At 42.3% G+C, this 70,068-nt stretch overlaps 2 protein-coding genes and 1 pseudogene across 2 annotated transcripts; all 3 read left to right on the top strand.

Moving 5' to 3' along the window:
* The first annotated feature begins 11,060 nt into the window (after window positions 1-11,060).
* Window positions 11,061-36,144, top strand: LOC115169180 (uncharacterized; annotated as a pseudogene).
* Window positions 36,145-57,006: 20,862 nt separating this feature from the next.
* LOC115169629 (forkhead box protein Q1) lies at window positions 57,007-58,991 on the top strand. Its single transcript, XM_029725445.1, has one exon. The coding sequence runs from the start codon at window positions 57,233-57,235 to the stop codon at window positions 58,052-58,054; it is 822 nt and encodes a 273-aa protein (XP_029581305.1). The 5' UTR covers window positions 57,007-57,232; the 3' UTR covers window positions 58,055-58,991.
* A 5,812-nt stretch (window positions 58,992-64,803) lies between these two features.
* LOC115169628 (forkhead box protein F2-like) lies at window positions 64,804-67,768 on the top strand. The gene is made up of 2 exons (XM_029725444.1): window positions 64,804-66,220; window positions 67,469-67,768. Exons 1-2 carry the CDS (start codon window positions 65,245-65,247, stop codon window positions 67,642-67,644), a joined length of 1,152 nt encoding a protein of 383 aa, XP_029581304.1. The 5' UTR covers window positions 64,804-65,244; the 3' UTR covers window positions 67,645-67,768.
* The last annotated feature ends 2,300 nt before the right edge of the window (window positions 67,769-70,068 follow it).

Here is a 70,068-nt window from a genome sequence, read left to right as displayed (position 1 = left end):
TTAGGGCAGTGTGCAGTGTGATTGCGATTGCGTCGTCTGTGGATCTATTGGGGCCGTAAGCAAATTGGAGTGGGTCTAGGGTGTCAGGTACGGTGGAGGTGATATGGTCCTTGACTAGTCTCTTAAAGCATTTCATGATGACGGAAGTGAGTGCTACAGGGCGGTAGTCATTTAGCTCAGTTACCTTAGCTTTCTTGGGAACAGGAACAATGGTGGCCCTCTTGAAGCATGTGGGAACAGCAGACTGGGATAAGGATTGATTGAATATGTCCGTAAACACACCAGCCAGCTGGTCTGCGCATGCTCTGAGGACGTGGCTGGGGATGCCGTCTGGGCGTGCAGCCTTGCGAGGGTTAACACGTTTAAATGTTTTACTCACGTTGGCTGCAGTGAAGGAGAGCCCGCAGGTTTTGGTAGCGGGCCATGTCAGTGGCACTGTATTGTCCTCAAAGCGAGCAAAGAAGTTGTTCAGTCTTTCTCGGAGCAAGACATCATGGTCCGCGACGGGGCTGGTTTTTCTTTTGTAGTTTGTGATTGACTGTAGACCCTGCCACATACCTCTCGTGTCTGAGCCGTTGAATTGCGACTCTACTTCGTCTTTATACTGACGCTTAGCTTGTTTGATTGCCTTGCGGAGGGAATAGCTACACTGTTTGTATTCGGTCATGTTTACGGTCACCTTGCCCTGATTAAAAGCAGTGGTTCGCGCTTTCAGTTTTGCACGAATGCTGCCATCAATCCACGGTTTCTGGTTGGGGAAAGTTTTAATAGACGCTGTGGGTACAACATCACCAATGTGCTTGCTATTAAACTCGCTCACCGAATCAGCGTATTCATCAATGTTGTTGTTCGACGCTATGCGGAACATATCCCAGTCCACATGATCGAAGCAGTCTTGAAGCGTGGAATCCGATTGGTCGGACCAGCGTTGAAAAGACCTGAGCGCAGGTGCTTCCTGTTTTAGTTTCTGTCTATAGGCTGGGAGCAACAAAATGGAGTTGTGTTCAGCTTTTCCAAAAGGAGGGCGGGGGAGGGCCTTATATGCGTCGCGGAAGTTAGAATAACAATGATCCAGGGTTTTGCCAGCCTGGGTCGCTCAATCGATATGCTGATAGAATTTAGGGAGCCTTGTTTTCAGATTAGCCTTGTTAACATCCCCAGCTACAATAAATGCAGCCTCGGGATATGTGGTTTCCAGTTTACATAGAGTCGAATGAAGTTCTTTCAGGGCCGTCGATGTGTCTGCTTGGGGGGGAATATACACGACTGTGATTATGATCGAAGAGAATTCTCTTGGTAGATAATGCGGTCGGCATTTGATTGTGAGGTATTCTAAGTCAGGTGAACAAAAAGACTTGAGTTCCTGTATGTTGTTATGATCACACCACGTCTCGTTAATCATAAGACATACACCCCTGCCCTTCTTCTTACCAGAGAGATGCTTGTTTCTGTCGGCGCGATGCGTGAAGAAACCAGGTGGCTGTACCGACTCCGATAGCGTGTCTCGAATGAGCCATGTTTCCGTGAAACAAAGAACGTTACAGTCTCTGATGTCTCTCTGGAAGGCAACCCTTGCTCGAATTTTGTCTACCTTGTTGTCAAGAGACTGGACATTGGCGAGTAGTATGCTCAGGAGCGGTGCGTGATGTGCCCGTCAACGGAGCCTGACCAGAAGACCGCTCCATCTGCCCCTTCTGCGGCGCATTTGTTTTGCGTCACCGGCTGGGATCCGATCCATTGTCCTGGGTGGTGGACCAAACATAGGATCCGCTTCGGGAAAAATGTATTCCTAGTCGTAATGTTGGTGAGTTGATGTTGCTCTTATATCCAATAGTTCCTCCCGACTGTATATAATAAAACCTAAGATTTCCTGGGGTAACAGTGTAAGAAATAACACATAAAAAAAAAATACTGCATAGTTTCCTAGGAACGTAAAGCGAGGCGGCCATCTCTTTCGGCGCCGGAAGTGCGCTATCACTTTGTCCCTGTTCAAAACTGTTTTGAATAAAAATAATGAGCAATCATAGTGCTAGCTAGCTATTGTAAAAGGCATGTCTTAAACTACTTTACAGCTTTGAGTAAATGTCCTTGTCTGGTCTCATAGGCAACTTGGCTACACTTACCTTCATAGTTGAAAAGGTAACTGGAGACAAAGTTTGAATCCTTTTTCCAACTTGGAGGTTGGTGCTTTGCTACTTGTCTTGGCCAGATGATGTACATCCATCACTGTTATCTTTGGCAGCTCTTGCAAGTGCCTTGAGTAAAACAGTGCCATGGTTGGTAAGGGAGGGGGGAGTTGGCTAATTGCTAGCCACCTTACTAGTTAGCGTGTTAATAGCTAGCTTGCTAAGAGACAAAAAAAGACACAGAACACAATAATCGAATTACAAAAATCCCTAACTGAACGGATAAACACAATTTTCAAGAACAATGATAAAAAGAATGCGATAGAAATATGATTATATTAATATACTGATTACCTGATAATCAGTATATTAATGATAAAACGAGCGACTTCGAGGCTAGTATGGCTACAATCAGGCTGACAGGACGCGATCGGAAGAGGAAGCTATGTATCGGGTAGGAAGTGGAGCAGAAATGGGCGTCACTACATTGTGCAAAAGGACTATTGCCCTGGGGGGTACGAACACAGGATCCAATTTCAGAAAAGTCGTATTCCTGGTTGTAATGCTGGTAATGCTGTTGAGTTACCGCCACTCTGATTTCCAAAAGTTTTTTCTGGTTGTATGTAATAACACTAAAACAATTCTTGGCAAAAAATGTAAGAAATAACACATAAAAAACAAAATACTACAAAGTTGCTTAGGAGCTAGAAGCACGGCTTCCCTATCTGTTGGCACCATCATTAAATGTGGTGGCTCTCTTACTCACCTTCATGGCCGACCATGGAGGAGTAGGAGGGCTGATTAGTCACACAGTCAGGAAGTCTTGCGAATCAGGTGGCCAGGCTGGCTAGAGACAGGTCCCCTTGTAGGTTTACAAGCATTCTCAGAATACAAAACAGCAGTTTGCATTTAAGGGTAGTAGAAGTAGCAATGCCATATATCTAGGAAAGGAAAACTGAGAATATAGACAAGAGGAGGATTATGAGTAAGTACACTGAATGTCAATGATCAGTGAAATATCTAGCTATCTAAATTATGTCTATCCTTCTAAATCTGTTCTCCATCATCATGGCAGGGGATTATGTTGGAACATACTGGCCAGAATAGGGTTGCAAAAGAAGGGTATGTTCCTGGAAAATGTCTAAGTTTACCAGTAAACTTTCAAGAAATGTGTGGAATTTTATCATATGACATCTTGTGGCCTTTTCGGGTACTTCAGATTATCACAGGTGTCTGTAATTATCTCTGGCCTGCTATGTGGCCTTATCATATGTAAAATATATACAGTATGAGTCAAAAGTTTGGACACTGTCAGGGATTCTAGGAGTGGTGGTTGGAGGTATGCGCAGAGAGCAGAAATCAAGAAACAAAGCAGGGAACAGGTGCAACCAATAAGACCAAACAAACAGAAAAGGAAAAAGGGATCAGCGGTGGCTAGTAGGCCGGCGACGACGACCGCCGAGCGCCGCACGAACAGGCAGGGGAGCCACCTTCGGTGGGATTTGTGACAGACACACCTACTCATTCAAGGGTTTTTCTTTATTTTTACTATTTTCTATATTGTAGAATAGCAGTGAAGACATCAAAACTATGAAATAACACATAAAATCAACTAGTAACCAAAAAAATGTTAAACAAATCAAAAGAGTTTTTATATTTTTCAAAGTAGCTACCCTTTGCCTTGATGACAGCTTTTGCACACTCTTGGTATTCTCACAACCAGCTTCACGAGGAATGCTTTTCCAAAAGTCTTGAAGTAGTTCCCACATGTGCTAAGCACTTGTTGGCTGCTTTTCCTTCACTCTGTGGTCCAACTCATCCCAAACCATCTCAATTGGGTTGAGGCCGGGTGTTTGTAGAGGCCAGGTCATCTGATGCAGCACTCTCCTTGATCAAATAGCCCTTACACAGCCTGGAGATGTGTTTTGAGTCATTGTTCAGTTAATAAACAAATGATAGTCCCACTAAGCCCAAATCAGATGGGATGGCGTATCTTTGCAGAATGCTGTGGTAGCCATGATGGTTAAGTGTACCTTGAATTCTAAATAAATCACAGACAGTGTCACCAGCAAAGCACCCCCCCACCATCACACCTCCTCTTCCTTGCTTTATGGTGGGAACCACACATGCTGATATCATCCGTTCACCTATTCTGCGTCTCACAAAGACACGGCGGTTGGAACCAAAAATCTCAAATTTGCCAGGTAGAAAGGACAGATTTCCACTGCTCTAATGTTCATTGCTCATGTTTCTTGGCCCAAGCAAGTCTCTTCTTATTATTGGTGTCCTTTAGTAGTGGTTTCTTTGAAGCAATTCAACCATGAAGGCCTGATTCACGCAGTCTCCTCCGAACAGTTGATGTTGAGATGTGTCTGTTACTAGCATTTATTTGGGCTGCAATCTGAGGTGCATTTAACTGTAACGAAATTATCCTCTGCAGCAAAGGTAACTCTGGGACCTTCCTTTCCTGTGGCGGTCCTCATGAGATCCAGTTTCATCATAGCACTTGATGGTTTTTGTGACTTCTCTCAAAGAAACTTTCAATGTTCTTGAAATGTTCCTGGTTGACTGACCTTCATGTCTTAAAGTAATGATGGACTGTCATTTCTCTTTGCTTATTTGAGCTGTTCTTGCCATAATATGAACTTGGTCTTTTACCAAATAGGGCTATCTTCTGTATACCACCCCTACCTTGTCACAACACAACTGATTGGCTCAAACGCATTAAGAAGGAATGAAATTCCACAAATTAACTTTTAAGAAGGCACACCTGTTAATTGAAATGCATTCCAGGTGACTACCTCATGAAGTTGGTTGAGAGAATGCCAAGAGTGTGCAAAAGCTGTCATCAAGGCAAAGGGTGGCTACTTTGAAGAATCTCAAATATAAAATATATTTTACTTTTTTTGTTACTACATGATTCCATATTTGTTATTTTATAGTTTTGATGTCTCCACTATTATTCCACAATGTAGAAAATTGTACAAAAAGAAAAACCCTTGAATGAGTAGGCTTGTCCAAACTTTTGACTGGTACTGTAAATACAAAATGATTACATCTACTAAAAACATGGAATTGTTTTAAGATGATCATAAAATGGATCACTTAGCTATTTGATTTGGAATTTTAGGACCCCTGTCAGTATCAATTCTTAAATGTGTTATTATTTGATAAAACATTGCATTTGGCCTTTTTGTCTATAGCCCATAGAAACACATTGCATAACAATTTCCTAAATGTCAAAACAGACAGTCAGAAAATATATTGAAAAAACTATAGAAACACAACATGCAACAATGTCAAAGATTTTATTGAGTTACAGGTTTATAGGAGGAAATCAGTCAATTTAAGTAAATTAATTAGGCCTTGATCTATAGATTTCACATGACTGGGAATACAGATATGCATCTGTTGGTCACAGATATCTTAAAAAATGTAAAATGTAATTGTGTTCGTTGTCTGTAGCTTATGCCTGCCTGCCCATACCATAACCCCACTGCCACCATGGGGCACTCAGTTCACAAAATCTCTAAAATGAAGTTGGAGGGGCTTATGGTAAAGAAATTAACATTAAATTCTCTGGCAACAGTCTGGTGGACATTATTGCAGTCAGCTTGCTAATTGCACGCTCCCTTGAGACATCTGATGCATCATGTTGTGTGACTATACATTTTAGAGTGGCCATTTTTATTGTCCCCAGCACAAGGTGCACCTGTGTAATGATCATGCTATTTAATCAGCTTCTTGATATGCCACACCTATCAGGTGGATGGATTATCTTGGCAAAAACTGAGAAATGCTCACTATCATGGATGTAAACAAATTTGTGTCCAAAATTTTTTTTAATTCTGGGATCTTTTACTTCAGCTCATGAAACTTGGGACCAACACTTTACATGATGTGTTTATATTTTTGTTAAGTATAAATGATATGGAATAAAGTTTAGAAGTGTCTGTCCTATATCTGAGAAATAGAAGAAAACTCTGTTTGGTCACTTCACTTTTATTCAATTTGTGCCCGATTCTGACCCGAGTTAAGCACGCATAAATGGAACTTTATTCCCTTTTTAAACACTTTCTGTCTATGCGTATTCTGATCTTGAATTTAAGAATGAGAATAGCATGCTATTCACCCACTATTCGTTTGGGGTGGAGATCGAATGAATGAAGGCGTGGCAAATCAAAGCAAATCCATTTTTATTGGTCACATACACACGGTTAGCAGATGTTATTGCGAGCGTAGTGAAATGCTTGTGCTTCTAGTTCCGACAGTGCAGCAAATCTAACAAGTAATCTAACAATTCCACAACAACTACCTAATATACACAAATCTAAATAAAGGGATGTAATAAGAATATATGCATATAAATATATGGATGAGCAATGACCGAGTGGCATAGGCAAGATGCAATAGATGGTATAAAATACAGTATATTCATATGAGATGAGTAATGCAAGATATGTAAACATTATTAAAGTGGCGTTATTAAAGTGATCCATTTATTAAAGTGGCCAATGATTGCAAGTCTGTGTGTAGGCAGCAGCCTCTCTGTGTTAGTGAAGGCTGTTTAACAGTCTGATGGCCTTGAGATAGAAGCTATTTTTCAGTCTCTCGGTCCCAGCTTTGATACACCTCTACTGACCTCGCCTTCTGGATGGTAGCGAAGTGAACATGCGGTGGCTCGGGTGGTTGTTGTCCTTGGCAGAGGTGTGTCTACAGATATGCTGTATTCTGACCTTGACATGAATAAGGTCTATCAAAACCTACTGGTTCCAAGTGGGGAACGCATCTACTCTCCATTGTCCATGCACTGTAATTTACAACTTGATAAGAGCTTGGTGAATGAGTAATCCATTTGGATAAGGGAATTGTAAATATAAGTGACACTTTACATTATAATCCCAGGAGACAAATGTGAAACCAGTCGTTTCGCAGCAAACTGAATAATATCAACTAATGATGAAATGCTGTGCCATTATGCAGCATTTAACTGTAGGGCAGAGGGAATGTCTTAATTATAGGCTACCCCGTCTTTCTCTGTCTCCTATTTCTATCTTGTTAAATATTAACCACAAACAGTATCGACCGTCAGTAGGCCTAATAACAACACATATTCAACTACCAATTTACTGCCAGTTCCCTTCAGATGGTATCGCTTACCTTATCAATCCATTTAATTACATTGTTTCGTTTACATACATTTGTTTCCTCTGTAAACACCAATCACGGCTGTGTGGTTGTTGCCGAGGATCATTAGTAACAGTTGATAATATAAAAAAAGACATGTAGGCTAGTTAAATTGTTGTGGACCGGAGTGCAGACCAAGCTGTAGCAGTTTGAAATGTACTGAAAATCCTATTGAAGGAAAACTCCATGAGAAAATGTTGGCCAGCAAGTGGGAGGGTTTTCAGCAGTTGAATGATGTTTATTGAATAAGGTAAGTCTGAAAACCAAACACTGAAAAGTACGTAGGAAAAATGTACGTAGGAAAGGTGTAAATTCCTAAGTCGGCATCGGCCTGTAGCCACTTTGTGGCTGTGTTATCTAGTGGAAACCTGAGAAGACCTCTTCGAAATGATGATGCCGGCGACAGAGAGGTTAGACGACTGCCTTAAAGCTTGTGGATGTCGTAGAGCAAAACAAACAACCTTGGTTTTTCTCAATTGCATACTCCTCTTGTCCTCTCTCCTCGCCTCCTTCTCAAAACCCATCGGAGGAGAAAATAAGAAGGAGGGACCTTTGGCTTTCTCATCCAATGGATTTTGAGAAGGATGTGAGAAGAGAGAGGATGTGAGGAGTATACAGTACATCTTTCAATATTTTTTTTTACATATGCTGCGATCGACTTCTCAGTTTGCTTCAATCAACTGATGTGACGTCATACACTAGACCAGAAAGGATATTTTCTAAAACATAATCACTGGAGCGTTGCCACGTCTATTCAGCACAAGCAGCTTGTAGGTGTTCTTTCACAATAGAGAAGATTACACGTTGGTAGTTAGATACAATATTTTACATGAGCTATGGCTTTGTATTGTCTCCATAATGTCATATTACCACAGTCCACGTCCAAGACAACCAAAGAGACGACTCAAGTTTATGCATGAGACAGAGTCCGCATCACATTTTTGCGAGGTGGCATTCATTTCACTGACGTCCATGATGACGTCTGTACCCTGACAGTGGTAACATCAGCCCAACATAAATCACATAGCATTATTAGGGGGCTAGCGAGTAGAGCGGGAGGACTCTTTCAGCTACTAACAATACAATTGGCAGTTATTTTTAGACTGTAATGTGTAATGTAACAGAAACCCCAGAACAAAACAACCACAGACACATTGCTAAGGTGGGAAATGACGCGAACACACCTAGACTGAAACATCATCCCACACATTTTCTATACACACACAATTATGAACCTAGACACAAACACAGATATGTAAGAGTATAAAAGAAACAGCATCTTGCATTGAAATCATCTGGATGCTCTGCATATTAGGGGAAGTTTTATTTTACTTCCACAGGTCCCTTGTAGGACCTAAAATTGGGGACCCTAAAACTAACCCTAACCTTAACCCTAACTCTAACCCCAAACACCTAACCCTAACCTTAATAACCCCAATCCCCTAATTCTAACCCTAACCTTAAACCTAACCCCTAAGCCTAAAATAGCCTTTTTACTTGTCGGAACCGGCAAAATGTCCCCACATTTACCACATTTTCCTTGTTTTACTATCCCTGTGAGGACTTCTGGTCCCCACAAGAATAGTAAAACCAAACACACACAGTATACATCGCTCTTGGAAGTCTCTTACAGGGAAACAAAAATGTGGTCAGTGGTAACGGTGAGTAGTTCTCCTCAACATCTTCCATATCACTCATAGTAAAGAGTATCCATAATATCATCTATGGATGCATGTCTCTGGACAGAGTAGGCTTTAGTTTCTATAATTAGCTGTTAGTTACAATTAGTCGCTACAAGGCTAGCTAAATGAAATAGCCATTAGCAGATATTTAAGTGATAATGCCCAAGAAGCTGGTGTTTGGAAGAGATATTGGCACAGGTGTTGTTAGGCCCGAGACAAACCTTGCCAATATATCCTCCAAACACCGGCTTCGAGGGCATTATCACTTTTATACAAAGGGGTACCAACATGTTCAGATAATGATTGACATATTTAGATTAAAAACGTTATTTTTATGAATTTATTCCTATCATTTCATCCTTCCGCAAGATATAATCCTAACACAAATCTAAGGTTGCTATCCAAGCTGGCTGGTCATTCGTTCTATCGGTTTGGTTGCCAGAGACGCCCAGTCGTTCAGTCTTTTTGTTCTGTATTTATGGACAGTTGTTCGTTCTAAATTTCCATTTACCCTACTGGTTGGCAACATTCTTATCCCTTGCTTGCTAGCTAGCCAACTACGGTTAATTTACAGTCACGTCATAAAGTGCAGCCAGAATAATGCATTAAAAGTGCAGACAGAAATGCATTTGCATTTGTTTAAGCTGTTTCCTAGTGACATTTATTTGGATACATCCATAACAATGAACTAATGAGGCTCGATTCGCCTGGCATAGAAAATGTGCTCACTCGTTAGGACGCTGTTGTTCAGAGGAGCTAGCCAACAACACAGCAACAGTAACACAATCACTTCAAACTGAAGCTGGAAAGACTGCAAACTAGCTGCACTTCATTTCATTTTATATTTTTTCAATTTACATTTCTTTGTATATATTCATAAAAATGACACCAGGTGATTCATGATTTCAACTGGTTGAGAAACGCTGCCTGTCTGTCTTGTCCAGACTCCTGACACGTCCACTACTATGGGACAGCTGGAGATCGAATTTGAATATTGAAACAATGTTTAAATTGTCGGAGAGACAGACAGTAAGGTTTATAGAAATCTTGCAGTTGAAAACTAAATGTTAGTCTTAAAGAAATGTAAGATAATGTCTAGATGCTTTTTATAGCCAAGATCAAGTTTATAAAGTGCCTGGCTGGGCTAGTGAGACAGTGGATTGCACAGTCAGATGGAACAGAGTAAATAAGCATTTTAATATCATAGATTTAGCCGGTGGTAACTTGTGGAATAGACACCGTCTCGAATGCGGTTTTAACCAATCAGCATTCAGGATTAGACCCACCTGTTGTATGAAGACACACAGACAATAGAGACTCGATCTCACACTGAACATGGAGGTCTGTCTACTCTAGTTAATGAGATATCCAAATCCATCAATGGAAACAATGAGTGGTGGGCGATTCAGACCCAAAATATGTTTGGTCTCTCAGATTGTTATGCTGGCATGGAATTGCCCTGGTGTGGGTTGTGTGGAAGAAACAGGCTGTTTGATGAGGCTGAACGAGGTTTTGCATTACATCAGTGCTAATAGGTTGTTAGTGGAACACGCCTACAGACATTAATTCATGGCGTGGCCAATTATAGTAGTGGCATTACATGATCTCTGATGTAACTGCATTGCTCCACTGCTATGTGTGATAACAATGTGTGATACTCTCCCATCGTTGAACACTCTGTAAACGATTACCCTATAACTCACCATAAAGCATATTTCACTGTATAGGTCAAATGATAAGAAACATTCGAATTTGTGAGGCTATTGTGTGTAGGTACCAATGGTCTTATTGTGACTGTAACTGTGACATCTTTTTCTTTGTGAATGTGAGTGACAAACATGAGTGTGAAACTCTAAACACCTGGAGACCCACAGGTTGTGCAGGATTTTGTTCAGGTGTGTTAATACTGGGCTGGTTCAAAACGCTGCACACTCTGTGGGTTCCCAGGATGAGGAATGAAGAATATTGCACTTAACCAGTGCTGCTTCGGTCAATGTGGTCCCACTGTAGTAGAGCACGGCAGGCTGGCTGGTGGTGGTGGTGGTGGTAGAGGAGGATGTAAGTTATGTCTGGGTTAACTCTGGAGGTGATGTTGAACAGAGTGCTGAGACAGGGAGCTCTGCTGGAAGGCCTGGCCCAGGGAGGGGAGATAGACGGGGTGCAGAACAGAGTAAATCTGCCCTGGCTGGCAGGCAGGAGCTGGCTAATTCACCTGGAGGAGAGTCTGTGTACATTCATGAAGTGATAAAAGTCCCATTACTCCTGAAAGCATGTAGCTATTCACTCACATGCTCGTACAGCACACAGACAGCATACTGAAATGAAACACATGGATTCACATACTGTAGAGTCATTTACACACTTCAAAAGAGGACACAAACACACACACGTACACACACAAATGGAATGCATGCACATATACACACATGCGTGCTTCAGACAAAACACACAAACACACACACACACTCAGACACACACACACACACACGCATTAACACAAATCACACATGCTGTAAACATTTACCCAACACAGACACAAAGGCAAACACACACCAGACCAGATGCGGCAGGCACATTGTTCTGAGCTCAGGCCCCAAGCACGGCTCCAGATCCAGAACAGGTCTGGTAACCCGTGGCCTGGAACTAAATAGAATTCAACTCAGCTGTCAGTTTGGATTTGGCTCTGCTGAGTGCACCGCCATCCATAAGAGCCTGGCTGTCCTCGACACGCAGTCTGCCTCCACACACCCCCTCACATTATACACACACACAAACAGGTGCGCACACACACACACATGCACATAAATACACACGCTGTAAAAAAAAAATGTATGAGTTGTTTCAAGTAATTGTTATTAAGTAACTGGTTCTACAGTACTGATTTAGTTTACTTAACTTAAGTGTAACCCGAACTAAAAATTTTTGGGGCAAAACAGAAAACGTAGGCAGAAATTCATCAAAAATGATGTGTTTGCTAAACTTGTCTCATTCAACTATAAAATATTATTTAAAGGCTGTGCAACTGGTTAAACACCCACAAACAGTGCTTTTTATATGCAAATGTACATATTTAAAACACGCTGACATACGGTACATGATGATTACATTGTGCATTTTCATTTATACAGTAATTGTTATTCAACAATTTGATGATTTGAACTCACAACCTCTTGGTTCATGGCATTCTGATCTTTTTGCTACGCCTGCTTCAATTATCAGTTACTCTGACTAGTCTCTCAATCATTGATTTTATTTATTTATTTCAGCAATTTTAGGTTTGTCTGTATAGTTGTCTAATGTTGGTGGTGCATATTACTCTGTTTTAATGTTAATTCTTAATCACTGTGATAAATATACGTTTTTCTTGAGTGTACTTTTAACGGAGCTGAGATTTACTTTGAAGCACAAAGTAGCAGTACAGGTGAAATCAGTCATTGACACAGACATGGTACCATAGCAGGAAGATTGGAATGCCATGAACCAAATCCCAGGTGAGGACATCTTGAATATGAATTACTGTATAAATGAACATGCACATTGTAACCATGTATGTCAATGAGCATCAAATATGTAAGTCAAAAACATTGTATATTAAAAGCACTGTGTGGGTAACTAGTTCCACAGCCTTTTTTTGGTATGATGCCCAAATAATAATTTATAGTTGAATGAACATATGAGACAGTTTGAGTAAACATCATTTAAGTTGACTTAATTTTTGCCTATGTTTTCTCAAGTTGGAGCTAAATTTGGCACAACCATTTTTTTGTTTGTTCAGGTAACACTTGAACTGAAAAGTTGAGTAAACAGAAAAAAATGCTGTGGAACCAGTTACTTAATAAAAATGTGTTTTAAAAAAAATATACAGTACACACTAGCATGCACGCACGCCACAAGTCGCGCACATACACACCGCATATGGACCACCTGGGATATCTGTTTATGGAAGCCTGCAAGGGCCCTAGAACTAGTAACAGCTTCCCACCAGAATGGGCTTTAGGTGAGGCGGATAAACCTGTAGCCGTATTACTTCAACAGTATTTAACATGAGATCCTCTCTAAGCTTTACATGAATGTGGTTCTCAATATAAACGGCCACACCTCCACCTTTGGCATTTCTGTATTTTCTGTAGATCTTATAACCATGAATTGCTACAACTGTATCATCAAATGTATTATCTAAGTGAGCATCAGAGATTCTTAGAATATGAATGTCATCTGTTACTAGCAATAATTGATTTCATTAACCTTGTTTCTTAAGACACATATGTTAGCGTGGGCTATTTTTAGCACTTTTCTGTGATGCTTGATTTCTTTCTTTGCTTTACTGGGAATCTTAGCAGAGGTAGACATGCTTATGTTATTTATGTTAGTGCAGGGTGACCTGCACACAGTGGACTTCCCACTAGTGCACACCGCCTAAGTGCTAACAGTATAACTCTGGTTCATAGGCACATGGTTACTGTATACAATAGCTGTTGGATCAGCAGAGGCATTCAGGGCAGTAAAAGGGACATAAATTAGGTAACTAGGTAAATTATGTGTCTTCCAACACCCCTTGGATAATGTACATTTGATGAAGCATTATGACAACTCAGCGACACAATGTTAGGGATTAAATGCGCTGGGATTGGGCCAAAATACAATCACACACAAAAAGACAAAGACACAAATGCAAAATAGTGGTCATAGAATCAAAGGTTTCTAATCTAAGCTTTCTGGCAGTGTTTCTTAGTGACACTTTCGTCAACCAAGTTCAAAGGACAAATTACTTACCAACGACAACACCTACTATTACTGTATAGCAACCAAACAAAAACCTACACTAATTATAATCATCATAATCATTATGATTCACCATGAGTTTAACACCTCTAAAATGACAACTGCCTGTCCTCTAATTGACTCATATTTGTGTGAGTGTAAAAAACTATGTTCTCCAGTGAACCTGTCTATAGCGTCAGGAGGGTTTCGTGCCAAGCCCATGTGTTCCAGGCACTAACCTAAAGGGAGTTCCTCCTTCTGTTTGCACGCAGGTCTCCTTTGTTGTTGACACACTCACTTTTCTTTTTCTCCCTTCTCCTTTTCTCTTATTCGAAAATAACCCAAACAGGTTCCGTAGATGTCGTAACAGTGATATTATCTAAGGGGGATCCTGTCACAGTGCTGTGCTGTGTTTTCTCTCCCTCTTCGTCTGCACAGAAGAAAGAGGCCTTGAGCAGAAAGGCTTTTACAGGCCAAACAAGTCGAGCACTGCTGAGGCAGGCTAAGCCTCCCTAACACCTTCAAAATACTTTTTTTAACAGCTCACAGTAAATAGTCATTTTCTCAGGTGAATACATACAAGGTGTCGAGGTCAGGACCTTTGTTTTCATAGACTTTCGTTTTCATAAACGGAGTGCCAGTTAAAGTTGAGAAGAAGGTGTGGGCATGTCTAAAGGAATTCTGACTCACGGTACCAGTCAAAAGTTAGGACACACCTACTCCTTCCAGGGTTTTTCTTTATATTTACTATTTTCTACATTGTAGAATAATAGTGAAGACATCAAAACTATGAAATAACACTTATGGAATCACGTAGTAACCAAAAAAGTGTTAAACAAATCAAAATATATGTTATATTTCAGATTCTTCAAAGTAGCCACCGTTTGCGTTGAAGAACGCTTTGCACACTCTTGGCATTCTCTCAACCAGCTTCATGAGGTAGTCGCCTGGAATACATTTCCCTTAACAGGCATGCCTTGTTAAAAGTTAATTTGTGGAATTTCTTTACTTCTTAATGCGTTTGAGCCAATCAGTTGTGTTGTGACAAGGCAGGCGTGGTATACAGAACATAGCCCTATTTGTCAAAAGACCAAGTCCATATTATGGCAAGAACAGCTCAAATAAGCAAAGAGAAACAACAGTCCATCATTACTTTAAGACATGAGCCAGTTTCATCATAGAGCTTGATGCACTTGTAGAAACTTTAAAAGTTCTTGACATTTTCCGTATTGACTGACCTTCATGTCTTAAAGTAATGATGAACTGTCATTTCTCTTTGCTTATTTGAGCTGTTCTTGCCATAATATGGACTTGGTATTTTACCAAATAGGCCTATATTCTGTATACCACCCCTACCTTGTCATAACACAACTGATTGGCTCAAATGCATTAAGAAGTAAAGAAATTCCACAAATTAACTTTTAAGAAGGCACACCTGTTAATTTAAATGCATTCCAGGTGACTACCTCATGACGCTGGTTGGGAGAATGCCAAGAGTGTGCAAAGCTGTCATCAAGATCAAAGGATGGCTACTTTCCACCTCTGGCCTGCTGGCCCCCCTACCTCTGCGGAAGCACAGTTCCCGCTCAGGCCAGTCAAAACTGTTCGCTGCTCTGGCACCCCAATGGTGGAACAAGCTCCCTCCCGACGCCAGGACAGCCGAGTCAATCACCACCTTCCGTAGACACCTGAAACCCCACCTCTTTAAGGAATACCTGGGATAGGATATGGTATCCTTCTAACCCCCCCCTCCAAAAAAAAAAGATATAGATGTACTATTGTAAAGTGATTGTTCCACTGGATATCATAAGGTGAATGCACCAAGTTGTAAGTCACTCTGGATAAGAGCGTCTGCTAAATGACGTAAATGTAAATGTAAATGTACTTTGAAGCATCTCAAATATAAAATATATTTTGATTTGTTTAACACTTTTTTGGTTGCTACATGATTCCATATGTGTTATTTCATAGTTTGGATGTTTTCACTATTGTTCTACAATGTAGAAAATTGTACAAATAAAGAAAAACCCTTCAATGTGTAGGTGTGTCCAAACTTTTGACTGGTACTGTACATGTAAGTATGCAAAATCAGATCAGAAGACAACACTTTTCATATACAAGCAATCTTTCAGATGCCATACAGTGATATGTTTTGTGCACAGAGCATCAGACCATAGCCTCACATCATTGTCAACTTCTCAGATAATGGATTGTTAAAACACTTGGTCACCATAGTCAGTCAGTGATGACAAATTGCCAGTGTTCATGACATCAAACATAGCCAAAATGTATACTAACACAACTACAAAGCAAATGTAGTTCAGGGCAACTGTCAAGAGTGGAGGTTAAAAGCCTGACATTCCACGGCTGCCTTCCAGACAAAGGATACAATGTAATATTAGTCTGCTTACGCAAACAAAGGTGAGGAGGTGTATTTGATTGTGCAACGATTGAAGGTGTGTGCATGTGTGTGTGTTTGTCATGAAAATGTATTGGATTCTTTGAATTGGCAACACTGCAAAGCATGCAGGTACACTCTTCCGTGACTGACAGTTGACATAATCACTACCTTCAAGTCTGGCAGAGCTCACAGTTCTTTATAGTGAATAAAATGCAAATGTACAAACAACAAAATCTATTCACGAGTTGGGGTCAAATATGCCAGCTAATCCTACTTTGTCTAATAAAGTGAAACTATGGATGACTGAAAACTACCTTGTTATGTTTCAAACCTGCCATGTCAATGTATACAGATATAATAAACCATCTGCAGTCATCTCCCAGCGGAGAAAGGCAAAGAATCCTTACATTCTAACCTGGCATCATTTAGTGCTCGAGATCTGCAGGCTTGTTCCTGTCATGTAGTGAAGGCGCACTCTGAAGCAACACAGATTACCTGGCTGCATGCACTTATTTCCGTAAAATTTCAATTAAACGCAGTCTCAAATAGCTGGCTGTCCCAACCTCCTAAGGATTGGACCCTTTCTTTTCAATTTCTGTCTAAAATGACATACCCAAATCTAACTGCCTGTAGCTCAGGACCTGAAGCAAGGATATGCATATTCTTAATACCATTTGAAAGGAAACACTTTGAAGTTTGTGGAAATGTGAAATTAATGTAGGAGAATAACACATTAGATCTGGTAAAAGATAATACAAACAAAAAACATGCGTTTTCTATTTTTAATTTTTTTCATCATCTTTGAAATGCAAGAGAAAGGCCATACTATCAGATAGGAGTGTAGGTGTAATTTAGATTTTGGATGATGGTAGCAGCGTGTGTGCAACGTTTCAGACTGATCCAGTGAAGCATTACATTACAGCACTATATTTTGTATCAAGTCTGCCAGGAGTTTGTCCAAAAGTGCCAAAATGGTCAATTGATTCATTTTCAAGTACATAACTATAGAGAAAATCCAAAAATGCTATGGTGATAAAAAAAATGTACGTTTACACACATCCAGGAATGTCATACATGATGGATAATTATCTTCCCCACAGAAAAAACACTAACCTTCACACATCTAGATGGCCGGACAGAGGTGTGGAGCCAGAGACAGCAGGAGTTCAAACTGTAGAACCCAGTTCCTACATGTTAATATAAAAATTGATTTTATCAAACAAAACTATGCTACATTTTATCTCTGGGACCCTCAGGATGACAAATCAGAGCAAGATTACTGAATGTAAGTACATTATTTACCTTCAGAGGTGAATGTATCAAACCAGTTGCCGTGATAAAAGTGTTTTGTTGTTGTGCACTCTCCTCAAACAATGATATTTTTTCACTGTAAAAGCTTCTGTAAATTGGACACTGCAGTTAGATTAACAAGAATTTAAGCTTTCTGCCCATATAAGACATGTCTATGTCCTGGAAAGTTGGCTGTTACCTACGACGTCATTCTAGTCACATTAGTGCACATTAACAACAACCATCCCGGTTTAGGGACACCAAACCCATTGCCGGGCAACAGCACACATTTCAGCAAATAAACACCTGTTTCAAATCAAAGCCAGGTCTAAACGAATTACTTAAGAGGTTATCATGAATTACCATGAATTGTTTACGAGATTTAATGTTTGATTTGTTACATTAAATAATTCCGTAAATAATCTGTTTTTATCCCAGGAAGAAACTGCTAGCCATTGGTTGCTAACAGCTGAGAACTGCAAGCTAACTGGCATGGAAATGCACAAAAGCTGTGTGCATTAAGGAAAAAGACGCCTGCCTCAAATAGAAGCCTGTCTCTAATAAGCACCTGTTGTGTTCAGTAACTTGGGCAAATAATTGAACTTTTACGGTAGTTATTTTGAAGAGAGTAAAAATACATTGAATACGTTGATCAAATCCATGCATTGTCAATTACAAAACTTCCCAAAATTAGAAGTTAGATCTATTAGACCTCGGTAGTAGTTTAATTTCTGTCTTTCAATGTATTTCTCTGGAAGCCAAGCAGAACATGATGTGTGCTAAAGATGGCATTGTAGCCAGACAAACACATGAGAAGATAATTGTCAACTTGATCAGAAACACTATGCTCACAACCTGTATATCATAAATGGTGTCGCTGGGGTATTTTGTTTGAATTTTGGAATAAATTGCACAATAGGCTATAAGGTTTTTATCAGGTGCGCATCCATCCATTTATAACTTTCGTAAATCATGACAGAACACACATATAACTTGATGCACTCGAGAAATGTATACTGCAAATGTTCAGCTCCCCCTTTTTTTCCACTGCCACTCCCTCCTCTGATTGGAGTAAAACTTTAAAATGCAATCCACTTCAATCAGTGTAGATGAAGGGGAGAAGACTTCCCTTCCCTGTAGCTCAGTTGGTAGAGCATGGTGTTTGCAACGCCAGGGTTGTGGGTTCGATTCCCACGGGGGGCCAGCACAGAAAAAATGTATGAAATGTATGCATTCACTACTGTAAGTCGCTCTGGATAAGAGCGTCTGCTAAATGACTAAAATGTAAAAAATGTAAATGTAAGACAGGTTAAATAAGTATTTGTAAGCCTTGAGACAATTGAGACATTGATTGTGTATGTGTGCCATTCAGAGGGTGAATAGGCAAGACAAAATATTTCAGTGCCTTTGAATGGGGTATGGGAGTAGGTGCCAATTGACTTTTAACAAGGCACCTGTTAATTAAAATGCATTACAGGTGACTACCTCCATGAAGCTTGATGAGAAAATGCCAAGAGTGTGCAAAGCTGTCATCAAGGCAAAGGGTTGCTACTTTAAAGAATCTCAAATATAAAATATACTGCTCAAAAAAATAAAGGGAACACTTAAACAACACATCCTAAATCTGAATGAATAAATAATCTTATTAAATACTTTTTTCTTTACATAGTGCTGACAACAAAATCACACAAAAATAATCAATGGAAATCCAATTTATCAACCCATGGAGGTCTGGATTTGGAGTCACATTCAAAATTAAAGTGGAAAACCACACTACAGGCTGATCCAACTTTGATGTAATGTCCTTAAAACAAGTCAAAATGAGGCTCAGTAGTTTGTGTGGCCTCCACGTGCCTGTATGACCTCCCTACAACGCCTGGGCATGCTCCTGATGAGGTGGCGGATGGTCTCCTGAGGGATCTCCTCACAGACCTGGACTAAAGCATCTGCCAACTCCTGGACAGTCTGTGGTGCAACGTGTCGTTGGTGGATGGAGCGAGACATGATGTCCCAGATGTGCTCAATTGGATTCAGGTCTGGGGAACGGGCGGGCCAGTCCATAGCATCAATGCCTTCCTCTTGCAGGAACTGCTGACACACTCCAGCCACATGAGGTCTAGCATTGTCTTGCATTAGGAGGAACCCAGGGCCAACCGCACCAGCATATGGTCTCACAAGGGGTCTGAGGATCTCATCTCGGTACCTAATGGCAGTCAGGCTACCTCTGGCGAGCACATGGAGGGCTGTGCGGCCCCCCAAAGAAATGCCACCCCACACCATGACTGACCCACCAACAAACCGGTCATGCTGGAGGATGTTGCAGGCAGCAGAACGTTCTCCACGGCATCTCCAGACTGTCACATCTGTCACGTGCTCAGTGTGAACCTGCTTTCATCTGTGAAGAGCACAGAGCGCCAGTGGCGAATTTGCCAATCTTGGTGTTCTCTGGCAAATGCCAAACGTCCTGCACGGTGTTGGGCTGTAAGCACAACCCCCACCTGTGGACGTCGGGCCCTCATACCACCCTCATGGAGTCTGCTTCTGACCGTTTGAGCAGACACATGCACATTTGTGGCCTGCTGGAGGTCATTTTGCAGGGCTCTGGCAGTGCTCCTCCTGCTCCTCCTTGCACAAAGGCGGAGGTAGCGGTCCTGCTGCTGGGTTGTTGCCCTCCTACGGCCTCCTCCACGTCTCCTGATGTACTGGCCTGTCTCCTGGTAGCGCCTCCATGCTCTGGACACTACGCTGACAGACACAGCAAACCTTCTTGCCACAGCTCGCATTGATGTGCCATCCTGGATGAGCTGCACTACCTGAGCCACTTGTGTGGGTTGTAGACTCCGTCTCATGCTACCACTAGAGTGAAAGCACCGCCAGCATTCAAAAGTGACCAAAACATCAGCCAGGAAGCATAGGAACTGAGAAGTGGTCTGTGGTCACCACCTGCAGAACCACTCCTTTATTGGGGGTGTCTTGCTAATTGCCTATAATTTCCACCTGTTGTCTATTCCATTTGCACAACAGCATGTGACATTTATTGTCAATCAGTGTTGCTTCCTAAGTGGACAGTTTGATTTCACAGAAGTGTGATTGACTTGGAGTTACATTGTGTTGTTTAAGTGTTCCCTTTATTTTTTGAGCAGTGTATATTTTGATTTGGTTAACACCTTTTGGTTGCTACATGATTCCATATGTGTTATTTCATAGTTTTGATGTCTTCACTATTATTCTACAATGTAGAAAATAGTAAAAATAAAGAAAAATCCTTGAATGAGCAGGTGTGTCCAAACTTTTGACTGGTGCTGTATGTACAGTTGAAGTCGGAAGTTTACATACACTTAGGTTGGAGTCATTAAGACTTGTTTTTCAACCAGTCCACAAATGTCTTGTTAACAAACTATAGTTTTGGCAATTCGGTTTGGACATCTACTTCATGCAAGTCCTCAAATGGCAGCTTCGTTAAATAGTACCCGCAAAACACCAGTCTCAACGCTAACAGTGAAGAGGCGACTCCGGGATGCTGGCCTTCTAGGCAGAGTTCCTCTGTCCAGTGTGTGTTCTTTTGCCCATCTTAATCTTTTATTTTTATTGGCAAGTCTGAGATATGGCTTTTTCTTTGCAACTCTGCCTAGAAGGCCAGCATCCTGGAGTCGCCGCTTCACTGTTAACGTTGAGACTGGTGTTTTGCTGGTACTATTTAATGAAGCTGCCATTTGAGGACTTGTGATGCGTCTGTTTCTCAAACTAGACACACTAATGTACTTGTCCTCTTGCTCAGTTGGGCACTGGGGCCTCCCACTCCTCTGTCTATTCTGGTTAGAGCCAGTTTGCTCTGTTCTGTGAAGGGAGTAGTACACAGTGTTGTACCAGATTAAGCATTTCACTATGCTTGTGCATAAAACTTGACACTTGAAGCCAGTGTAGTGTGCAGAGGAGCAGTGTGACATGGGAGAATTTGGGATGGTTGAACACCAGGTGGGCTGCAGCATTCTGGATTAGTTGCAGGGGATTGATGGCACAAGCAGGGAGCCCAGCCAACAGAGAGTTGCAGGTGTTTAGACTGGAGATGACAAGAGCCTGGATTAGGACCTGCGCCACTTTCTGTGTGAGGTAGGGTCGTACTTTATAGATGTTGTAGAGCATGAACCTGCAGCAACGAGTTACTGCTTTGTCATTTGCAGAGAATAACAGGGGGAAAAGATTTGGCATGGGTCCTCAGATCCTCAAAAGGTTTTACAGCTGCATCATCACTGCCTGGTATGGAAACTGCTCGGCCTCCGACCGCTAGGCGCTACAGAAGGTAGTGCGTACAGCCCAGTACATCACTGGGGCCAAGCTTCCTCAGAGGAAGACCCTAAAAATTGTCAAAGACTACAGCCACCCTAGTCGTAAACTGTTCTCTCTGCTACCGCACGGCAAGCGGTACCGGAGCGCCATGTCTAGGTCCAAGAGGCTTCTAAACAGCTTCTACCCCCAAGCCATAAGACTCCTGAACATCTAATGAAATGGATACCCAGACTATTTGCATTGCCACCCCCCCCCCCCTCCTACGCTGCTGCTACTCTCTGTTATCAGTCACTTTAATAACTCAACCTACATGTACATATTACCTCAATTACCTCGACACCGGTGCCCCCACACATTGACTCTGTACCAGTACCCCTGTATATAGCCTCGCTATTGTTATTTTACTGCTGCTCTTAATTATTTGTTACTTTTATCTCTTACTTTTTTTGGTATTTTCTTAGAACTGCATTGTTGGTTAAGGGCTTCTAAGTTATCATTTCACTGTAAGGTCTACACCTGCAGTATTCGGCGCATGTGACAAATAACATTTCATTTGATTAGACATTTTGTTGTCCAGAGTCACACCAAGATTCTTTACACTCTGGGAGGGGGACACTGTGGAGTTGCAAACCGTGATGGAGAGGTCTAGAAGCAGGCAGGCCTTCCCCTGGGAGGAAGAGGAGCTCTGTCTTGTGAATGTTAGGCTCGAGGTGGTGGGCCAATGGCTGAGATATCTGCCAGGTACACAGAGATGCATGTCACCACCTGGGTGTCAGAAGGGGGGAAGGAGAAAAGTAGTTGAGTCTGTATAGCAATGATAGGAGAGACCACGTGAGGATATGACAGAGCCGAGTGACTTGGTGTATAAAGAAAAAAAGAGAGGGCCTAGAACCCTCTTCAGTAGTGAGAGCATGTGGTGCAGATTCAGATCCTCTCCAAATCACCTGGTAGGAGTGTCCTGCCAGAAAGGATGGGCCGCGGCTTCGCCAAGCGCACCCACTGTCCAGAGCACCCACCAATGGGAGTGGCCATTCGTATTATCTTTGAATTGTATTGTTTTAAAAAAGAAAAAAAAATATTGTGAAAAAAAATAGTTTGCAGAGCCTGAGACGCCTAGCAGTGAAACGATGGTGAGGAGGATCTTATGGTTCACAGTGTTGAATGCAGTGGATAGATCTAGGAGGATGAGATCAGAGGATGGAGAGTCAGCTTTGGCAGAGCGGAGCTCCTCCGTGACACAGTGGAGAGCGGTTTTAATTGAGTAGTCAGGGATGATTTTATGAGGGAAGTGAGGATTGGGATAAGGTCTCCAGAGATGGTCTGGAGACAGGAGGAGGGGATGGGGTCGAGCGGGCCAGTTGTCAGGCGGCTGGACCTCACTAGTCACAGGACTTCATCTGGAGAGAAAGGGGGAAAAGGTCAAGGCGTCATGGCCATGTTTTGGGTTAGAGGGTGCTGCGAAATCCAAGCCTGATGGGGCCCCGGTGTTATACATCGGGTTAGGGCCGTGTAGGGCCTGTTTTTAATCAACAACTACGAAACGAGTAGGGCTCGGGTATCACTAACATTTTGAAGCTGAGATTTGTTTGCACTCTGCTGCGCAGTACAATCACATCTGACTAAAATCATATCATGGTGATAGAAGTGCTAATACCTCCTCAAATATGACAGGAGAGATTAAAAAAAAAATCCTTGAGTTTAGAGTGACCAAAAGTAGCGAACAGATAACTGCTCTCTCATGTCTCTTCGTTCGTTGAGCAGAGCGAGATACTTTTGAGGAGATGGGAAACTCCATTGGAATCGTATTAACACCCTCTGTGTACGTTGATCATGCTACGTCAATAGGACACAGGGTGCATTCTGGGCGATTCTGGGACAAGGAGAGCTCTCCTTCAAGGAGTGAATAGTAGTCAATTGGGCACTCGCTCAAAAACACAACATTAGCATGAATTTCGTCAACAAGAAGTACAACATTACAAATCTTTTCCGAGATGTGCGATAATTAACTTGCTATCTGTAATATTGTACAGCCGGAACAGTGACATACTTTCAAGGAAAATAGGCACGTTTCTCAAAATACCCTGACTTTGAGAAGGGATTGTTTGACGATTAGTTTAGCAACCGCGTAAAGCAGCATGACAACGTAAATGTGATTGGTCGACAGTCTGCTGGGGGGCTATTATACGTTCCTCCATCCTTGCTCAATGGGAATCCTTCTTCCTCTAATGGCTATGTAAGGCGTAGGGTAGTACTGTGAGAGTGGGACCAGTGGACTCAATAGGCTAAGTGAATGGTGAGCGGATATCATCAACCTTCTTTTCAGCACTGCATCTGTTCCTATAGGTCCTCATATTAAGCAAAATCATCTGTCAGTATAGACACTAGTGCCATTTTACATTTGCTTCCATTGCCTGTCATTTTTAATATAATTGGCATTGCATGAGTTATCACCATTTGATAAAGAAATAAGACTAAATTGCTCAGCTTAAATGAGAGGGCTATCCACAGGTCAACTCCAATCTCAACACTGTTCTCTGCAACTGTCGAACATGCAAACAAACAACAACCCACCTGTCACGCCCTGACCTGAGAGAGCCGTTTTTCTCTGTTTGGTTAGGTCAGGGTGTGACATGGGGTGGGCATTCTATGTCATTATATTTCTTTGTTTTGGCCGAGTATGGTTTCCAATCAGAGGCAGCTGTCTATCGTTGTCTCTGATTGGGAATCATACTTAGGCAGCTATTCCCCACCTGTGTTTTTGGGTAATTATTCTTTCTGTGAGAGTTTTGTGTGCGCCTCAGTTGCGTCACGTTCATTTCTGTTTATCCTGGTTATTGTTTTGTTTGGTTTCACGTAAAATAAAGGATGTGGAAATACCGGCACGCTGCGCCTTGGCTGATTTATGACAGGGAGTTTGAGGACAGTGAACGTGACACCACCAACGTTCCTAGAAAAGTTCCCCCTGTTTAAATATTGACACTGTCCCACCAGAGAATATACCTCCAGAGGTTAACCACACTGAAATAAAAACTAAAAGGCTTCATGGATACAAATTCAATTGTACAAAAGGGCAAGGGAAAATCCAATCAAAACCTTGATACGTTATCTTATGGCCCACTCAGTGGCAACCCATCATTCAAGGCAGAGCCCCATCTGTTTTGAGCCCCACTCTTTTAGGTAAATAAATAATAATAAAACAATTGGGGGGGGGCTTGCCAGTTTTGCTTGTCATTTTGGCATTAATACGTGTCACATATCAGTTTGCAAACAATGTAAAATAAATGCCATTGAGTTAATAAATCTCATACAAACATGGTGTATTTTTTACTTTCTTGGGTAAGGCAGCTCCAAAATGCAGGTGTTTCAGCCTAGCTCAGTGCTTTCTGTGGTGGTGGGGCTAACCAGAAGAAAATACAGAGCGTTGAGCCTGATTGGCTCAGTTTTCTGTCATTCATGGGACAGTATGTCATCCCCAATTCTAAGGTTAGAGCTCGAAAATGTTTGCCCCTTGGGTTCTGCCATAGAGTTATATTAGAAGTGCCCATCTGTAACGCCCTGACCATAGAGAGCCCTTGGTTCTCTATGGTGTTGTAGGTCAGGGCGTGACAAGGGGGTGTTGTATCTTTTCTTTTCTATGTTGGTGCTCTTGGTATGGTTCCCAATTAGAGGCAGCTGATGTTCGTTGTCTCTAATTGGGGATCATACTTAAGTTCTCCATTGTTCCCACCTGGGTTGTGGGATATTGTTTGTGTTAGTGTTTTGTTGCACTACGGCTTTCACGGTTGTAGTAGTTTGTTTATTGTTTTGTTTAAGTTTCACAGTAATAAAAGATGTGGAACTCAAATCACGTTGCGCCTTGGTCCGACCTTTTCTACGAGCGTGACAGAATATCCCACCACAAATGGACCAAGTAGCCTGCATTGGAGGAAAAAGTGAGTTGGTCCTGGGAGGAGATCCTGGGAGGACACGAGACCCTTCCTTGGCGGGAGTCACCAAGAAGCATAGGGGGACAGCGACGACGCCGGGGAACGCGGCCACAGAAACCCAAATATTTTTTTTGGGGGGGGGGGCACATGGGGCGGACGGCTGAGCAGCAGAGAGTGCCAGAGCCCGAATGGAAGTCTCTGGAGGAGTTCAATGAGGGATACCGGAGAGAGGTTTTGGCTAGGAGTATGCTGCAGCGCAGGCGTTTGGAAGAGCGTGATACCAGTCCGGTGCCATCTGCGCCGGCTCCATGCACCAGGCCTCCAGTGAGCCTTCTCAGCCCGATACGTCCTGTGCCGGTTCCTCGCACTCGCCCTGAAGAGCGGGTCACCAGTCCCCTGCCACAGAAACCCCAAGATTATTTTTTGGGGGGGGCACATGGAGCTGGCGGCTGAGCAGAGGGAAGAGCCAGAGACCGTCAGGGAGGTGATGGAGAAGTTGGGGGAGAGACAGAGAGGAGAGAGATGTTGGTCAAGTGTGTTTTGCTCAACATTCGACCTGAAGAGCCTGTCAGCAATCTGGTGAAGTCTATGCCGGTTTCACGCATCTGGCCCCAGTGCGCCTCCCCAGTCTGGTACATCATGTGCCAGCTCCCCGCACATGCCCTGAAGTGCGTGTGTTTAAAGTGGCTAGTGATACATTACATCAAGATGGCAAGATGCAGTAGATGGTATAGAGTACAGTATATACATATATGAGTAATGTAGGGTATAGAAACATTATATAAAGTGGCATTGTTTAAAGTGGCTAGTGATATATTTAATTACATCAAGATGGCAAATTGCAGTAAATGGTATAGAGTACAGTATATACATTTGAGATGAGTAATGTAGGGTAAGTAAACATTATATAATTTAAAGTGGCTAGTGATAAATTGTTTACATACATTTTTCCATTATAAAGTGGCTGGAGTTGAGTCAGAATGTTGGCAGCAGCAACTCAATGTTAGTGATGGCTGTTTAACAGTCTGATGGCCTTGAAATAGAAGCTGTTTTTCAGTCTCTCGGTCCCCGCTTTGATGCACCTGTACTGACCTCGCCTTGGTGGTTGTTGTCCTTGATGATCTTTTTGGCCTTCCTGTGACATCGGGTGGTGTAGGTGTCCTGGAGGGCAAGTAGTTTTCCCCTGGTGATGCGTTGTGCAGACCTCACTACCCTCTGGAGAGCCTTACGGTTATGGGCGGAGCAGTTGCCGTATCAGGCGGTGATACAGCCCGACAGGATGCTCTCGATTGTGCATCTGTAAAGGTTTGAGTGTTTTTGGTGACAAGCTGAATTTCTTCAGCCTCCTGAGGTTGAAGAGGCGCTGCTGTGCCTTCTTCACCACGCTGTCTGTGTGGGTGGACCATTTCAGTTTGTCTGTGATGTGTACGCCGAGGAACTTAAAACTTTCCACCCTCTCCACTACTGTCCCGTTGATGTGGATAGGGGGTGCTCCCTCTGCTGTTTCCTGAAGTCCCCGATCATCTCCTTTGTTTTGTTGACATTGAGTGTGAGGTTATTATACTGACACCACACTCCGACGGCCCTCACCTCCTCTCTGTAGGCCATCTCGTCATTGTTGGTAATCAAGCCTACCCCTGTAGTGTCATCTGCAAACTTGATGATTGAGTTGGAGGCGTGCATGGCCACGCAGTCGTGGGTGAACAGGGAGTACAGGAGAGGGCTGAGAACGCACCCTTGTGGGGACCCAGTGTTGAGGATCAGCGGGGTGGAGATGTTGTTACCTACCCTCACCACCTGGGGGCGGCCCGTCAGGAAGTCCAGGACCCAGTTGCACAGGGCGGGGTCGAGACCCAGGGTCTCGAAGTTAATGATGAGTTTGGAGGGTACTATGGTGTTAAATGCTGAGCTGTAATCGATGAACAGCATTCTTACATAGGTATTCCTCTTGTCCAGATGGGTTAGGGAAGTGTGTAGTGTGATGGCGATTGCGTCGTCTGTGGACCTATTGGGTCGGTAAGCAAATTGGAGTGGGTCTAGGGTGTCAGGTAGGGTGGAGGTGATATGGTCCTTGACTAGTCTCTCAAAGCACTTCATGATGATGGAAGTGAGTGCTACAGGGCGGTAGTCATTTAGCTCAGTTACCTTAGCTTTCTTGGGAACAGGAACAATGGTGGCCCTCTTGAAGCATGTGGGGACAGCAGACTGGGATAAGGATTGATTGAATATGTCTGTAAACACACCAGCCAGCTGGTCTGCGCATGCTCTGAGGACGCGGCCGGGAATGCCGTCTGGGCCTGGAGCCTTGCGAGGGCTAACATGTTTAAATGTTTTGCTCACATTGGCTACAGTGAAGGAGAACCCACAGGTTTTGGTAGCGGGCCGTGTCAGTGGCACTGTATTGTCCTCAAAGCGAGCAAAAAAGTTGTTCAGTCTGTCTGGGAGCAAGGCATCGTGGTTTCTGGTTGGGGAATGTTTTAATAGACGCTGTGGGTACGATATCGCCGATGCACTTGTTAATAAACTCGCACACCGAATCAGCGTATTCGTCAATGTTGTTGTTTGCCGCAATGCGGAACATATCCCAGTCCACGTGATCAAAGCAATCTTGAAGCGTGGAATCCGATTGGTCGGACCAGCGTTGAACAGACCTGAGGGCGGGAGCTTCCTGTTTTAGTTTCTGTCTATAGGCTGGGAGCAACAAAATGGAGTCGTGGTCAGCTTTTCCGAAGGGAGGGCGGGGGAGGGCCTTATATGCATTGCGGAAGTTAGAATAACAGCGGTCTTAGGTTTTGCTAGCCCTGTTAGCACAATCAATATGCTGATAGAATTTGGGGAGCCTTGTTTTCAGATTAGCCTTGTTAAAATCCCCGGCTCAATAAATGCAGCCTCAGGATATGTGGTTTCCAGTTTACATAGAGTCCAATGAAGTTCTTTCAGGGCCGTCGATGTGTCTGCTTGGGGGTGAATATACACGACTGTGATTATGATCGAAGAGAATTTTCTTGGTAGATAATGCGGTCGGCATTTGATTGTGAGGAATTCTAAGTCAGGTGAACAAAAGGACTTGAGTTCCTGTATGTTGTTATGATCACACCACGTCTCGTTAATCATAAGGCATACACCCCCGCCCTTCTTCTTACCAGAGAGATGCTTGTTTCTGTTGGCACAATGCGTGAATAAACCAGGTGGCTGTACCGACTCAGATAGTGTGTCTCGAGTGAGCCATGTTTCCGTGAAACAAAGAACGTTACAGTCTCGGATGTCTCTCTGGAGTGCTACCCTTGCTCGGATTTTGGAACTCAAATCACGCTGCGCCTTGGTCCGACCTTTTCTACGAGCGTGACACCATCCAAGAAGGCTCATCATTGGCCACAGATATGTCACGCCCTGGCCATAGAGAGGGTATATTCTCTATTTTGGTTAGGCCAGGGTGGGCATTCTATATCTTTTTTTCTATGCTTTGTATTTCTTTGTTTTGACCTGGTATGGTTCTCAATCAGGGACAGCTGTACATTGTTGTCGCTGATTTCGAGCCATACTTAGGCAGCTGGTTTTCCTTTGGGGTTTTGTGGGTAGTTGTTTTCTGTCTTGTGTGTTCACCTGGCAGAACTGTTGGCTTTCGTTTTCTTGTTTTATTTAAAGTGTCATTAAAGTTAATATGAGCACTTACCATGCTGCAACTTGGTCCCCTCTGTCAGACGATCGTTACAGAACTACCCACCACAACTGGATCAAGCAGCGTGCTCGGGAGGAGATGGACACTTGGTCTCATCAGGAGTGGATTGGGAAGAGAGACTGGACTTGGGGCCAAGTGATTGACAGATATCGGAGTCTACCCGGGAAGAACGAGAGGCACACGGGTTTGGCTGGACCAGGGGTGAGGCCTGAGTCAACTACCCGTGCTTTTTGCGGTAAGCAGGTGCCTGCCTCTCACACTCTCTCTCCAGGTGCGCCTGCCCAGCCCAGTACGTCCTGTGCCTGCTCCCAGAGCCAGGCCTCCTGCAAGTCTCCCCAGCCTGGTGAGTCCTGTGCCTGCTCCCAGAGCCAGGCCTCCTGCATTTCTCCCCAGCCTGGTGAGTCCTGTGCCTGCTCCCAGAGCCAGGCCTCCTGCATTTCTCCCCAGCCTGGTGTGTCCTGTGCCTGCTCCCAGAGCCAGGCCTCCTGCATGTCTCCCCAGCCTGGTGAATCCTGTGCCTGCGCCCAGAGCCAGGCCTACTGCAAGTCCCTGCAAGTCAGAACTGTTGGCTTTCGTTTTCTTGTTTTATTTAAAGTGTCATTAAAGTTAATATGAGCACTTACCACGCTGCATCTTGGTCCCCTCTGTCAGATGATCGTTACAAGATAGAATGACATCAAATCACATTATATTTACAGTAGCTTTCATTGTAAACATCATACTTTCAAAATGTTAACTAGCAAGCTAGCAGTCATCACCATGAATCAAGTCGACAATCAAATCCTTTTCAATCCTTGTCATATGAAGAGAAATTAGAGATAAAACAATTCAGTGCTCATCGGCCATTGGACATAAACATTACACAACAAGTGAGTTCAAGACAACTGGGTACTCGGGAAAAACGAGCTACGACTGGGAAAATACGTTTTGAACGGTCATTCAACTCAGAATTGTAAATCCGGCATCTTTCTCTTTGATGACAAAATTTGCCCACGAAGGACTGCCCCACTTTCCTGTTCAAGCACATCACAACATGAGTCCAAAAATGTCTTATGCTGCTTCATAAATGATATAGCATGCCAGAGAGATATGTATACTGTAGCTAAAGTAATACTAAGTGTATGTTGTGTAGTAAGCTGTTAGTAACCCATGTGCTTCACCCTAATAATTTGGTCTATTTTCACCAACGCGGTATTGTAAATACATCGTTCGTGGCCGGTGTTTGCTTGTTTGCAACTTTTTTTGTACAGCTTTGACAGTGCTACTGATGGTAGTGGTGGCGCTTGGTTTGCACGTGCAAATTCAGCACACACAACATTCTATAACAGAATAGTGTTATTTGATTAAAAGCTTATTTAAGAATTGTGTCAAATTAAAAGCTTATTTAACGCGTCAAATAGTGTTATATGACGTGTATCTTTTTTGACATGCAAAAAGACCCAGACGGCATTCAATGTTTAGAGAAATGTAATCATCGAATATTGTCAGATCTTTCATTGTCTATATATGTAAGAACGGCCCATGTTCTCAATTCTGTACATTTCAAAACTGCTAAACAAATAGTTACATTGACTACGTCCGTCGTCTCTCACTCAATAATGTCTTAATCGAAATTACGGATTGCCTCTTATCCGCTTGTCGTCCGCTTATGCCATAGTTTGTACATCTCAATTGTCAGTGCCACATTTGTTTAAGCAAGTCAGCCATATCAGCTATGTTTTTTTAAAAGGCAGTAAATGAAGCTGAATGAACTGTAGCAGTGGTAAGGTGTTGGGACTGCTGTTGGGACTCTGCTATTGGGACTGCTTTATGTAGGCCCTAACAGTTTGTGGGCACCGTTTGTCACCGTTATAGTGCAATTAATGTATGGTTTAGTGTTGTGTTGTTGCTTTGCTGGCATGCATCCTACATTTTTTTTCTTTGCCCCACAAAGATTTACAAGTTAAAATCGCCACTGGGCCCACTACACTTTGCAGTGATAGACAGATTAACATCAATCCAATTATCATAGAGTGCAGATTGAAAAGCCTAACTGCCTTATCCTTCCAACTGTCTGCTAATTGTCTGCAGCTATTGTGCAATAAATTCTCTAGTACTCTAACCTTTAAACCTTCAACTTCAAAATTTCATAACTCTTCAAATTCACAAAAAAAAAAATTGCATCTCTACCACAATTCTATGTGACCGTAAATAGCAGGCAAAGCCGGAGAAGGAGCAGGTCCTTGCCTGTTTACGTCTTTGTGTTGCTTCTATTTTGGTGATGTGGTCTCCTCTCCACCTCACCTTAAGGCTATGGGTACATAGCCTGCCAAACAGATGGCAACAAAAACATATAAAGACTGTCAATTAAAATAAGGAGGGAGTAAGGTTATCCAGAGGTGACGTTGAACCCAGAGGTGACGTTGAACCCATTTTGCCGTGTTTTATGCTGTGTTATTACGCTATCTCAGTTAACCAAATATGATAACAATATCAATGTGGGCCCCATACCATGACATTTTAGCAATTTTTGATTCTCCCTGACTGTCTAGTTTTATTTTGTACGTTTGCAACTATGATCTTATTTTTATTTATTTTTGTATTGCATACTTTATATTTGGTTTTAGTCATTAAAGTTTACTCTGAAAATGTTTCCCCTTATCTAAAAAATGTTTTTTTAAAGTATTAACTTAAAAAATCTAGTCCTTTTTTGGAGAGGCAAAAATGATTTAGAAATGAATATAGGGGAAACAATGTTGTGTACGTACAGTATCTCAAGAAATGGAGGTTGTAACAATATCTGACAGATGACTGCCTATGAGTTTTTAATCAACAACTTGAAAGAATGATCCCATATAGGGCCTTCAGAATGTGTTCATACCTCTAGACTTCTTCCACATTTTGTTGTGTTACAGCCTGAATTTAAAATGGATTAAATATATTTCTTTTCTCACGCATCTACACATGTTTTTAGAAGTATTTGCAATTGTATTGAAAATGAAATACAGAAATATCTACTTTACATAGGTATTCACACCTCTGAATCAATAATTTGTAGAAGCACCTTTGGCAGCGATTACAGCTGTGAGTATTTCTGGGTAAGTTTCTAAGAGCTATCCACACCTGGATTGTGCAACATTTGCCGATTATATTCTTCATGCTCTGTCAAATGTTTTGTTGAACATTGCTAGACAACTATTTGCCATAGATTTTCAAGTAGATTTAAATGAAAAATGTTACTCAACCACTCAGGAACATTCACTGTTTTCTTGGTAAGCAACTCCACTGTAGATTTGGCTTTGTGTTTTAGGCTATTGTCCTAGTGAAAGGTGAATTCATCTCCCAGTGTCTGGTAGAAAGCAGAGTGAATCAGGTTTTCTTATAAGATTTTGCCTGTGCTTAGCTCCATTCCGTACATGTTTTATCCTGAAAAACTCCCCAGTCCTTAACAATTACAAGCATACCCATAACATGATGCAGCCACCACTGTGCTTGAAAATATGGAGAGTGGTACTCAGTAATGTGTTGTATTGGATTTACCCCAAACATTCTATACCTCGAGGACTGCTGACATCTCCAGGAGTGAAAAGTAGTTTTGCTTAATCGACTTAAATTCTACCTGTCTTCCCAGTAGCCTACTTGGTGTGTGAACTGCTGACTGCGCATAACTTGCAGATGATTGTTGACACAGATGATTGTTGCTGGATCCCAGGAATGAGGATACTTAATAAATAGAAATACATCAACCAAGATCAAGGGCAGGGCAATTTGTAACTTGTTTTGGTAATCAGTGGCTGTATTGGAGGGGGGGGGAGTTCTCCTGTCTTAAACAATCAGCAATTAGTGTTAGTACTTCAGTCTACCCTGGTTTCTCAGCCGCAGCTGTAAGCAGCAGTTGTGTCAGTGCGGGGTCATCGGCAAAATTAAGAACAATAGTGAAACAAAGACGGGTTTGCCGAGTTGTTCTTCAGAGTTATTTGAGGTAGGAAAGAGAGGAACGTTCCATACCACTCCCTCACTTGAGTATCATACCTAGTTATTTTCTGATTATCAAATGTAGCTCTTTTGCAGCTTTGTCAACTATGTGACCGGCAGCCTTAACTTTTGGGCCCTTACTGAGACATGCTCACCCCAGAGAACACTGCTACTCCAGCTGCTCTCTCTTCATCTGACTATGTTTTCTCTCATAGTCCGAGAGCATCTGGTCGTCGCGGTGGTGGCACAGGGCTACTCATTTCTCCTAACTGAAGATTTTCTTGTTTCTCCCTCTCACCTGTCCATCTGCTCATTTGAATTCCATGCTGTCACTGTCACTTGTTCACTCAAGCTTAACATTGTTGTCATCTATGGCCCACCATGTGCCCTTGAAGAGTCCCTCAATGAGCTTAACATCTTGATAAGCTAATTTCAGAGTAGGTGACTTCAACCTCCTTCAACCTCCTGACATCTGTCTCCAACTCTTTTTCCCCTTCTTTCCTCTTTTGACCTCATCCTTTCCGAATCCCCTCCAACTCACAAGGCAGGCAATACAGATGGTAGTGCGTACGGCCCAGTACATCACTGGGGCTAAGCTTCCTGCCATGCATGACCTCTATACCAGGCGGTGTCAGAGGAAGGCCCTAAAAATTGTCGAAGGCTCCAGCGCCAAGTCTTGGTCCAAAAGGCTTCTAAACATCTTCTACCCCCAAGCCATAAGACTCCTGAACATCTAATCAAATGGCTACCCAGACTATTTGCATTGCCCCCAGCCTTTGACGCTGCTGCTACTCTCTGTTATTATCTATGCATAGTCACTTTAATAACTATGCCTACATGTACATATTGCCTCAATTACCTCGACTAACCGACTAACTCTGTACCCACTGTATGTAGCCTCGCTATAGTTTTTTTTACTACTGCTCTTTAATTATTTGTTACTTTTATTTCTTCTTTTTTTTAGGTATTTTTCTTAAAACTGCATTGTTGGTTAAGGGCTTGTAAGTAAGCATTTCACTGTAAGGTCTACACCTGTTGTATTTGGCACGTGACAAATACAATTTGATTTGATATGCTTGACCTCATCTTTACTAGAGGCTGTTCGCCCACTAATATCACTGCATCCCCCCTCTAGGTCTCTGATCACTACTTTGTTCCCTTTTCTGGCTCAATTTCCTCCAACCACAGCCACCAGCCCCTACCCAGATGGTCATGCGCCGTCACAATCTTCACTCTCTCTGTCCCTCCCATTACTCTCTCCTCTTCTATCCTATCATCTCTCCCTTCTGCTAAATCCTTCTCCCTCCTATCTCCTGATTCTGCCTCTTCGACCCTACTCTCCTCCCTCTCTGCATCATATGACTCACACTGATCCCTTACCTTCTCTCCTGCTCTGTGGCTGAGTGACTCATTGAGAAAATGGAGGAAAACTAAACTTCTGGAGGACCTATCATCCTTTCACTCCCTCCTCTCTACCTTCTCTGTCTCTGTATCTGCTGCTAAAGCCACTAGCACTCTAAATTTCAAGCCTATACCTCTAACCCTAGGAAACTCTTTTCCACCTTCTCCTCCCTCCTTAATCCTCCACCCCCTCCCTTCTCCCTCTCTGTGGATGACTTTGTCAACCAGAAGGTTGGTCCCCCTCACACAGAACTACCCTACGCCTTGACCTCTTTCTTCCCCCCTCTTTCCAGATGTAATTATGTGACTAGTGAGATCTGGCTGCCCGACAACCTACCCGCTCAACCCCATCCCCTCCTCCCTTCTCTAGACCATCCCTGGAGACCTTCTCCCATTCCTCACTTCCCTCATCAACTCCTCCCTGACCCCATTGACTTCAAAATGGCCCAACCCGCTCAACTCCTCAAGAAACCAACACTCGACTCATCTGACATCAATAACTAGACCTGTGTCCCTTCTTTCTTTTCTTTCCAAAACACTTGAGCGTGATGTCTCTGATCAACTTGCCAGTTATCTCTCTCAGAACAATCTTCTTGACTGCTCTTTTCTGTCTCACGGAGGGTCTCCAAAGCTGACTCTCTTTCCTCTGTTCTGATCCTCCTAGATCTATCCGCTGTCTTTGACACCGTGAACCATCATATCCTCCTCTCTACCCTCTCACGGCTGGGCCTCTCAGGCTCTGCACACTCTTGGATTGCATCCTACCTGGCAGGCCACTCCTCCCAAGTGATGTGGAGGGGATCTGTGTCTGCACCACATACTCTCACTACTGGTGTCCCCCGGAGCTTGGTTCTAGGCCCTCTCCTCTTCTCTCACTCAGCTCCGTCATATCCTCACATGGTCTCTCCTATCATTGCTATGCAGATGACACTCAACTACTTTTCTCCTTCCCCCTTCTGACACCCAGGTTCGACTCACAGTTCTGCATGCCTGGCAGATATCTCAGCTTGGATGTTGGCCCTCCACCTCAAGCTCAACCTTGACAAGACGGAGCTGTTCTCTTCTCGGGAAAGGCTTGTCTGCTCAAAGACCTCTCCATCATGTTTGAAAACTCCAAAAACCTTGGCGTGACCCTGGACAACACCCTGTCGTTCTCTGTAAACATTAAAGCAGTGACTCGCTCCTGCAGGTTCATACTCTACAACATCCATAGAGTATGACCTTACCTCATACATGAAGCGACACATGTCCTAATCCTGGCACTTGTCTTCTCCCATCTGAACTACTGCAACTCTCTGTAGGCTGGTCTCCCAGCTTGTACCATCAAACCCCTGCAACTTATCAGAACGCTGTAGCCCGCCTGGTTTTCAACCTTTCCAAGTTCACTCATGTGACCCCGCTCCTCTGCACACTCCACTGGCTTCCAGTCGAAGCTTGCTTCCACTACAAGACCATGGTGTTTTGCCTACGGAGCAGCAAGAGGGACTGTACCTCCCCACCTTTGGGCTATGCTGAAACCCTACAACCCAACCTGAGCACTCCATTCTGCCACCTCTGTCCTGGCACCCGAATGGTGGAACCAGAATCCTCCAAAAGCTAGGACAGCAGTCCCTGCTAATCTTCCGAAAGCACCTGAAACCCTTCTTCTTCTAAGAGTATTTTAAATAATTCCGTTCCTCACCTAGATTCCCCCCCCCCCCTGTATTCAGGACAAAAAGTGAATTGCTTTGCCACATTTTTTTGCAGCATTACTTTCGTGTCTTGTTGCAAACAGGATGCATGTTTTTGAATATTTTTATTCTGTACAGGCTTCCTTCTTTTCACTTTGTCAATTAGGTTAGTATTGTGGAGGAACTATAATGTTGTTGATCCACCCTCAGTTTTCTCCTATCACAGCCATTCAACACTAACTGTTTTAAAGTCACCATTGGCTTCATGGTGAAAATCCTGAGCAGTTTCCTTCCTCTGTCAACTGATTTAGGAAGGACCCCTGTATCTTTGTAGTGACTGGGTATATTGATACACCGTCTAAAGTGTAATAATTTCACCATGCTCAAAGGGATATTCAATGTCTGTATTTTTATTTTTACCCATCTACCAATAGGTGCCCTTCTTTGTGAGGCATTGGAAAACCTCCCTGGTCTTTGTGGTTTAATCTGTGTTTGTAATTCACTGCTCAACTGAGGGACCGTACAGATAATTGTATGTGTGGGGTACAGAGATGAGGAAGTCATTAAATCATGTTAAGTACTATTATTGCACACAGAGTTCATGCAACTTATAATGTGACTTGTTAAGCACATTTTTACTCCTGAACTTATTTAGGCTTGCCATAACAAAGTGGTTGAATACTTACTGACTCAAGACATTTCACCTTTTCATTTTTAATTAATTTGTAGAAATTTCTAAACACATAATTCAATTTTGCCATTATGGGGTATTGTTTGTAGGCCATTGACAAATAAAATCTAAGTTTATCAATTTTAAATTCAGGCTGTAACACAACAAAATGTGGAAAAGGTCAAGGGCTGTGAATACTTTCTCAAGGCGCTGTAAATGCCTACTGTTCTTCCGTCTGTATAAGTTCAGGTGTGAACATTGAAAATGTTTCCGAATAACTTAATTCATTATTCTCAGCGATTGCTCTCGATGAGTCTTTATGACTGCAGAGAATATACTGTAACTGTGCTTTTCTCTGTTATACTGTGGCACAGAAAGTTACAGTTTATGGGGTACAATGTAGTTCATATGATAAAGTTCTAACTTTGATGTTTGTCTTTGCATTGTATAACTACGTTGGTTTCTCCGGAGGGATTTATTAATTCAAAAGTCTCGTCCAATTGCACAATGGACGTTCGTCATTGAGAATCTTACGTAAGAAGAGGTAATTGGCAGGTTGTGAGTGGGGAAAGATCTGGCAACTGTATAGAGATACTGGCAGCCATTGAAATGCAATGCTAATTTATCATGCTGTCTTTTGGCATTTTGTATACAGAAAAATGATGGACATCTATGAAGACAGTAAGAATATATCAGATATAACTACTGAGTTAGTGCGAAACATGTATTTGTTTAGTTGTGAGGGGTCTATTGTTTCTTGTGTAACCATAAATGGGTCTGGGACTTGATATCACGGCTATTATCCCTAACATTCTACAAATCCCTGACTGTGCTTCAAATGATGTGGCCATAACGACTGACAAGAGACAATTATGTAACCACTAAACCTGTGTGGCTGTTATTGATGTATTATCACTTTTCTCCTTGCAGTAACTGGGTCACTGAGTTGGATGACTCTCAGCTGAGCTGTGATTGAGGTGTGAGGGTCTATAAAAAGTAGCATGTGAAGGGCCTGACTGAGACTAAACTATGTACAATGTGATATTTTCTGTGGCAGAACAAGGTAAATAGAAAAAATATGCATGTGATGTTCCCATAGGACATGATACTGTACACGTTGCCCTTGCTATATTTGATATATATTTGACAATCTAAAGTTTAGTAAGACACGATTCCTCTCAAACTCATGAAACACAACCAGCAGATTTAGGCTTTATCTAGCCTCTGAGCCCACCTAGTTTGATGTTAGTGGTTGGCGTGTGGTGTGGATCTGCAATGAGATGTTTATCTGATCCCTCGCTCGACCATGGTGTGGGCTTGTTAGCTCTCCTAGCACAGCTGCTAACGTAGCCAGAGTCTGTCAGTAACAGCTTATACAGATCTGTCTCTCTCTGGCCTGGCCCTTCACACGCTAGCCCTCCCTCCACAAGGGCCACACCACCAGGGCCTATAGGAGAATAAAGAGAGGGAAATGATTGATACCCATTCTAAACGCTTTAGCTGTCTGTTATCACTCACCCTGTTATGACGCTGCCCTCATTCAACACTGAGGATTTTTTCTTCTCTCGAGAGGCTAAATCGTATCCCTGATCTCCCCCTCTCTCTGCACTTTACAGCAGCCTCACCTACAGTACAGCGCCGCTGCCTTCTTGGCAGCAGTTTCACCCCTTCCCCCTTTTTCTTTCTGTCTAAACACGAAAGAGGAGCCAAACACTGTACTCACGCAGAGGGCTTGCACGAGATGCACCGCTTAACCGCCGTACCACAGTGCCCCTCCAGCATCCCCTGCTACCCTCCACCTCTCCACCCCATTCTGGTTTCCTTCAGGTCGGGCAGAGGAGGACCTGTTTCTCCATATGACTGGATTAAACAAGAAAGCCCTGGAACCCTCTGCGCTGAAAGACTAATTGGCTTCTAAGATGCAACTGTAATAAAAAAATGGAATGCTGTTGTGTCAGTCAAGTGTATTTTTATACTTGTCACCTTTTCACCTTTGCAAACAGCCAGGAGTCAGTCAGTCAGTCAGTCTCTCTCTCTCTCTCTCTCTCTCCAATGGGTTTTCAATTCCTTCTCTTTCTCTCTCTGTCTCTCCTACTCAATACCAATGGCTAGGTGTCCTTCGGCTGACTCAGTATGAATCTAGAGAAGATATTAGTCATCTTACCTGGAGAAGTCTGTCATCCAGTAAAGCCGACACAAGACCATAACCTACTTTTTTTTAAACGAATCTCTTCATCAAGGACCACACACATGCAGCGACAGAATCCTAACACTTTGCATGGTGCAATGCTATCCCTTCAATCAACACCCTTTGGATACACCTACTCATTCAATGGTTTTTCTCTATTTTCACTATTTTCTACATTGCAAAATAATAGTAAAGACGTCAAAACTATGAAATAACAAAAATGGAATCATGTAGTAACCAAAAGTGTTAAACAAATCCAAATATATTTTAGACTTTAGATTCTTCAAAGTAGCCACACTTTGTCTTGATGACAGCTTTGCATTCTCTCAAACAGCTTCATGAGGTAGCCAAATGGAATGCTTTTCCAACAGTCTTGAAGGAGTTCCCACATATGCTGAGCACTTGTTGGCAGCTTTTTCTTCACTCTGCGGTCCAACTCATCCCAAACCATCTCAATTGGCTTGAGGTCGGGAGGTTGTGGAGGCCAGGTCATCTGATGCAGCACCCCATCACTCTCCTTATTGGTTAAATAGCCCTTAAACAGCCTGGAGGTGTGTTGGGTCATTGTCCTGTTGAAAAACAAATGATAGTCCCACTCAGCGCAAATCAGATGGGATGGCGTATTGCTGCAGAATGCTGTGGTAGCCATGCTGGTTAAGTGTGCCTTGAATTCTAAATATATCACCGACAGTGTCACCAGCAAAGCACCCCCACACCATCACACCTCTCAAATTTGTCAAAGGACCATGAAGGCCTGATTCACGCAGTCTCCTCTGAACAGCATGTTGAGATGTGTGAGGTGCAAACTGAGGTGCAGTTAGTTGCCGATTTCTGAGGCTGGTAACTCTAATGAACTTATCCTCTGCAGCAGAGGTAATTCTTGGTCTTCCTTTCCTGTGGCGGTCCTCATGAGAGCCAGTTTCATCATAGCGCTTGATGGTTTTTGCGACTCCACTGGAAGAACCTATCAAAGTTCTTGAAATGTTCCTGATTGACTGACCGTCATGTCTTAAACTAATGATGGACTGTTGTTTCTCTTTGCTTATTTGAGCTGTTCTTGCCATAATATGGACTTCGTCTTTTACCAAATAGAGCTATCTTCTGTATACCACCTGTACCTTGTCACAACACAACTGATTGGCTCAAACGCATTAAGAAGGAAAGCAATTCTACAAATTAACTTTTAACAAGGCACACCTGTTAATTGAAATGCATTCCAGGTGACTACCTCATGAAGCTGGTTGAGAGAATGCCAAAAGTGTGCAAAGCTGTCATCAAGGTAAAGGGTGGCTACTTTGAAGAATCTCAAATATAAATTATATTTTCATTTGTTTCACACTTTTTTGGTTACTACGTGATTCCATAAGTGTTATTTCATAGTTTTGCTGTCTTCACTATTATTCTACAATGAAGAAATAGTCAAAATAAAGAAAAACACTTTAATGAGTAGGTGTGTCAAAAAATTTGACTGGTACTCTACATCGACTACATACTCCTTACTCCTGTTCGTGACCATAAATAATCTTTACAACATGACATCTTCCCCATCCATCACACAGTGGCAGGCTGACGCCTCAAATAACTGATTTCTAATTGCAGACTGACAGCACAGTCAATCGTCAGCGAGCGTTCATTCCTCTGATGTTTAATGAAACCGTTAAAACAAGGGAGGAGTGCTAATCGTTTAGCATTTGACTCCTTGACCCTGTGCGGTGGAGTTTTTATGGACTACGTTGCAGTATTTCTGCAAGGTTAAGCTTTGACTGCTCTCTTTAGACTAGACTACCTTCGAGAGATTTACAGGCACCATGTTCCTCTTCACCGGTAAATAACCTTCTCCCCTTGTTATTTGAAATTGTGGGTTTTGATACATTTCTGTTGCCACCTAGTTGTCACGTGAGGAGACCACATTACCAAAATAGAAACTTCTTCCAGCCAAGAACAGGCAAGGGCATGCTCCCTTTAAAACAGTTTTGTACTTTTCACATGGGAGGGCATGAAAAAACTTGAACTTTGTTCACTGCTATCTTCACATCATTACAATATATGAAAGCATTGTAAAAGCTTTTGTAAGCTGACTTTGCTAGTATTTATATCATAACGTAAGAAAATACAAAGTGGAACACTTGGCTCAAAGACCTCCAGGAGAGGTATTATAAAGATAAAGGTCAGTGCTCGCCTTAAAAAGTGTTCTTATAAACCAATGCTTTTGGTTTTGGAACGCAACGTCATCTAAAAGAACAACAACACCTGTTTCTATATACTGCAAAGATTGTTACAAAATAGGATTCCAAATGCGCACAACACAGTAGGACTGTGACCAATATGAAGAAACAGCCTCTATTGTAAGTCGTTGTTATTACCAAGAGCACACAGACACACGTTTGTGCAAAACCATAAAGCTCCAGTTCAACACGAGGCACTGGAAAGGTGGTTTGAAAACAGTGCTGTCAAAACACTAATTATTGGCTGATGGAATATGCTGGGCTGTACAATGAGGATAAAACGCAGTAGCTGTCATTAAGAACATGAAGGAATGTCTGGAATCACCCTGGAATTCCGAGTTCTATTTTGAGCCTTGCTTTTAGTCGATCTCCACTCAGTGAAGTGATTCAGCGATCTTAATACTCTCAGCCACGTAATCTTCGGGCAAAACATTGGAACATCTCCCCAAATTAGCATCAGCGTGGCGCACGTCAAAAACTTTTTGGGTTGTTCAGAGGGAGAGAGACACAACCTTTTTGAGCTGAAGCTATGCAGACTTACCACTTGGCAGGTATAAGATCCACAGATGAGGATATTTTTAGACAGGGCTGGGCAATTAGCTGAGACAGTTTACATTACTGAAATACTTAGAAGGTCAACGTTTTGAAAGGCTTTTCTAACTTTAACAGATGGTCTAGATGGCCTGTGATAAACAAAACAAACAGAATTTTTTGGAAGAAAACAAGTATTTTACTCCAACATAACTGTGTGACTTGTACAGTTCAATTACAAGATCCATTGACATGAAAATACATTACGTGCTTGCTTATGTCTAATACATTTAGACCTAAGCATGTATTGATATCACACAAGTGTATTAGGCCTTACCACACAATTCCAGACCATTTCCTAACATTGTATAATGGAAAGGAACCAACCTCACTGGGCAATGACCCAGACATACAGTAGCTGGCAAAAAATTAATTGCGGGCCCATTTAAAGCTCATGTTTTATTTCACCATATCCCATATCAGGGCCTGTTTATTCTCAACAAACACATAAATCCATCACTGTATTGTATTAACACTCAAATACATTTGAACCATTTGAATAGTCCAAAACATTTCCTGTATGTTTGTTTGAAGAGCAATCACCATGTCTCAAAGTTTGAAAGCAATGCACCTGTCTGACTGTGATGACCACACTATCTGTAAATATGATAAAACCATTTGTAAAATAGCCACCCGTATGCTAGTTTCAAGCAAACAATACTTTACTCATTCTTTCATTCCCATTGCACTGGTTGGCACAAAGTTCAAATAGTACTACAACTGATCAAGAAAATTCAGGGGTTGATCATATTGACAGAACAAATTACAACACAGCTCTGCCTTTGAAGGATCAGGTTAAGATAAATCATTCTTTCACCGACCATAAATCTTGTCCTCTATACTGTCATCCCCTCCTAATTCATGTGTAAAACCTTCAATCTGCTGAGTACAGTTGTTTATGTTTAGGCCTGCCTGTTGGGTTCTCCAATCCATACCCCAAATGACTAAGGCCCACTTTGTCTTTGGAAACAAACACAAAAACAGAGGGAAGGAATTAGAGGGAAAATATCTGTGACTACTCCTCTTTATATGATTTACTGTTGAACCCTGTCAGAGTAGAGTTTTGCTGTAAACCAAACTAGGTTGTTTATTTGACTGTGGTACTGAATGGTGAGAGGTTTTAGTTGGGGAACGGATACAGGTATTTAATCATGTCTTAACACAGAGTTTTCTATTACAGAATTCAAACCTCCTGACCCAGATATATAAAAAAAATCTGAAACTTTTTACCTGAACATACTGTACGATGATGAAACAACTTCCAGCTAGCTATATGGCTAATCATAATACTGACATTATTCAACAGCGTGATGAATGTTGAGTGTCTGAACTGCACATAAAGTACAGTACATGAATGTGACGTGAACCAGTGTGCGTGCGTGTTTGTTTATACCTGACTGTGGTCATTAACTGGAGGTGTCTTATCTGATCTAAGGCCTGTGGCAAGGCTCCTGAATGTAATCTAACTTCCTCATGAATCTCACAGCACTGATCTTGACACAGGTGAGAGTGAGAAGGAGATTTCTTTGATCTTAGGCCACCACATAGAAAACATCAAATGTTCTTTCTCAAGTTCTTTGGGAGTTCAACAACACCATCCACACATACGCAAACATACAGAAAACTCAGTACCGGGGGTTAATGTTTGTGCTACTGGAGGATTGTCTAAGATGGCCACCGCCACAACCCATCAGTTGCTCATCTACCATTGGTTTGTTTGTTTTTTCGGTAGTCGTTCGGTAGTCATTCCTCGTCGTCTGTGGCACCCAGCCCATGGTCCGTTCCAATGTAGTCGACAGAGGGGGGGAGAGGAAACAGCAGTTCGACATGCTCGTCCTCCTCATACAGCAGCTCCCGAGTGAACTGCAAGCTCCATTTTAAGGAGCTAAGAAGTTAGTTAATGAGGCCCAGGTGTGGCAGATCTGGGCCAATTCTCATCTCCAAGGTAATCATCCAAGGGGGAGGAGTCTACCATCGATCAATTAGAAAACACAAGGTTTTCTGTGTTGCTCCCTTAGTCATGCAAAATTATAATAAGGCACATCAAATATACTGTATATATAATAATGGCGACTGCTTTGGGAGAAATACAGAGGGCAATACGTGACATTTACCCCCCAAAAATGGTGGTAGTCCCATCCACCTAAAATGCTACCGGTCATTCTACAAACACTAAACCAGTCTGTTTGGGGTGCTGGGATCCTGCCGACTATGCCAAGTGTCAAAAACTGGTTTCTTTAATCCCAGGCCAGCACACAGACAAGGTTATACAGGTATGAAAATGTTCTTTATCTTAAGTTCTTGTGTAGTACAAGTTCAACAACACCATTCACCCATATGCGCACACACACACAACAAACTCGGTTCTGGAGATAATGTCCGTGCTGCTGGAGGATTGCCAAATGACTAGCGACTAACAGTCATTCCTCATCGTCCGTTGTCCTCAATCGTCTGTGGCACCCAGCCCATGATCCGGTCCAATTTAGTCGACAGAGGGGGGACAGGAAAACATGTATGAGCAAAGAGCCATTCTGAACAGAAGTGTTCAACCAAACTCACACATATGTGGTTCCCCTCTGGTTGCAAGGTAATTGGCAGAGCGGTGTGACATGGTCCCGTTGATGGTAGCGATGTTATCGTCAGTAGTGGCAGTGGCAACAGCAGTACAACATGGTCTTTCTCCTCCAGCAGAGTAAACTGCAAGTGTAGCAGATGGAGATCTGTGAAACTTAATCCTCAGCCTGAAGTGTCCCGCTTGCGTTGCCTCATTAGCTAGCTTTTGAGATGGTGCAATCGGCTAAGACACTTGAGGGAGGACGGTCACGTGTGCTAGCAAGGCAGAGGTCCAAGTATGGGTTGAATCGGGGGGAAGTGGTACTCGCTAAGCAAGCAGCGTGACAACCTTTACACAAGCTCCATTTTAAAGAGCTCAGGTAGCTCGTTAGTCAATTACGCCCAGGTGTGGCAGATCTGGGCCTATTCTCATCTCCAAGAAAACCAGCCAAGGGGGTGGAGTCTACAATTAGAAACACAAGGAGGGAGAAAAATAGCAAAACTTAATCGTGCAAAATTACAATAAGGCACAACAAATATATATAATAAAGGTCACAGAAAACTTTATATAATTAAATACAAACAAAAAGTCCTGGTCTCCAATTTGGGGAAAATATAAAGGAGGGCAACATGTCACAATAGCAGGAAGAAGAAGCACTGGTTAATCACAGGTTTATTTAATAAATCAAAGAGTCAGACACCATGTGAACGGGGACCACCATGATAAATTGTTGATGATCTCCTTTTGTCGTCATCTTAAACTACAACTCAATCCCACACACCCATACAGAGGCTAACAATTTCATGAACATGGCTATATATATTGACATGGCTATTCATATTGACAACTAGGCTATCACACCAAGTCATCCTGGTTTTCTATACTGGCACTGTTCTACTCTATTCCATCCCTGTGACTTTCACCTGCACTCTGACGTAGGTCCCAATGTGATATCTCATCATTACAGATCTACGTTGGGCTTACCCCTCTGCCATGCTCTCTCCCTCTCTCCAGTCCCACCTGCTGTAGCATGTCAGCCAAGCTATTATTAAGAGGATCAAGACATACAGTGCCTTCAGAAATGATTAATGCCCCTTGACTTATTCCACATTTTGTTGCTGCAGCCTGAATTCAAAATGTATTAATTCTATTTTTTTCAATTTTTGTTTGCTAATTTATTGGAAATGAAATACAGAAATATCTAATTTACATAAGCATACACACCCCTGAGTCAATACTTTGTAGAAACACCTTTGGCAGTGATTTACAGCTGTGAGTCTTTCTGGGTAAGTCTCGAAGAGCTTTCCACACATGGATTGAGCAACATTTGCCCGTTATTCTTTACAAAATTCTTCAAGCTCTGTCTAATTGGTTGTTGATCATAGGCTAGACAGCCATTTTGAGGTAATCATAGATTTACTAAATGAAAATATAAAAGCAACATGTAAAGTGTTTCCATGTTTCATGAGCTGAAACAAAAGATCCCAGAAATGTTCAATACGTAAAAAAAGCTAATTTCTCTTTATATATGGTAGTATGTGCCAGGCGCACGAGCCACTATAATGTGCAGTTTTGTCACACAACACAATGCCACAAATGTCTCAAGTTTTGAAGGAGCGTGCAATTGGCAGGCTCACTGCAGGAATGTCCATCAGATCTGTTACCAGAAAACTGAATGTTAATTTCTCTACCATAAGCCACCAACCGGCCTAACAACCTCAGTCTACGTGTAACCATGTCAGCCCAGGACCTCCACATCCGGTTTCTTCACCTGCGGGATCGTCTGAGATCAGCAACTTCACACAGCCATTGAAGAGGAGAAGGACAACATTCCACAAGCCACAATCAACAGCCTGATCAACTCTATGTGAAGGAGACGTGTCACGCTGCGTGAGACAAATGGTGGTCACACCAGATACTAAATATTTTTTAAGGTATCTATGACCAACAATTGCATATCTGTATTCCCAGTCATGTGAAATCCATATATTAGGGCCTAATTAATTTATTTCAATTGACTGATTTCCTTATATGAACTGTAACTCAGATAAATCTTTGAAATTGTTGCATGGTGCGTTTATGTTTTTATTCAGTATATTTAAGTAAAAACTGTAACTGCCGCTCAGGAACATTTACTGCCTTCTTGGTAAGCAACTCCAGTGTAGACTTGGCCTTGTCTTTTAGGTTATTGTAATGTTGAAATGTGAATTCATCTCTCAGTGTCACGGATCCCTCTGGAACGTTCATCACGCACACCTGTCCCCTATTCCCACTGATTAGTACTTGTATAAGTGTGCCCTTTGGTTTCCCTTGTCTGTCGATTATTGTTCCAATGTCCGTCGTTGGCTTTCGTGTCATTGTGGATTGTGCAGATGATTACGGGTCTCGTCCCGTGTGTTAATCATTGTGCGCGTGTGTTATTTATTCGAGGTACTCCTCGCTCTTTTATTTGGGTTTCAACCCTGTGTTTTTGTTACGTGTTTGTTTGGTCTTTGTCCCCGTGACTTTACATGGCACGCCGTAATTTGGGTTTAATTAAAAAAGCTATTACGCATTCCTGCGCCTGTCTCCCGAATCATTGTTACCAACGTGACAGAATAATTGACCATTAAGGGAGACAGCGGGAATGGCCCGTCTGATGACGCTGCGACTGATCCGTCCGGCGCCGCCGCAACTTCAGCAGCTGCAACTGGGTCGTCCAACGTCGCCACACGGGTCCGTCCGACGATGCATCTTCAGCAGCCACAACTGGCCTGTCCGACGCGTCACAACCAGTCTGTCCGATGCCACTGCTACTGGTCGGTCCGACGACGCAACTTCGGCAGCTGCATCTGGTCCTGATCAACCCGCACTGCGTTCCTGTGATAGTCCTCAAGGCCGGTGTCGTTGAGCTGCTGGTGTGTTTTGGCTTTCGTGCCATTGTGGATTGCGCAGATGATTACGGGTTTTGTCCCATGTGTTATTCATTGTGCGGGTGTGTATTTATTCGAGGTACTGCTTACTCTTTTGTTTGGGTTTCAACCCTGTGTTTTGTGTACGTGTTTGTTTGGTCTTCATCCCCGTGCCCTTACACGGCATGCCGTAATTTGGGGCGTAATAAAAAACTATATAACGCCTTCCTGCGCCTGTCTCCCAAATCATTTTTACCAACGTGACACTCAGTGTCTGATGGAAAGCAGACTGAACCAGGTTTTCCTCTAAGATTTTGCATGTGCTTAGCTCCATTCTGTTTATTTTTTTATCCTGACAAACTCCCCAGTCCTTAAAGATTACAAGCATACCCATAACATGATGCAGCCACCACTATGCTTGAAAATATGGAGAGTGTTGCTTTGGATTTGCCCCAAACATAACACTTTGTATTCAGGACCAAAAGTGAATTGCTTTGCTACACTGTTTGCAGTCTGACTTTAGTGTCTTGTTGCAAATTATGAATGTTTTGGAATATTTTTATTCTGTACAGGCTTCCTTCTTTTCACTCTGTCAATTAGGTTAGTATTGTGGAGTAACTAAAATGATGTTGATCCATCCTCAGTATTCTCCTATCACAGCCATTACACTCTTGTAACTGTTTTAAAGTCGCCATTTGCCTCATGGTGAAATCCCTGGGTGGTTTCCTTCGTCTCCGGCAATTGAGTAAGGAAGGACGCCTGTATCTTTGTGTAACGTGTGCGATGGGAGTCAGGAAGCAAGTTCAGGGAGTGAATAATTTAATAAATAAATGAAACAATACGAAACACGAACAATGCACAGACGGGAAACTGAAACAGAAACACCTGGGGAAGGAACCAAAGGGAGTGACATATATATATATATATACTGCTCAAAAAAATAAAGGGAACACTTAAACAACACAATGTAACTCCAAGTCAATCACACTCTTGTGAAATCAAACTGTCCACTTAGGAAATGTCACATGCTGTTGTGCAAATGGAATAGACAACAGGTGGAAATTATAGGCAATTAGCAAGACACCCCCAATAAAGGAGTGGTTCTGCAGGTGGTGACCACAGACCACTTCTCAGTTCCTATGCTTCCTGGCTGATGATTTGGTCACTTTTGAATGCTGGCGGTGCTTTCACTCTAGTGGTAGCATGACACGGAGTCTACAACCCACACAAGTGGCTCAGGTAGTGCAGCTCATCCAGGATGGCACATCAATGAGGAGCTGTGGCAAGAAGGTTTGCTGTGTCTGTCAGCGTAGTGTCCAGAGCATGGAGGCGCTACCAGGAGACAGGCCAGTACATCAGGAGACGTGGAGGAGGCCGTAGGAGGGCAACAACCCAGCAGCAGAACCGCTACCTCCACCTTTGTGCAAGGAGGAGCAGGAGAAGCACTGCCAGAGCCCTGCAAAATGACCTCCAGCAGGCCACAAATGTGCATGTGTCTGCTCAAATGGTCAGAAACAGACTCCATATGGGTGGTATGAGGGCCCGATGTCCACAGGTGGGGGTTGTGCTTACAGCCCAACACCGTGCAGGACGTTTGGCATTTGCCAGGGAACACCAAGATTGGCAAATTCGCCACTGTCGCCCTGTGCTCTTCACAGATGAAAGCAGGTTCACACTGAGCACACGTGACAGACGTGACAGAGTCTGGAGACGGCGTGGAGAACGTTCTGCTGCCTGCAACATCCTCCAGCATGACCGGTTTGGCGGTGGGTCAGTCATGGTGTGGGGTGGCATTTCTTTGGGGGGCCGCACAGCCCTCTATGTGCTCGCCAGAGGTAGCCTGACTGCCATTAGGTACCGAGATGAGATCCTCAGACCCCTTGTGAGACCATATGCTGGTGCGGTTGGCCCTGGGTTCCTCCTAATGCCAGACAATGCTAGACCTCATGTGGCTGGAGTGTGTCAGCAGTTCCTGCAAGAGGAAGGCATTGATGCTATGGACTGGCCCGTCCGTTCCCCAGACCTGAATCCAATTTAGCACATCTGGGACATCATGTCTCGCTCCATCCACCAACGCCACGTTGCACCACAGACTGTCCAGGAGTTGGCGGATGCTTTAGTCCAGGTCTGGGAGGAGATCCCTCAGGAGACCATCCGCCACCTCATCAGGAGCATGCCCAGGCATTGTAGGGAGGTCATACAGGCACGTGGGGGCCACACACACTACTGAGCCTCATTTTGACTTGTTTTAAGGACATTACATCAAAGTTGGATCAGCCTTTAGTGTGGTTTTCCACTTTAATTTTGAGTGTGACTCCAAATCCAGACCTCCATGGGTTGATAAATTGGATTTCCATTGATTATTTTTGTGTGATTTTGTTGTCAGCACATTCAACTATGTAAAGAAAAAAGTATTTAATAAGATTATTTCATTCATTCAGATCTAGGATGTGTTATTTTAGTGTTCCCTTTATTTTTTTTAGCAGTATATATATATATATATATATATAGGGAAGATAAACCAGGGAGTTGATGGAGTCTAGGTGAGTCTGATGACCTGCTGGTGCGCATAACGATGGTGACAGGTGTGCGCCATAACAAGCAGCCTGGTGACCTAGAGGCCAGGGAGGGAATATACGTGACACTTTGCAGTGACTGGGTGTATTGATACACAATCCAAAGTGTAATAATTTCACCATGCTCAAAGGGATATTCAATATCTGCTTTTTTACTTTTACCCATCTACCAATAGGTGCCCTTCTTTGTGAGGCATTGGAAAACCTCCCTGGTCTTTGTGGTTGAATCTGTGTTTAAAATGCACTGCTCAACTGAGAGACCTTACAGATAATTATATGTGTGGGGTATAGAGATGAGGTAGTCATTCAAAAATAATGTTAAACACTATTATTGCACACAGAGTGAGTCCATACAACTTATTATGTGACTTGTTAAGCACATTTTTGCTACTGAACTTATTCAGGGTTGCCATAACAAAGGGGTTGAATACTTACTGACTTTCAGCTTTTAATTTTTTATTACATTAGTAAACATTTGTAAAAACACAATTCCACTCTGACATTATGGGGCATTGTGTGTAGACCAGTGACACAACTTCTTAATTTAATTAATTTTAAATTCAGGCTGTGTGTTACACAACAAAATGTAGAAAAAGTCAAGGGGTGTGTGAAAACACACATAAACACACAATAACACAATCCATTACATGTGAGGAGGAGAAATCATATATACCACCTGAGCCTTACTCATTGTGTGGTTGGATTACAGAAACCTATAGTCAACACAGCCTCTCTAAAAACAGTGACTTCACCCAGGATTGGGTGTCACAGACAGCACAAACAGATTATCACACTCAATCTGCTCTGAAAACACACGGACACAGACTATGACACACACACACACACACGTTGACATTTTTAGTGCTTCTTCCGTAAACAAAGGGTGGAGGGCCTCGTGTCTGAAAGAAAACATTTGGGCATGTGTTGGTCCTTATGAAGTCAACAAGAAATGGGAGAATTGTATTAATTTGCATAACTCTGCATTCAAATTTGTCTTACTTAAATGCACTGTCTACTTTAAGAGATGGTGGCCAACCAATAAAACTATTGGCACAGGAGGTGTCTGGTGTACTGTTGTTCTAGCGTGCCAACGATACAGGGCACAACAAAGGGCGACCGATGAGTTATCCAGTTTAGTATGACTGCAACGTGACTCCGTGACATGTGGTACGGGGGAGGAGAATATTTTATACATCTGGAGTAAACATATCAGGGATTCTGAGCTGGGGTGTGATGGTGCTAAAGGTGAATCAAAGCATTGGCATTAGCCAAAGGGGGAAATCACATCATAAGTCAAGTTAACTCTGCTCTGCTCAAGCATGCCCTCAGTCTGCGATGTCCCTGTGGTAGATGTTGGAGAAGGTTGATAGGGCATTGAGAGGTGATCAACTGCTATGCCCTTTGATATGCCATTGCATATCTCCAACCTCAAACCAACAACACTTTCTTTCTTGCAGCATTGCCAATAGAATTCAGCATCCTCAAGACATCCATGACAGTTCAGCTACATTCAGTAATTACAGTAACATTCACTGCCACTGTAATAGCGTGCATTACAGAGAAGTCTAGGGTGTACAGTAGAAGGCGGCTGGCTATTGTTCAGTACTTTATTTGAAGGGGGAGATCAAGCTGATCCTAACTGTTATAGGCCTATTTCTATTTGGCCCTGTTTATCAAAAGTGTTGGAAAAACTTGTCAATAATTAACTGACTGGCTTTCTTGATGTGCTGCTATTTTTATTGACTTGGCCAAAGCTTTTGATACGGTAGGCCATTCCATTCTTGTGGGCCGGCTAAGGAGTATTGGTGTCTCTGAGGTGTCTTTGGCCTGGTTTGCTTAACTACCTCTCTCAAAGAGTGCAGTGTATAAAGTCAGAAAATCTGCTGTCTCAGCCACTGCCTGTCGCCAAGGGAGTACCCCAAGGCTCAATCCTAGGCCTCATGCTCTTCTCAATTTACATCAACAACATAGCTCAGGGAGTAGGAAGCTCTCGCAGCTGATACAGTCTTATACTCAGCTGGCCCCTCCCCGTATTTTGTGTTAAATGCTCTACAAAAAAGCTTTCTTTGTGTCAAACAAGCTTTATCTACCCTTAACCTTGTTCTGAACACCTCCAAAACAAAGGTCATGTGGTTTGGTAAGAAGAATGCCCCTTTCCCCACAGGTGTGATTACTACCTCTGAGGGTTTAGAGCTTGAGGTAGTCACCTCATACAAGTACTTGGGAGTATGGTTAGACGGTACACTGTCTTTCTCTCAGCACATATCAAAGCTGCAGGCTGAAGTTAAATCTACACTTGGTTTCCTCTATCGTAATCGCTCCTCTTTCACCCCAGCTGCCAAACTAACCCTGATTCAGATGACCATCCTACCCATGCTAGATTACAGAGACATCATTTATAGATCGGTAGGTAAGGGTGCTCTCGAGCGACTATATGTTCTTTACCATTCGACAATCCGATTTTCCACCAATGCTCCTTATAGGACACATCACTGCACTCTATACTCCTCTGTAAACTGGTCATCTCTGTATACCTGTCGCAAGACCCACTGGTTGATGCTTATTTATCAAACCCTCTTAGGCCTCACTCCCTCCTATCTGAGATATCTACTGCAGCCCTCATCCTCCGCATACAACACCCGTTCTGCCAATCACATTCTGTTATTAAAGGTCTCCAAAGCACGCACATCCCTGGGTCGCTCCTCTTTTCAGTTTGCTGCAGCTAGCGACTGGAACGAGCTGCAACAAACACTCAATCTGGACAGTTTTATCTCAATCTCTTAATTCAAAGACTCAATCATGGACACTCTTACTGACAGTTGTGGCTGCTTCGTGTGGTGTATTGTTGTCTCTACCTTCTTGCCCTTTGTTCTGTTGTCTGTGCCCAATAATGTTTGTACCATGTTTTGTGCTGCTACCATGTTGTGTTGCTACCATGCGGTGTTGTCATGTGTTGCTGCCTTGCTATGTTGTCTTACATCTCTCTTTGTGTTGTGTTGTGTTGTCTCTCTTGTCCTGATGTGTGTTTTGTCCTATATTTATATTTTATTTATTTAATTTAAATAAACAATACAAAATCTCCATGATGTGAGTCAGTTTTACATCCAGTGTTTTGCTAACCTTTTGGCGTCATCCCCTGGATTAAGTGGCCTAACCAAACCCAAAAACAAGACCAGAGACAGAGAGACAAATGCTTTGTCACGGTGACAAAACCAACAGCGTGATCTTCCTTCTCTTTTGCTAAACTGTGCATGATCCTGAGATGAATGCTTACCCAGTGAGGATTGGGCTTGCCTAGCTCTCCCTTTGCATATCTTCCAGAAACCTGTTCTGTCATGGCTTCTAGCCAGACACTCTGTTTTCATAGTTGTAGTGTCATCTTGGTATTAAATCTGCGTGACTTCCCTGTTCCTTAAAGTCATCAGAACCCTCAAGGCTATTTTTTTAAAGATTAATTAATTAATAGAAATTAGTGATTAATCAAAACAGCCTGCCATTCAGTCCCTCAGCAACGAGGGTGAACAGGAATACACGGGTAAATAGTCTAGCTCAGGGATGGCCAATTAACAGCCCTTTTGAAGGCCCTCGGATATTTAATTATCTTTTGTTTAGGAACTCAGTTTGGGTCTCAACTTGCTCTTGCAAGTTTGAGTAGTAAAATACACAAGTTGCAATTTAGAAATTTGGTTGTGCATCAGCAGATTTTCCTCATTGATATTGTTAGTCAGTCTTTACTCGGATGTCATATTGAAAACTGCAAACATTTCTCTCCACCCAAGTGTGCTGAATTGCAGGAAATTTGCTGTAAAACAGCTCCTTTTCCTCTCCACCCCATGGCAAAATGAGGAGGGTATCGATGTGGGTACGCAGACCCGCAATATGATGAGTTCAGAGTTTTTTTGTGGCCCCCACACCGATCAAAGTTGCCCATCCCTGGTCTAGCTGATGCTGTTTGGGAAAGAAAAACTCAACAACACAACAACATTGGTCTTCTATGGGGGTGCCAATCAAGTTGGTATGAACATGCTTTCAGCTGCACCAAAACAAAGTGCATTAATGTGCGATCATGAGAACACTTGAAAGTGTCCCTTTACACTATGAGACTTTGTTTTTACTTTTTCTTTGTCACCCTGACATCCACTAGTGTGAATGTTCTTCTTCAAGACATAACAACTGAACAAGACTCACCACTAAGAATTCACAATTGTCCCGTCCTGACCAGTATAGGGGTTATTTATTTTTGTAGTTTGGTCAGGACGTGGCAGGGGGTGTTTGTTTTATGTGGTTCAGGGTGTGTTTTGTGTATGTGTTTAGGTAGAGGGGTATTTGATTTATTAGTCCGGGGTTTGTTAGTCATTGTTCTATGTTAGTATATTTCTATGTTATATCTAGTCTTTTGTATTTCTATGTTTAGTTAATTGGTGTTGGGGCCTTCAGTTGGAGGCAGCTGTCTATCGTTGCCTCTGATTGAAGGTCCTATAATTAGGGGTGTGTTTGTATTGTGGATGGTGGATAGTTGCATTCTGTTTTGTGCTTGTCACCTGACAGAACTGTTAGTGTTGTTTCTGTTAATTGTATACGTGTTTATTTTGTTTCTCCTTATTATATGTTAAAAAGAGAAGATGAGTATACACTTCGCTGTTGCGTCTTGGTCCTCCACACACGACAGTCGTTACAACAATTAGTCCTCCCCTGACAATAATACTTGCCTTGTGATTTCTTCTGTACACTAACCATTGTATGGAAATCCCACACATCTGCATAGGAAAACTGAATGTTCACTATTCATAATGGCATTCGTTATCAGTGGAGCCTTTCACAGTAATATACTGCTGACTTTACAGACAATTCCTTGACTATAGTGTTTTTCTGAGATGTTGCCCATGGTTGACACCTGAGATAGCGTTCATGTGTTTGATGGAATGCTGTTATCATTCACAGACGTATAGAGAATGCAAAGAGTAAAGAAACTGTGGGAAAATAATCATATTTAATTTGTATAGAGCATTTCTCACGCTCAATGTACATAATGTAGAAAACTAAAAAAGTTTAAAAAATGCATCAATACTATAAAAAGTAGAATACCTTATCACAATACATCAAAACATTACCTTCTAATATAGACTTTTGGCAAATTAAGCAATCAAACATTTAGTTTGGTTTTAAATGAGGAAAATTAGGCTTCTTCTTTGACATGTACAGGAAGAGTGTTCCAGAGCTAAGGGGCCATATGTGAGAAGGCCATGTCACCCATGCTGTGCAAGGTCGTGACTGGTATGACCAGACTGTTTGAGTCTGATGATTGTAAGGAGCGTGATTTGGTGCTTTAACAGCCTCCACTCTTCTGGGAAGGATTTCCTCTAGATGTGGGAACATTGCAGCAGGGACTTCCATTCAGCTACAAGAGCATTAGTGAGGTCGGGCCCTGATGTTAGGTCGGGCCCTGATGTCGCAGTCATTGTTCCAATTCATCCCAAAAGTGTTCGGTGGGGTTGAGGTCAGGGCCCTGTGCAGCCCAGTCAAGTTCTTCCACAACAATGTCAACAAACCATTTCTGTATGGACCTCACTTTGTGCACGGGGGCATTGTCATGCTGAAACAGGAAAGGGCCTTCCCCAAACTGTTGCCACAAAGTTGGAAGCATAGAATTGTCTAGAATGCCATTGTATGCTGTAGCATGAAGATTTCCCTTCACTGGAACCAAGGGGCCTAGCCCGAACCATGAAAACATTCCCAGACCGTTATTCCTCCTCCACCAAACTTTACAGTTGGCACTATGCGTTCGGGCAGGTAGTGTTCTCCTGGCGTCCGCCAAACACCGATTCATCCATCGGACTGCATGATGGTGAAGCGTGATTCAGCTCTCCAGAGAATGCGTTTCCACTGCTCCTGAGTGCAATGGCGGCAAGCTTTACACCACTCCAGCCGACGCTTGGCATTGCCCATGGTGATCTTAGGCTTGTGTGCGGCTGCTCGGCCATGGAAATCCATTTCTTGTGCTGACATTGCTTCCAGAGGCAGTTTGGAACTCGGTAGTGAATGTCGCAACCGAGGACAGATGATTTTTACGCACTCCACGCTTCTGCACTTGGCGGTCCCGTTCGGTGAGCTTGTGTGGCCTACCACTTTGCAGCTGAGTTGTTGTTGCTCCTAGACATTTCCACTTCACAATAACAGTACTTACAGTTAACCGGGGCTGCTCTAGTAGGGCAGAATTTTTACGAACCGACTTGTTTGAAAGGTGGCATCTTATGACAGTGCCCTGTTGAAAGTCACTGAGCTCTTTAGTACCGGCCATTCCACTGCCAATCTTTGTCTATAGAGATTGCATGGCCGCGTGCTCGATGTTATACACCTGTTGAGGTGTGGCTGAAATAGCTGAATACTCTAATTTGAAGGGGTTTCCAGATACTTTTGGCTATGTAGTGTAATACATTCACTTGCATAGCATCTTTATAAAAAATAAATATACTTTTTAGCAGTGGTGGCTGCTCATTCCAGGTATCTGCAGACATATGATGGCCAAACTGAAACATTTGAAGAATTCATATGCTAATAAAAGATGATAAATCAGGTATAACTCTCCCTAAGGATTGCATCATGCGAGACAGAACAGATGGAAATGAAACGCACGCCACCTGTTGTCTCAGGTGAAGTACTCCAGCGGTGTCTCCCTCCACAGCGAGATCGAGTTCCACAGGTAAGAAATATAGCCTATTCATACTTGTCTTGTTATACTGAAAAAGGGAGGGTGAAAGGGCTATTCAACGCAATCACCATTGTCAAACAAATATTTAAATAAAAATAGATAGACTGTTATGATTTATGATGTGTCATAAACACTGAGAGTGCATGATATTCAGTTGTTCCAAAATATCCATGTAATTATCAAGCCCCGCCTCGTTGGGTTGGTCCTGAGGTGAGCCTGTTGCTATAAACAGCCCACCAGACAGACAGAAGGTGAGACGAGCTCTAGTGCTGCCAAAGGTATAAACTTCATCGGGTACTTGTAGGATATTTTGACTGAAAGCGTACTGCGCTTTGACACCTTTACAAACAAGACGAGACTTCCTCTGAGGCCTGAGCTCTTCTGGCGACGTGCCTGTTTTTACTTGGGCATCGGATAAACTTTGGATAGAAACTCGCAGTAAAGCAGAAATTATAACAGACAACATGAAACTTGAAGTATTCTGTGGAAACCACCACTATGAGGTTAAATCTGTGGAGCTGTGCAGTGATGCTAAGAACAGCGTCCTCTCTCCTGTCTCTGGTGAGGAGGAGTTGGGTTCGGATGGGGACTGTCTAGCGCACAGCCCGCCACCTGTCACACCGGGTGCAGATGGCAAAGGCAAACCGTACACGCGGAGACCAAAACCTCCGTACTCTTACATCGCACTGATTGCCATGGCTATCCGTGACTCAACGTCGGGGCGTCTGACTCTGGCGGAGATCAATGACTATCTGATGACAAAGTTTCCCTTTTTCCGGGGCAGTTACACCGGTTGGAGGAATTCCGTGCGCCACAACTTGTCACTGAACGACTGTTTTCTGAAGGTCCTCCGGGACCCGTCTAGACCATGGGGAAAGGACAACTACTGGATGCTGAATCCTCACAGCGAGTACACCTTCGCTGACGGAGTGTTCCGACGCAGGAGAAAGCGAATCAACAAAAAGACAGGCAAAGAGCAAGACGTGTCTGACGGTCGTACAGACGAGGACACGCAATTCACCACAACATCCGCACCGCCAGCCAGCAGTGCCAAGTTCTCCAGTTCCTTCGCTATAGACAGTATCCTCAGCAAACCGTTCAAGAGACAGGAGTGGGCAGAGGATTCTCCCACCGTTGGTGCGTTACCGTGGCCCGGTTACACTCAGATGATGCCCCACATTGTGAGAGGACCATCCGTCGCCTTACCGCATCACGCCCATTCGATGTTTCATATTGACTCATACGCTGCTCATGTCCTGGGGGCATATGGTGGTGGATTGTACTGAGATGGATCATCCAAAAAATAGTTTCGCAGCTCTGAAATTGACATAAAAGGGCTCATACATTTACCAGATAATCCCAGCGGTTGCAGCGCTGGCTGACGTTTACCACCCATTCAAAATGGACAGTATTCTTTCGAAATGGACCTGAGTGGTGTGGCAAATAGAATGACAACACTGGGTTGGCATTGGTGTACTTTGAGAATAATTGTGAATGAACAAAATGCATTTTATTTCATTGCCTTATATTTGAACATGGTCACAGAGTATAGTATTTTTATATCTGGACATTTTTGTATGGATCGACACCCTGTGGGGAGGAGTAGTCTTTATTTCGCTGCTTTGATGTTCTATGGTAATTTCCCTTTAAAACAATAGCATTTTTTTGCTATACAGTGTACATACAGTTCGTGATATATAGATTATAGGCTATTTATGTTATTGGTTTGTTGAAAATATTGTTACTGAATTGTCGAATCACTTGACCTTCAAATCATGCTGTTTAGGGTAACTTGGGGTTAAACACTCCCTCCTGTAATTGTCACAGAAACCACTTCATTTCACTATTTTTTTAACACTTTCCCTGGATGCCAGTAGTCTTGCTTAACTAAAAATGTCGTGTCTCATCTCAACTTTTTAAGTCACTCCAACAAAATTATTTTTGTTGGAGTGACTCCAGTGGGGCAAAATGCCCTCAGGGTAATTCAATGCAAGTCAGTGGTATCTATATTATAATTTTCCAAATCATATCCAAATCCTCCATAAGTAACTTTATTGAGAGTTAGGAAGTGCGAAAATAAAAAGAGGGGACGTACATTCAAACCGCATCATAGTGAGGATATTGATAGTGAGAAGTGCAGCTTAATTTTTTTTCTATATTCGATGTATTTAATTAAAATAAGATGCATAAACTTTAGCTTTTAAGAGTCAATTACAAAAAAAATTGAAAGTAAAACGTATATAATGGGTTTTAACACACTAATGTTCAGGGTGCATTTTGCCGGGATAGTGAGTTCAAAATGCCCATTTTATGGCGTTTTAATTAATTCTGCCCACTTATTTCCCTTCAAAATGTGTTTTCCTAAGGATAGCCAATATGCACATATCTAAATATTACCAAAACATTGCTTTTTTTCTGTCAGAACATAGACATTTCCCTTAAGGGGGCGTTTTCCCCTAAGTTACTCAAGCAATTAGGCCCAAGGGGGTGTGGTATATGGCCAATATACCACGGTTAAGGGCTGGTCTTACACACGACGCAATGCGGAGTGCCTGCACACAGCCCTTAGCCTTGGTATATTGGCCATATACCACAAACCCCCGAGGTACCTTATTGCTATTATAAACTGGTTAGTAATGTGATTAGATCAATAAAAAATATTGTTTTTGTCATACCCATGATATACGGTTTGATATACCATGGCTGTCAGCCAATCAGCATTCAGAGCTCTAACCACCCAGGTTATAATCTACAATATAACATTTTGCATTTTGTGATCAAGTCGAGCAGTTTGTATACGTTTTTTAATTTTGTTTAAACACAATACATATTTTGAATAAAGAGTAACTTTTACATTGACATTGTGATGTGTTTTTATGTTGATATATGTTTTTGCATTGAATTCATAGGGCGTAGAATAGATTGTGAACAAACAAGGTGTCTGCGCTACAAGTTGTTTTCAAGACAAACGGCAAAATGCCAATCTATCATCACAAACACTGACAGGTGTATGGTGTAGGCCTGCAGGTGCCTCATCCCTCATTGCATTCCCCAATGTCTACCCGCCTTTTTGTAGCCTACTACTTATGCTACTGAATTAAAAATGGCCTTATCAACTTGGTGTAATATCCAACTCCTTTCAAAACACTGCATTGTCATTACTACCGAGGTGACATAGGCAGGCCTATTAGGCGCTTCTTATTCCCGCGCTGTCACATTGAAATTGATTGGGACATGAGTAAAGCTTCGTTGGCTGAGAGCTGTCAGTCAAAACGTGTATGCCTATCATTGTGAGCTCTCAAACAGTGGATGTGCTGTATGAAGCACATTGATAATGTTGTAAATATCCTTAATATTCAATGTACAGTTTAGGCTAGTATCGTCTCGCCTGGACTATATATGTATTGAATAGTCTAACCAAAACCAAAGGGGAAGAGAAAGGAAGTAAGGGAGGAAGAGGCCAGAGAATGGAAATAAAGAAAGACAGAAGGATAAACGGTAAGAAGAAGGGACTGAGGTGACGAATACGGTTGCGAAAAGGGAGTGGGCCTAACACTAAATATAATCCAATAACATTAGTTTTACGCATTCAAATGTTTCACATACATAATTCTAGATTTAAGATAACATTGTTACCTAAAGGTCCCTTAGCAGCATACTCTCTGCAACTCTACAAATAGGCTATCACAGTAGGCCAATTCATATTTAGGCCTACTACTGTGTTACAATAATTGTTCATAACTGTCGTTATTGGCAAAATAGCTTGGAATAATAATAATACAGTCATAATGTTGTTAAAGAAATGATGTGTATCATTATTAGTGTGGCACATATCTAATTATAACCTGGTCCCTGTATTGTGGCAGAAATACGGCATTTATTTTTCTGTGTCTGAGAAGCTCCCTGTGAGCGGATACAGACATTCAGTATTTATATTTTCTGTCTGGAGCTACAAATAGCCGTCGCCTCAAGTCGAGACACGTGAGCAGAGGAGAGATAATCGCAAAATAGCCTATACAATTGGATTTCAGTCCACATTAACAGCTGAAAAACAACTCTTTTCGATTTTACCAAGACGTTATGACAGGATCTCTCGTTCTGTATGCAATATGTTCAAGCCTTCTAAGTATTCTGTGGCCGAGAAAACATAAGTCCTTTAAACCAGCTGTGCGTTCTGAACGCAGCGGGTTAATTAGTTTTTATGTTGCCGGAAATTATGAGGAGATTATGTTCTTTACCTTTGATTTTATAAGGGGAAATGATTTTATCTCGACATACTTGTTTGGTTAAGAGTTTGAGCTTGTCATTTAATTGTTGCATTAAAGTCGTTGGGTTAAAATACTATAGTGTTATTACACATTTAACGGGAACGTACAATTCGTAAAACCACGTCTGTAAATATTTTCAATTTCGTCATTAAATCTTTGACTTTATTGTTTTTGTAATTTCACCTGTATTTCCTTATAGCAAGTAATACATTAAATTCAGTTGGGTGAAAATTGTATTTCAGTTAAACTCAAAATCTATATATTTGTCTTCTATACATGTCTCAGTTTTCCTCGATGATTTGTATATAGTTTATCTCCTGAACAGATTTATATTGACATTAAACTTATCCTGATCAAGAATTGGGAGAGGCTAAACATGCAACCAGCTTTCGTTTGACCTTTTGTTTTGCCAAACCTTTTCTCCTTACAAGCATTATGCATGCTTACGCACAGCACAATGTCCCCTAGCATATGGGCACCATAGGCATGCATGGTTTCTTAGCAAAACATGGCAGAGAACAATAACAACAGAATAACATCAAAATCATCATCATAAGCTACTATAAAAATGATCAAATGGACCTATTTTTCTAAGACCTCATTTGGATCTGTGTAATTAATTCATCTCTCGAGGGATATGATCCATGGTTCGAGGCGGTAAACTGACACTCGCGCGCCGTGTGTGGTATGCTGGCAGCGCCTGATGGAAAAATCATGTTTCCACTCATGTCAAAGTACTATCCTGAACAGCCCCGAACAAATGAACACGACAACTATGGACTGTTATTTCTCCATGACCTCTGCTAGACAAAACTAGAAGCTCTAAGAAGCTCTGACTGTGCAGCATAATACTGTGATCTGTAGTTCTCTGCTCTCCATTACTTTTTTTTCCATCCTCAAGTACATCATAGGCTTTATACATAATAGGCTGTATATATGAATATATACAATACCAGTCAAAAGTTTGGACACACCTACTCATTCAAGGGTTTTTTGTTATTTGTGCTATGTAATAAGATATGGAATCATGTAGTAACCCCAAAAAATGTTATTTTCTTCAAAGTAGCCACCCTTTGCATTGATGACAGCTTTTCACACTCTTGGCATTCTCTTAACCAGCTTCACATGGAATGCTTTTCCAACAATCTTAAAGGAGTTCCCACATATGCTGAGCACTTCTTGGCTGCTTTTCCTTCACTCTGCAGTCCAACTTCTCAAACCATCTCAACTGGGTTGAGGTCGGGTGACTGTGGAGATGCAGCACTCCATCACCCTCCTTCTTGGTCAAATAGCCCTTACACAGCCTGGAGGTGTGTTGGATCATTGTCCGATTAAAAAACAAATGACAGTCCCACTAAGCGCAAACCAGATGGGATGGCGTATCGCTGCAGAATACTGTAGTAGCCATGCTGGTTAAGTGTGCCTTGAATTCTAAATAAATCACTGACCGAGTCACCTGCAAAGCTCCCCCACACCATCACACCTCACAAATTTGATGGTAGGAACCACATATGCGGAGATCATCCATTCACCTACTCTGCGTCTCACAAAAACATGGCGGTTGGAACCAAAAATCTCAAATTTGGACTCATCAGACCAAAGGACAAATTTGCACTGGTCTAATGTCCATTGCTCATGTTTCTTGGCCCAAGCAAGTCTCTTCTTATTATTGGTGTCCTTTAGTAGTGGTTTCTTTGCAGCAATTTAACCATGAAGGCCTGATTCACGCAGTCTCCTTTGAACAGTTGATGTTGTGATGTGTCTGTTACTTGAATTCTGTAAAGCACCCCCACACCATCACACCTTTCAAATTTGTCAAAGGACCATGAAGGCCTGATTCACGCAGTCTCCTCTGAACAGTTCATGTTGAGATGTGTGAGGTGCAAACTGAGGTGCAGTTAGTTGCCGATTTCTGAGGCTGGTAACTCTAATGAACTTATCCTCTGCAGCAGAGGTAACTTTGGGTCTTCCTTTCCTGTGGCGGTCCTCATGAGAGCCAGTTTCATCATGGCGCGTCATGGTTTTTGCGACTGCACTTGAAGAAACTTTTAACGTTTTTGATATTTTCCTGATTGACTGAACTTCATGTTTTAAATTAATGATGGACTATCGTTTCTCTTTGCTTATTTCCTTCACTCATGCTGCCAAACATACCCTCGTAAAACTGACCATCCTACCAATCCTCGACTTCGGCGATGTCATTTCCAAATTAGCCTCCAATACCCTACTCAACAAGCTGGATGCAGTCTATCACAGTGCCATCCGTTTTGTCACCAAAGCCCCATATACAACCCACCACTGCGACCTGTATGCTCTCGTTGGCTGGCCTTCACTTCATAATCGTCGCCAAACACATTGGCTCCAGGTCATCTACAAGACCCTGCTAGGTAAAGTCCCCCCTTATCTCCGCTCACTGGTCACCATAGCAGCACCCACCTGTAGCACGCGCTCCAGCAGGTATATCTCTCTGGTCACCCCTAAAGCCAACTCCTCCTTTGGTCGTCTCTCCTTCCAGTTCTCTGCTGCCAATGACTGGAACGAACTACAAAAATCTCTGAAACTGGAAACACTTATCTCCCTCACTAGCTTTAAGCACCAGCTGTCAGAGCAGCTCACAGATCACTGCACCTGTACATAGCCCATCTATAATTTAGCCCAAACTACTACCTCTTCCCCTACTGTATTTATTTATTTTATTTATTTTGCTCCTTTGCACCATATTATTTAGATTTGAACCTTGAACTTTCTTCAAACTACAAATCTACCATTCCAGTGTTTTTCTTGCTATACTTTATTTACCTTGCCACCATGGCATTTTTTTGCCTTTACCTCCCTTATCCCACATCATTTGCTCACATTGTATATAGTCTTATTTTTTTCTACTGTTGTTTACTCCATGTGTAACTCTGTGTTGTTGTATGTTGTCGAACTGCTTTGCTTTATCTTGGCCAGGTCGCAATTGTAAATGAGAACTTGTTCTCAACTTGCCTACCTGGTTAAATAAAGGTGAAATAAAAAAAATAAAAAAAATTGAGCTGTTCTTGCCATAATATGGATATGGTCTTTTACCAAATAGGGCTATCTTCTGTATACCACCACCAACTTGTCACAACACAACTGATTGGCTCAAAGGCATTAAGAAGGAAATAAATTCTACAAATGAACTTTTAATTAACAAGGCACCTGTTAATTGAAATGCATTCCAGGTGACTACCTCGTGAAGTTGGTTGAGAGAATGCCAAAGAGTGTGCAAAGCTGTCATTAAGGCAAACGGTGGCTGCTTTGAAGAATCTAAAATCTAAAATATATTTTGATTTGTTTAACACTTTTTTGGTTACTACATGATTCTATATGTGTTATTTCATAGTTGTGATGTCTTCACTATTATTCTACAATGTAGAAAATAGTAAAAAATAAAAGAAAAACCTTTGAATGAGTAGGTGTGTCCAAACTTTTGACCGGTACTGTATATACCTAAAACTAGAATTCTAGTAAATAGGATAGGCCTACGTTATGTTTATGACTCATTCATGGTTAACTTGGAACCATTGCCTCCATCGTCTGGCGTGTTACACTGTTGACTGGAATGTCTAAATGAGTTTGATAAATGGTGTAATTGCGTGTATGAGAGTTGTGAGGAGTGGGTGGGAAGAGGTCTCTGTTAGTCTTCTGCGCTTGTGCTGTGATGTGTGTGGCTCTTGCTAGAATCATGTCTGGATCGCTGGACCGGGGCCAGATCTGGGAGGGGGTGGGTCTCGAGTTCCTGGCGATTTCTTGGAGGGATTTAGCCGGGATCTAGGGGGCAGAGGGAGATTTAAGAATTGATAGGTGGTCGAGTTTTGTTTGGCCGAGTGGATATGCGCAAGAAAGTCGAGGAGCTTTATGTTTCCCCTCTTAAAGGATTATTGCCAGCGATGGCCACAGTGAGACGAAGGAGGAGCAGCCGCCACACCGATACTCAGCTGCTGTTCCTGATTACAACTGCAATAAACGCGCAGTGAATCGCCACTGGACACTAACCTCTCCAATTATCACATTTGTAAACATATTTTTAGAACGTCTGAAGGAGTTATGCCAATACTGAGACTGAAGTATTGGGTGTAGGATACTGCTCTCATTTCAGGTCAGTGAAAAAAAAAAGAGAGCATTGGTCATACTCTTGGTTATAGGCTACTCATACTCCTCTGTGTCCCAATTTGGGCGCAAACATGACGACTGAGAGCTCACAGCAACATCTGGACTCGTCTCATCCTCTGAGATCCAGCCCAGCAGCCGGAGTGATGCACGCCACTCAGATGAGCGCACAGCCAGCGGCGGAGAGCTCACCAAATGCGTCAAACAAAAGGAAAAAGGGCAACTCTGGTATGAGGCGTCCTGAGAAGCCGCCCTATTCATACATCGCCCTTATTGTGATGGCCATCCAAAGTTCCCCGACAAAGAGGCTTACTCTGGCTGAAATCTATCAGTTTCTTCAGGCCCGTTTCCCTTTCTTTAGGGGGTCTTACCAGGGATGGAAAAACTCTGTGAGGCACAACCTGTCTCTAAACGAGTGCTTCATAAAACTGCCCAAGGGCCTCGGCAGACCAGGCAAGGGACACTACTGGACCATAGACCCGGGCAGCGAGTTTATGTTCGAAGAGGGGTCCTTCCGTCGCAGACCTCGCGGATTCCGTAGGAAATGCCAAGCTCTGAAACCCATGTATCGAATGATGAATGGCATCGGCTTTGGCGCGTCGATACTGCCCCAAAACTTCGATTTCCAGAATCCCTCTGCGTCCTTGGCATGTCATAATGGTTACAACTTGGACGTGATGGGAAACACGGTGCCAGGGAGCTACGACGGGCTGGGTGGAGGGCATCATGTTCCTCACATGTCGCCAAGCCCCGGGTCCACCTACATGGCTGCCTGTCAGGTGTCGTCTAATGGAGAATACTGCCCAGACAACAGTAGTAGCCCTCTGCACTCATCGCCGGCGGCGATGGCAGCAGGCACCTTGGACTGTCACTCTCCCTATACCAGTGCCCCCTCACACTGGACATCACCAGGTGTGTCTCCATACATCAAGCAGCAATCCCTGGCCTCAAACAGTCCCACATCCTCTGCCTTGCACTCGAGCATATCCCCTTACTCTCTGGAGCAAAGCTATCGCCATCACAACGGAAGAGACTCATCTGATATTTCAAGTAAGCCTGTTTACTTTACTAATAGGCAAACACAGTGTTTAATTGCATGGGCACACTATATGGCCTATTATAACATATGCAACCCATTAATAAATATTCTACTCTTATGTAAAGCTTGCATTAAATCGTGCGTATTTATATCTAGTCGAGATGGGCAGTTGCTGATTGCGAATCATAGGGAAGAGGACATTGGGCCTAGTTAGGCAACACTGGCATTGTTCTGCTTGTCCATTTATGAATAAAAGACAATTGTAGAACTATGATAATATAACTAAAAACATAAATAATTAAGTAATATTAATATTAATGCAAATTCTAATGCCAAGATTAACATAATCACTCTCAAGGAAGTAAAAAAAAAAGACGGTAGCCTATATTTTATTTTCAAGGCTATAGGCCAGCTCAGTCACAGACCGACTTACAAACACTAATAATACAGAAAAAAAAGATTTTAGATTTTTTTTTTTTTTTTTGGGGGGGGGGCTATATGTTCTTCCATGTAGTGAAGCTGTTTTTCAATGCGTTTGTATGGGCTAATAGCAGTAAGGCCAAAAACTGTAGCCTAGATTTTATTTTCAAGGCTATAGGCCTAAATGAAAATGCGCCAAACACCAATATATGACATGACAATAATATGTCAACACCTAATTATGTGTATAATAATACACAAAAATACATCAGTACTGTCAACAACCAAGTATGTTTTCCCTATCCATACATATGGTTGATTCTGGGCATTGTAGATAGAACTGTCTGTGACCTTTGTGCGCAATGGTCTCCATAAGAAACCACACATAAATATGAACAATAATATCACTGAATTAAATAGTTTCATTACAAATACAAATGATGTTTGTAAAGTAATTCATCACTAAATATAAAGCAAATTATTCATGGCAAATATCAAGGACACTTTTCCAGGAAAATATTCAAAACCTTATGTTTACAAATGATCTATTATTTTCACATTGTAAAAGTGATGTAGCCTATATATAAATCAATATGTGTGTGTTTCATGAATTCGTTTGTATTTTGCATGTATGCTCTAAATGATCTGCATGCAGTTGTTTTAGGGAAAATGTAGCCTACCATTTAAGAAAAATAAATAGAGTACATTCCATTGGCATAAATACAACGTCCAAATATTGGCGCCATGGAGTTCTTTAATTTTTTTGTATTAGAACAAGTTGGTTTCGTATTTTAAAAAGCTTTGTGTTTGACTGTCACGTCTCTTCCATCTGTTTGCAGTGGGATTATCTCGATACTCAAGCCATTCATCGCCAGTATGTGACAGGAAAGATTTTGTTTTGAACTTTAACGGAATCTCTTCATTTCACCCACCAACTGCCAGTGGATCTTACTACCACCAGCTACATCACCATCACCAGAATGTCTATCAGGACGTCAAGCCATGCGTCTTGTGAAATCAACGCGTTAATTCCACTGCCATCTCGGATGAGGATCACAACAACTACACAGCTACTATGTACAAGCCATAAGCTTCCTTGCCATTTGTCCCAGATGCCAAGACCTGTAAAAATGTGTGTGTGTGTGTGTGGGGGGGGGGGGGGGGGGGGGGGGGGGGGGGGGGGGGGGGGGGGGGGGGGTTTATGTAGACTATATACAAAATGTCAGTCATTCTGTCTGTGAGAACCTCTATGCCATAACACCTTTCCGGAGAAATGAAAAACTTTAGGACTGTGTGCATGGAGTAAAAATGAAGAAGAAAAAAACTCATACATGTAGCCTATTGCCATTGTCAAGGACGGCTCAGACAGCTATTGGATATAGTTGATCAATGACATCTCAAGTCAGCCTTCCTTCAAACTCTGCCACCATGCCATGATGCATTCAGGAGTAAACTAATTGTGTGGTTTCATTCATATTGTAGGCTAGTGTTTGAGTATAAGTTATCAACACGGATAAAACGCAATACAACTACGTTAAATGTGTTTAATTAAAAATACATGCACATTCACTCCGATTTATCTTTACCTATTTGCACTTAAATCTAAACCCTTGAGTTTTCGAAAAGATTTCGCTGCATCAAGTCAATAAAGACATCTATTTTAAAACTGTTTGGGTTAATTCTTATTCAAGGGTAGGCTAAATGTTTATGCTATGCAGCATATCGCAAACCCTATAGGATTGTATACAGCGTGGGAGATCTTTTGGGACTACAATTACCTAAAATTGTCTTTGAGTTCTTTATGACAAATTAGGTGTTTTATTAAATAGTTTTTTTTGTTATTAGAAACCTTAATATAACTGTTATTAATACACAGATTGATTGTTATTGTTATAGCTTACTATTTGAATTCAACGAATTCACTGTTGACAAGTAAATGACAAACACATGAATACATCTTATGTATTATATTTAGCATTTATAAATGCAATCATTATCAATTTTGGGTCAGAAATGACCCCCGTTGCTTTTAACATACAAATATGTTGGTGCTTTTAGGATTCATTTCCATTGGGATCGAATATATAACATGATCATACTAATATCAACATATTGTTACATATTTGTTACAGAATACATTTGACAAATAATCACAACGGCATTACATTTGAGATAACCCATTGGTTAAAACTTTGAAATGTGGACTTTCAAAGTGCCAGCTACCATCCACTACAACCTTTTGAACATACGTAGGCCTACAACTCAACCAAGACTGTTTCTTCTCTAAATCCTGATTTTTTTATCTGATTCTGAGGAATGACTCCTGTGTGTACATGTATGTTTAGTATAATTATTTGTGAGATATCACTTGGCTTGACCTGGTTATACAATAATAAACGTGTACACATTTGGATGGAATTGAGCATTGACATGAGCTGAGGTCAGTGGCTGGCAAGGAACTGCCTGTCTAAAAAAAACTGATTTACTCACAAATAAACTTTGATGAAGCAAAAATTCACTATACAACAGATAACTCCAACAATCAGGCATAAGCTATTAAGCTATTAACCGAAATGAACAACGTCAAGAAAAATCCTCAAATGTAAATACCAATGTAGCCATGATACACAAGCGATAACCTGAGATGGTGGCATATTTCATATCGTCCTACAAAATGACACTCTGATCATCATAGCTCAGCCATAGACCGAGTTACAACTGATAGCTGGAACTAAAATACCAACATATGGACACATTTCATCCAAATCATCCCCAACACAAACCCCATAGCCTTTCACAATGGATTTACAATTCTTACAATGCACAGCATGCTGCGTGTGCAAACACACACACATACAGTACCATATATAATAAATATGGTATTAACAAAATCTTCACATCAACACTTGAAATTAATGAAAAATGCAGTTTAAAATGCAAAAAAAGTGTCTCAAAATGAAGTTCTACCTTAATAAATAAAATGCATCAAAGTGATGTTGTCTATTCTCATATTCATTCAACAGTAGCCTAACTCGTAAAATGCAAAGGAAAATGCATTTAGAAAATGCATCGTTGTAGGGCCAAGGATGACAAAATGATCAAATCTGGTTTTCATTTGAACACTGATATTGTCAAAAAATGTTGTAAAACATTCCTCTAGTCTCATCTGTAATCGTCTTGTCTGCTTCGGTTTCTGTGTCTGTCAGGCTGAGTGTGGTTCATTTGATCGGATGATTTTCTGTCCCTTCCTCTGATGAACGTCAGGAAACTCCGGTGTTGGTCTCCCTCTCTGAATTATACCAAGTTTTACTTCAAAATCCAACTTGGAAAATTGTTTTAGGTGCAGTATAGTATCAATTGGTCAGGTTGCTAGCTTCGTTCAGTTTAAAGGATGTGAACGCCAAATTATGTAGACACGTCCACATGTGCAGAGTTTACC

This window comes from Salmo trutta, chromosome 31, assembly GCF_901001165.1.
Source record: "Salmo trutta chromosome 31, fSalTru1.1, whole genome shotgun sequence".
Taxonomy (NCBI): Eukaryota; Metazoa; Chordata; class Actinopteri; order Salmoniformes; family Salmonidae; genus Salmo; species Salmo trutta.
Note: the sequence above shows the minus strand (reverse complement) of the source record. Positions and strands in the feature narration are given on the sequence as shown.

Coding starts and splice junctions, on each gene's coding strand:
- LOC115169628 (XM_029725444.1), top strand. CDS start 65,245: ATGACGACTGAGAGCTCACAGCAACATCTGGACTCGTCTCATCCTCTG. Junction 66,221..67,468: donor AGACTCATCTGATATTTCAA/GTAAGCCTGTTT, acceptor ATCTGTTTGCAG/TGGGATTATCTCGATACTCA.
- LOC115169629 (XM_029725445.1), top strand. CDS start 57,233: ATGAAACTTGAAGTATTCTGTGGAAACCACCACTATGAGGTTAAATCT.